General features: G+C 34.7%; 7 protein-coding genes across 17 annotated transcripts; 3 read left to right on the forward strand and 4 right to left on the reverse strand.

The window, feature by feature from the left end:
* Positions 1–3044: 3044 nt before the first annotated feature.
* On the forward strand, positions 3045–5312 carry LOC125186557 (polygalacturonase-like). The gene is made up of 4 exons (XM_048082940.1): positions 3045–3491; positions 4132–4421; positions 4503–4731; positions 5085–5312. The coding sequence occupies exons 1-4, from the start codon at positions 3045–3047 to the stop codon at positions 5310–5312; spliced, it is 1194 nt and encodes a 397-aa protein (XP_047938897.1).
* A 2788-nt stretch (positions 5313–8100) lies between these two features.
* On the forward strand, positions 8101–11330 carry LOC125191276 (putative TrmH family tRNA/rRNA methyltransferase). Of its 8 annotated transcripts, none has more exons than XR_007171189.1 (6): positions 8101–8455; positions 8811–8912; positions 9142–9268; positions 9728–9966; positions 10047–10154; positions 10833–11330. XR_007171189.1 is itself a non-coding variant. In XM_048089071.1 (5 exons), exons 1-4 carry the CDS (start codon positions 8222–8224, stop codon positions 9940–9942), a joined length of 678 nt encoding a protein of 225 aa, XP_047945028.1. In that variant the 5' UTR covers positions 8101–8221; the 3' UTR covers positions 9943–9966; positions 10833–11330. The 8 variants fall into 8 exon arrangements, 4 of the variants coding, with proteins under 4 accessions (XP_047945028.1, XP_047944959.1, XP_047944930.1 ...); XR_007171187.1 differs by having other exon boundaries at positions 10836–11330; XM_048089071.1 differs by lacking the exon at positions 10047–10154.
* Positions 11331–13529: 2199 nt separating this feature from the next.
* On the forward strand, positions 13530–17589 carry LOC125202589 (U1 small nuclear ribonucleoprotein C-like). 2 transcript variants are annotated; one of them, XR_007173127.1, is made up of 7 exons: positions 13530–13685; positions 13776–13818; positions 14454–14495; positions 15384–15639; positions 15931–16200; positions 16382–16452; positions 16551–17589. XR_007173127.1 is itself a non-coding variant. In XM_048101022.1 (6 exons), exons 1-5 carry the CDS (start codon positions 13678–13680, stop codon positions 16182–16184), a joined length of 603 nt encoding a protein of 200 aa, XP_047956979.1. In that variant the 5' UTR covers positions 13531–13677; the 3' UTR covers positions 16185–16200; positions 16551–17589. The 2 variants fall into 2 exon arrangements, 1 of the variants encoding a protein (XP_047956979.1); XM_048101022.1 differs by lacking the exon at positions 16382–16452 and having other exon boundaries at positions 13531–13685.
* Positions 17590–20909: 3320 nt separating this feature from the next.
* LOC125201757 (sodium/hydrogen exchanger 2-like) lies at positions 20910–25801 on the reverse strand. Of its 3 annotated transcripts, none has more exons than XM_048099995.1 (15): positions 25677–25801; positions 25022–25226; positions 24834–24952; positions 24191–24288; positions 23480–23536; positions 23321–23367; positions 23037–23231; positions 22881–22927; positions 22664–22730; positions 22466–22566; positions 22244–22345; positions 22031–22166; positions 21885–21947; positions 21653–21736; positions 20910–21497 (listed from the first exon to the last, which is right to left on the reverse strand). In XM_048099995.1, exons 2-15 carry the CDS (start codon positions 25193–25195, stop codon positions 21132–21134), a joined length of 1656 nt encoding a protein of 551 aa, XP_047955952.1. In that variant the 5' UTR covers positions 25196–25226; positions 25677–25801; the 3' UTR covers positions 20910–21131. The 3 variants fall into 3 exon arrangements, with proteins under 3 accessions (XP_047955952.1, XP_047955953.1, XP_047955954.1); XM_048099996.1 differs by having other exon boundaries at positions 25022–25213; positions 25677–25715; XM_048099997.1 differs by lacking the exons at positions 25022–25226; positions 25677–25801 and having other exon boundaries at positions 24191–24281; positions 24834–24945.
* Positions 25802–35436: 9635 nt separating this feature from the next.
* Positions 35437–37476, reverse strand: LOC125219158 (CASP-like protein 1). Its single transcript, XM_048121051.1, has 3 exons — positions 37161–37476; positions 36150–36276; positions 35437–35880 (listed from the first exon to the last, which is right to left on the reverse strand). The coding sequence occupies exons 1-3, from the start codon at positions 37415–37417 to the stop codon at positions 35656–35658; spliced, it is 609 nt and encodes a 202-aa protein (XP_047977008.1). The 5' UTR covers positions 37418–37476; the 3' UTR covers positions 35437–35655.
* Positions 37477–45669: 8193 nt separating this feature from the next.
* On the reverse strand, positions 45670–49887 carry LOC125202641 (putative disease resistance protein RGA4). Its single transcript, XM_048101091.1, has 2 exons — positions 49462–49887; positions 45670–48713 (listed from the first exon to the last, which is right to left on the reverse strand). The coding sequence occupies exon 2, from the start codon at positions 48691–48693 to the stop codon at positions 45973–45975; it is 2721 nt and encodes a 906-aa protein (XP_047957048.1). The 5' UTR covers positions 48694–48713; positions 49462–49887; the 3' UTR covers positions 45670–45972.
* A 3019-nt stretch (positions 49888–52906) lies between these two features.
* Positions 52907–54223, reverse strand: LOC125186575 (beta-D-glucosyl crocetin beta-1,6-glucosyltransferase-like). Its single transcript, XM_048082961.1, has one exon. The coding sequence runs from the start codon at positions 54221–54223 to the stop codon at positions 52907–52909; it is 1317 nt and encodes a 438-aa protein (XP_047938918.1).
* Positions 54224–67403: the final 13180 nt, after the last annotated feature.

Raw genomic sequence — 67403 nt, forward strand, 5'->3', positions numbered from 1 at the left:
CAAATAATAGATTCAAATATCCTAACTTGTTTCAAGTTAAAAATATAATTAAAAAAGAAGAGTGCAAAGCAAGTGTCAAACAGTACAAATTCTAATCGTTATGCAAATAGTACAGAGAACTAAGTTAGTTTGATTTCATATTAATTTCTTGCCTTGTGCATTAGATAAGCACAAGATGAGAAGAAAAATCTTTAAAAAGGATGAAAATTGTATGTAAAAAAGGGGGAAATGGAAGTTCAGTCTTCAAGAAGAAACTGAGAAAAGGAAGATATCTCATATGTGCCATTAGTATCTCTACTATGTGAGATTAATGAGTTGTTGATTTGTTGGGATATTACTACAAGATTACAAATTTATTTGAGTTTTTGGACTTTGCAACTTCAGTTCCATAGCTAGTTGCAGTTGTCTTCCCGGTAGACGAACGGAGTTGGAATCGTGCAGGGGTGCAGGGCGACACTACGCGTGGGGTCGACGACAGCTCGGAACTCTGAATACAGTAGAATATTTCAGTATTCGTGGACCGACGGTGGGGTCGGCCGACCCCGCGCGACCCCACCTCGGTCCGTCATTGTTATCATATAATGTAGTAGTATTTGTCAAAACCTTGTAGCAAAAAAGGTGATGCGGTCACCCCAGCCGCCCCCACACCCCGGCCCGACAGTTTGTGAGGGGGTTCAATCAGGGTACACAGCGGTCCGTTAGAGAGGAGGCCTTCAACCACTGTCCTGACAGGAGCCCATCTCTCAAGGCCTCACACTTGTGCCTGAGAGATAGAGTAGTGGGATTCGAACCCAGCTCCTTAAAGCAATATCTGCTCCCCCGAAACTAACTGCGCCAAGCCCCTGCAGGCAGTATTTGTCAAAACCTGCCACAAGGGAAAGAAGAAAATAACAAATGAGATTAGGACAATAGCAACAGAAATAATTCAACAAGCAATACTTTAAAGAAAAAAAAAATGAGTGATATGTTTTAACAGACAATGTCCTATTTAATCATAAGTTACAGAAATCTAGGCACAATCTAAATTCTCACATCAAGTTCTAAAAATGCATCAATATATGACTCATTTACACAATTTTAATATAAAAATTCTTATCAATTTATCGCAAGATTAATATTACAGGTAATCCATCCATGTCATGGTGACTTCAATTTTACATAGATTCTCGGAGATGTCTTCATCAACCTTCCCCTCCTCACCGTCGATCTTTCTGCCAACGCCAGTGAGAATTACTAAAACAATAACCTATTAATACTGGAGACACAATTGATTCTTCAAGATATTACTATTCTTTGTAAATATTTTGACATTTTTTAAAGAGAATGTAAATTTATGTATCAGTGGTAAACAATCTTTGATTGTTTGACATCTATGTGTTATATTAATGTAAAAAAGCAAATCCCGTGTGAATTTTAGTAAAGATTTTTTAAATTAGTTTTAAAAAAATCTGGTATAATTCATCCACATCAATAATTTGAAACATCGTGTGTGTCAAATCAACCATATATTACAAATAAGAAAATAAAAAATAGCTCTTCATGACAAAATTGAGAATGATGTTAAAATCCATAGTTTTTAATGCTGATTTTTATAATTGTAGGACGGACCAGATTTGACCACAATTCATGATTTTCACAATAATTTTCCATATGAATAATTATTGTAATGGGCCCTTTTGGGGACTTGTACACCTGGGCCACACATAATTTCAGTTACTGATATTAATGCCCTAAATATCGTATTATATACTCCCTTGTCCTACAAAAGATGTCACACTTTCCTTTTTAGTTTGTCCCACAAAAGATGTCACATTTTCCTTTTTGGAAAGAGTTCTCTCTCACATGAATATAAAAATTATATTTTCTCTCTCCATTTAACACACAAAACAAAACCTCCTAAAATCTCGTGTCATCCCACAAGTGTGACATCTTTTGCGGAACGGAGGGAGTACTATATAGGGAATGGTTCCAATGTAAACTTTTAAAGTAAAAATTTTAAAACTGAAAATTATATCAGTTATTTGATGCATTAATTAATATTAGTTTTTTTATAATACCAAATGAATATTAATGTATTTGCAAAAAGTTTCTATCAAGCACATAAATAATTATCACTACTTTATGTATATTAAATACGTAGCACATTATTAACACGCAGGTGAGAGACTATGCAATCGAACTTAGGAATTTAGGATTATAAATCTCGAACTATCACCTATTATCAGGCTTAAATTTATAAAATCGTATATATTTGATTTTTTGGTAAGGTATATATTAACTCCATTGAAATAAGAATCTGGCTTGAATTTGGATTTAGTATTTTAAATTTACTCCAAGACTCTCCATCCGTCGTAAATTTGAAGTATCATTCCCCATTTTACACCGACCTTGAAAATAGTAATTAACCAAGTACATTTAAAAAGGAAATGTCAAACTTTTTTTGACATATATATTCCCTTACTTATTCTTTAGGAATGAAATGTATGATTTTCCACTTTAAATATACTCCAAGACTCTCCATCCGTCGTAAATTTGTAGATATCATTTCCCATTTTACACCGACCTTGAAAATAGTAATTAATCGAGTACATTTAAAAAGGAAATGTCAAACTTTTTTGACGTATGTATTCTCTATTCTTTAGGAATGAAATATATAATTTTCTTAACTAACAATATCCTAGTAAACTTGATAACTAAACGAAAATTAAAGTGTTTGTTAGTAATTAATTTCGGACGCAATATTTTGGCAAATATAGTCTTTGCTGTATAACATCGAAAGTTGACTCTTTCATGAAATGGAGTAATTACGATATAATATCATTGCACTATTAGAATTGATTTGGTTTCCCTTACTTCTAAAGTTATCACTATATACTTCGTTTATATGGTGTAGAATCAAGGTACAATTTTAACTTATTTATAACTTTTTAAAACTATAATGAAATGAATTTATAACATTTTCTTAGAACTCCAAATCCTATAAATAGCAGCTACTGAATCAATTCAAATCACAAACGAAAAACACAATACACCAAAATAAAAAAATGGCCATTTCAAGAATGTTCCTAATTCTCATTCTCACATTGTTACACTACTTTTCAACATCAATTCTAGCAGCAAACCCTACCTACAATGTGCTTTCCTACGGTGCAAAAGCCGACGGAAAATCTGATTGCGCCAAGGCCTTTGAAGCAGCCTGGGGCGCTGCCTGTGACATTTCGTCTCCGGCCACCATATCTGTGCCGCGGGGAAGGTACATTTTGGGAAATGCGTATTTCAAAGGCAATGAGTGCAAAAATAATGCCATAACCATACAGATTGATGGGACTCTTTCTGCCCCATTCGATTACAATGTCATTGCTAATAGTAACCACTGGTTGACCTTCAAAAAGGTCACCGGAGTTTCTATCCGCGGTGGAACCCTAGATGGTCTTGGCGCCAATTTGTGGGCCTGCAAGGATTCCGGCAAGAAGTGTCCAGAAGGAGCAACGGTAACACTGATTTATCATTTTCTTACTAGTCTTCTTTTATTATGCGTTCTCATTGTTGTGTTGGCGAACACATATGGAAATTCTCAAGAAGCTTAAACCTTACCAAGCATATTTTTTTTCAAAAAACTTTATTCAGTTTTTCATATTTTATGTAAATTATTTTGCAAAAACCATATTTTCCAATCATAGCCCTACCAATCTTTTTAACATATTTCTGAATAAATTTTGGACGCTACTAAAAATAAATTTTCGAACAAAATCTAAAATTTTTAAATATAATTTTGAATTTAACTTCAAAAACAGAGTTTATCCTAATCTTCTTTCTTGTGTCTTCCCATGTCTATTTGGCCTTCATGTACTTTACTACATGAAGTGCTTGAGAGGCTTGAAACCCTACCAAGTTACTCTTATATTAAAAAAGAGTTATATAGTTTTCAAATTTATGCTAATTTTATATAGATTATTGTAAAAGTATCTATTAACTATATAAATATTTAAAACGATATTTTGCTGAAAAATATAGACCTACCATATTATTTTTTGGAATAAAATTTAGAAAACATAGGCCATACCCGTTCGTCACTATTATGTGTTCTTTCGACTTATATATACCTTCTATATGATTTTCTTTCATGACTAGTCGATGGCGTTTCTCAATTCGAACAAAATAAGCATCAACGGATTAACCTCCATTAACAGCCAAAAGTTCCACATCATTTTCGATGGATGCAACGACGCAAAACTCCAAAACATCAAAATCTCTGCGCTTGATGAAAGCCCCAACACCGACGGAATTCACATTGCACGGTCGTCGTTGGTTAGCGTCACCAACTCACGCATTGCCACCGGCGACGACTGCATCTCTATGAGTCCCGGAACCTCCAACGTGTTTGTCCAAAATGTTGTCTGTGGCCCGGGCCACGGCATAAGGTACTACCATTGCTATAATTCATTTTTCAAGTTGTTAATATTTTATGAAAATCGTGAAACATCAAATTTTGTTTTATGCAGCATTGGAAGTCTAGGTTGGGAATTGAATGAAGCAGGGGTGGAAAATGTGACGGTGAAATCATGTGTTTTTAGTGGAACACAAAATGGTGTGAGAATAAAGACGTGGGCAAGACCTAGCAATGGATTTGTCAAAAATATTTATTATGAAGATCTCACCATGGTTAATGCTAAAAACCCTATTGTCATTGACCAGAATTACTGCCCCAACGATCAAGATTGTCCCGATCAGGTATATATATTTTGTTGATTAGGGCTTTGTCAAGCCTATTTTCTTATACGTTGAATAATTATTTACATATTAAAAAAATTTCTTCCTTTCTGTACCTAATTTCTTGCAACCTATGACAATTAGTAAAGGCTAGATGATTTCGAACGATTTCAACTAGGTAAACAATAGATACAGTGGAAAAAAATTTGTGGTGTAGAAGCTTAATCGAATAGGAATGTACATATTAATTAATAATATTATATTTATTGTAGTATAAAAAGATCATATGTACCAATATCATACTTATTTGGTAGTTTTGTTTGTTTCCTTCTATAATTTCAGCATCTCCTAACCCTCATAACCTTTCACTGCAGTCGTCGGGTGTGAAGATTAGCGGCGTGACATATAAAAACATACATGGAACATCGGCGACAGAAGTTGGAGTAAACTTGGAGTGCAGTAAAACGGAGCCTTGCACTGAAATTACGTTAGATGACGTAGTGCTAAAACACAAGAAGGAAGCAGCTAATGTTGTCTGTGAAAACGCCGTTCAGAATATGGACGGAGCAGTCAATGTATTGAAATGCCTACCTAAGAAGTAGGTAGTGTCCTAGTAGTATTTTGAGAGATTAGCTTAGAACTATTACTTATCATATCAGTTCTTCTTCAAGCGTTTATGCATTTTTTTCAATACATTTTTGACAAGTTCCCACACCAATTTAATTTTCCCAAAAAAAGAAGCATTATAGCTAGAAACTATATCAAATATTTGGCAATCACGTATACACATAGAATATTATGCATATTTATATCGTGAATATTAACAATTAATCATTTGTGCTCCCCATTCAAAATATGATGGAATTGCTTTTCTTTTTTCTTAATATATATACTACTATAATATAGATAAATTTCTTAATATATAATCTACATAAACAAAAAAAATATAATCAGTGTAAAAATGCATGCAAGTATTAATTACTTGAATTATATACTCCATATTAAAATATAAGGCAATTCATTGTGAATAGTATTATTTATAGGACATTGGATCTTGGAAATTATTATATCTTACATAATTACATGAATTACATAATTACATAAATTAAGGCTCATAAATTTGATGGAACTGCTTTATATTTTAATATAACATATAGCAATTCATGTAATTAATGACGTGGAAGATAAAATAAAACAAGAACTAAACTATATAATTCACGTACAGTAAAAGATGAAAGCAACAAAGTTTAAATTATGATACTGAATACTTTTTATTTCTCATTTTTCACATATATGTGTACTAGAGTATATAATGAGAAAAAGAAAGCACTCTCACTGATCAAACTAATGGCACAATATATATGAATACTTTTTTAGGCGTCCAAAGGTTATTATATCAAATATGTTGTTATATTATAGGAATATATATGTGTGTGCATAGTTATATTATAGGAGGTCAAAAATTTAGGGTAGTTTCCATATTTCAGAAGATACCTTTTCCATAAAAAGTGAAAGCTTTTGTAAATAAGATACTTTGTAATTTCATATATATCAAATAATCATAAGCGAACACAGCATATCATCGTGCTAACATAGATTCCTAGACAAGTGAATTTTTGCTAAAAAATAAATGAATAAAAAGATTATACTCGGTGGATAATATATTTCAATGTTTTAATTAGTTGATTTGGTCATTTGGTGTGTCTTTTAACATTTTCTTCATTTTCAGTAATTCTTAAACACAAACGATGAAACGATTAGTTTGTTATTAAGTTGATGGAGTAGCCTAAAGAGTCTATGAATTCAAATAAATATTGATTGTAATATTTTATAGCATTAATTTTTTTTGTTGAAGTCTATAGAATCATGAGGTGATCAGGACGTTAGAGGTGTGAAGTGATGGAGCTGACATGGCAGGAGTGAGCTCGAGTTGTTAAGAGTTTAGTTGATCAGTTGGTTTTAGCCATGAGATGTATATATATTGTATCTCTCATTCATTCGAAGATTAATAAAAGTTGTATCTTCTTTTTTCTCCTTTTTCATCTTTGGATCATGATGATCCAATTTCTTTATCTTCTACAACCTTGGGTTGAACAAAAGTTATTTATGATTTCAATTATCATGTCTATCATTTTTTTTCTTATTTAACTAATTTCACTCACTTAATATTATTAGTTATACGTCACATATATTTATATTATCGATAATATAAATTCAATTATTTGTATATGTTTTCTATCAAAATTCAAGATTGTTATCGTCAATATATTATTATCAATTAGATATTATTAAATTATATTGAAAGACTTATATTTTTTATTTTTCATCTTTCATTTGTTTTTACTCATAAATGATAATTGTATAATATTATTATTTATTAAAATTATTATTTTTAATTGAACTAGTATATATTTAAATTATTTTTTGCTGTATATTTTTTTTAATTCATATTAAAATATAATTTTTTTTCTGTATATTATTTTAATTCATATTAAAATATAAATTATTTGTGAAGTATAACTAATGATTTTAAGAGAGATGAATAAGAAAGGAAATAGTGAAAAAATAAAGAAAAGAGAGAAATCATAACTAAATTGGATGAGTGTGAGAAATGAGAGATACTCCATAACTTATAAATTAATTAAAAAAGAGAGAAACAAAATTTTTCGATGGAGGGACACCTAAAGTGGGACACCCAAAAATAATAAACCGGGATAGAAGGGAGTAAAATTTTATTTAAGTACCTTGAATGTAATTTATTTTCACAAAATATTTAAGTACCTTGAATGTAATTTATTTTCACAAATACCTCGTATATGCATTCTATATTGTTTCAGATAACCTTTTTATAATTTATTCTATAATAAAATAGGAGTGACATTGAGTCAGTGGACTGAAATATCTATTATGAATTGAATACTTAAACAATGCGAATACTTGCACAATGCGAAAAAATCGTTAAATGAAAGGGATATTGACATTTAATATCATGGAACTTTCAAAAAGTTGAGTTTTTTATATAAACTTTGAAATTGACAAATAATATCACGAACTTTATCCTGGTATGTTATTTCACACCAGTGAAAAAAATTCCAGCTATATCAATAGATTGAAGAACAAATTCAGAGGATGTGCTTCAAGAAAAACTATTTTCAACAATTAAAAATCTTGAAATTCTCGAAGTTGTTGTCGAGAAATTATGAAAAAAATCCGTATCATGATATTATTTGCCAAAAATCAAACTCGGGATAAAATTTGTGGTATTATTTGCTAATTTTAAAATTCTTTAAAAAAAACACTCAACTTTTTAAAAGTTTCTTAATATTATATCAATATAGTATACTTGAATAAAAATAGACTGACGCAGTCACGCAATCTTTATTTTTGGGTCATTGGGCATTTATAATTGAAACTAGCAAACGACGTCGCATGTGGTGAGTCGAGTCACTCCCCTAAAACCCTTAACATCCACCGCGCCGCTGCCGCCAAATCGCCGGTGGTACGAATCCACATGGAGAAGGAGGGTGAGAAGAAGAGTGAGGTATACGAGAGCTACGTGGTTGTTCACAATATAGCGAAGCGGCACAACGTCGGGACGCTCGCCCGCAGCGCTACCGCTTTCGGGGTGGCGGAGATGATTTTGGTCGGCCGCCGCGACTTCAACGCCTTCGGCAGCCACGGCTCCACCTCGCACATGCGTTTCCGACATTTTCACACCCTCTCTCTTGCCCGTACCTATCTCAAGGTCGCATCTCTATATACTGTGTTCCAATCATTTTCACGTATTTGATTCAATTGTGGATGTAAATGAAGCTTAATTCGCTTCTCAATAGCTAAGATTTCACAAATTTGATTCGATTTGGATTCACATATTGAAACTGTCTGTGTCTTTGTGTGATGAAGATGTGCATTTGATATGATCTACACTTCATTGGGAGAAAACAAGTTGATTCCATTGATCTTTGTTGATATGATGCAATCTTCATATTTTCATCTTTGTTGATATGATGCAATCTTCATATTTTGATCTTTCTTTAGTGAATTGTGCAATGAGAAGTTCAATTACTGCTTCTGATATGGATTTGTTGTGATTTGATCAGGAGAGGGACTGTGACATATGTGGAGTGGAGATCACAGATAACGCCGTGCCAGTTAACGCCCATCCTTTCAGGAAGAGCACTGCTTTTCTCGTGGGCAACGAGGTTGGATGCTATTCCACTTCTTACAAGAAATCTCAATTCTTAACCCTAAAATCAGTGCCTAACTGCACGTAGAGCTTCGTTTAAACTGGTTGTAGTATGTTTAGTACACACAACATTATCATTTCAGATTTTGCTCATAAGAACTTGCCCTTGCTTTCATTCAGTTTTTTCTTTTTGTTGAGGTTGAATTATATTATATAACACGATGCCAAATGCGGGTATTCTGTAGGGAACAGGGCTTTCTCCAAAGGAGTGTGAGATGTGCGACTTCTTCGTTTACATTCCACAATATGGTGGTGGCACTGCTTCTCTAAATGTAACTGTAGCTGCTTCCATTGTCCTACAACATTTTGCAGGTATACTTATTAGTCCCGTCGATTATATCTCAGTCGATGTTTTATGCTTCCACATAGGACTTTTTATCAGCTCATACAATGGTAAACACTTGCAATTGAATGCATATCCATGGATCATTATATATGTGGGGTAAAAGTGTTTATCTCATTGGAAAATATATTACTCGATAATCCATATGTGTTGGCCTTCTCAAATTATAATAGGTTCAAGCTTACTTCCCTATAAAAGTTTATCTAGACGTTGTTTTTTGGTACTCCCTCTGTCCCAAGGAAGATGACCACCCCTTCCTTTGGCGGGGTGGGAAGTTATGTAACTTTATTTTGTGTGTGAATTGAAGAGAGTAAAGTAAGAGAAGGGGAATAAAGGAAAGTGGGTCATCTTCAATGGGACGGAGGGAGTACTATATCTTCAATGTCCTACACCATACATGTACTGACCTTCAAGAATTTTTTTTCCAGTTTGGGCAGGATTCTCTGAAAGAACTCGTGAAGGGAACAAGTTTATTGTTGCCGATAAACCTGCTTTGACAGGAAGGAAATTCTGTGCAGAAACAGCAGAATCCATAGCAGAGGAACGGAAACTGAAGAAGGAAAGCGCTGCAAATGGCTTCTTTTCTGAGAGTGGGAGCAATGAAAATCCTTCCAACCTTTTGGATTCGTTGTTTGACTCATAACGAAAGGGACTTCCCAGTTTTAAGGTCCTTTCGACATCTACCTGCTCTAGATTGCACTCTTTTTCATAAAAGAGGTTGAATCTGACTTGGTATGCAATTCACAGACACCAGAAGCCGTTGAAAGAATGAATACATTTATATGTATCTGATATTAGTAAAAGTTCAAGGTGTAAGAGGTGAAGATCAAGAAATTTGATCAGTTTTCCCTAACAGTAAGACTTGTGTAGCAAATTATTCATGTGTTTGTATTATGCTACTATACACAGGATTTATAGAAAATATCTGGAAATTTTCATTTCTGCAATCTGAACTGAAAATGGTTGATGCAGCAATTATTTGTTAAGTATGATTGATTTTTTATGCTTATTATTTGATATGTTACTATTAATTTTCTGATTTTTTTTTTTTTGCATTGATGTTTGTTTTATTGTTAGTTATTGACTTATTTATTTCCTGATGTCATCATTTTAATATTTGTCCTAAATTTAAAAAAAAATTAGTAAGCCACAAACCAAGTCAGATCATATGCTCATTGTGTTCAAAAAATAAATTCAATTGCAAGAATACAATATTTCTGTTCCACGAAATTAACATCAGAATTTGATGGTAAAAATATATTCTGAATTTGAAGGAAATTGTCACAACTCACAAGTGTTATCCAACTCCATTTTCTTCATCTGTTCCCGCTTTTCTGGACAAGAAATTCCTAATGCTTGAATGATATAATTTGTGACTAGTTAACAACACAGAAGTTTATTTCCACATTAATATTATCCTACTGTTTTTTAATGTTTCTAGTAGTAGTATCTTGATAGACCGATTCTATTGCTTCCGTTTTGGTTAGTTATTGCTCAATATTGCAAAGTAAAAGATGCATTTTTGTTGCTTAGCAGGGCGAACAGATTCAGAAAGGGCAAGAAAGAAGAACATAGGAATGAAGGATGAATTGGACGAAAAAGTTGGCAAAGTGTCTGCTGGCTACCCGAGTGCTGCAGTTGAGATAGACTCCTGCCCTTGGGATCCAAAGGAGGCAAATATGTCATGTTATATCTTGAAAAATTCCCCTAAGAAAGCCAAGCCGAAATTATAAAAGAAGCCGTATAGACAGTGAGGGGGTTGGCCATTCTCTTACCAGCACCATCGTTCCAGCGATTTCACCCGGAACTTGTTCCAGCTTTATTTCCCCAGCCCTACTAGGAGTAAAATAATCCATCAAGGTTTAACCATCGTTCCACCCATCACATTTTGTATCACACCGTGGTGTTCCTTAAACAATTTATATATATTAGCGTTTAGGATGCTATGTTTAAGTCCTAACTTTGTTAAGCAACTCTTGCTGCACTCTGTGCGTAGTTAATTTGTTGTGGTAATATCTTGTTTTGCTACTATACTTCGTATTTAGTGGATCTCGTGCTTTAACTTGCATGTCTAGTTAGCATGTTAGTTAGAAGATTAGATATTACTAACTTGTTATTCTCGCATCTCAAGTAGTTGAATCTTCATTCATAGTCACTAGCATAGTTGGAATAGTTCAGTAAGTAGGGTTGAGTTCATCCAGTAATATTAATTTCTCCATAAGCACATTGAATGTGTTGGTAGAGAAGAAGTTGATGCATGATTGTTACGATTAATCTAAATCGGCTCGAATGGAGCATGTAACATGTTAATTGGTAGAATAAGTTAGCCAATATCATTTATTTGCTTGAGTTTGTCAAGTTACCTTTCATCTTTCTTCCTTTTTTTTTTTTTTACCTTTTCTGAAATAAAACTCTGTTTGGCACGATGTGAATTTATTAAAGACAATTGATCATTTCAACATGAGAATGAAGAATGATAATAGGTGAAAACTTGTGTGTAGCCTCATTCGAGCCCCATTTTAACTCACAACTCAATTTTATTATCACCATTTAAAAACTACTCCCTCCGTCAAACAATAAGCGTCACACTTTGTCATTTTGGTCCGTCCAACAATAAGAGCCATACTTCATTTTTACCATAAATGGTAAATAAAACCCACATTCCACTAACTCACTTCACTCACATTTTATTTTAAAACTAATACTCCCTCCGTTCCATAATAGATGTCACACTTTTCTTTTTAGTTTGTTCCAAAAAAAATGTCACATTTCCTCTTTTGAAAAAAGTTCTCTCTCACATCAATTATAAAAATATATTTTCTCTCACTACTTAACACACAAAATAACATCTCTTAAAATCCCGTGTCATCTCTCAAGTGTGACATCTACTATGAGACAGAGGGAGTAAAAGAGAGTAAATGTGAAAATGAGTATATTCTGTTATAAGAGCATCCGCAATGGTACATAGGCCAGCAATAGGCCAGCAATAGGCTAGCCATTCTCTCCCCTGCCACGTCAGCAACACTAAAAAATCCACCGCCAAATCGATTTAGGCCAGCCGTAATAAAAATAATTCAAAATATACTACATTTACGGAATTAAAATCACGATTAAATTACCGAATTAAATTTACGAGACATATACGGGAAAATTCATTAATTTTATTTTTTTAAAAAAGTACATTAACTAAAAATAAAAAAAATTGCATAATAAAAAAAAATCCGGGCTTCCACACACGAGCCACCGCCCCACTCTACTCCTCACTAATTTATTAAAAAAATACATAAAAAAATGTTAGTATGCCTTGAATCCGTTATAGTTTGCCGCTAGCCGACGGTATGATATGTTTTTGTTTTAGGTCTTAATTTTGTATTGGGCTAGTTGTTGTTGTCCATAGCTAGATGTTGCTCTTGTACAGAAATTTAGAGATAGAGAAAATCGCGTTTATATAGTTTTTCAAAAATAAAAAAAAAGAATTAAAAAAAATTAAAAAAAAGAATTAAAAAAAGAATTTAAAAAAAAATTAAAAAATAGCGCTAGCCGATCGGGCCGCCACAATGGCGGCTAGCCGATCGGCCAGCGCTTCGGCCAACGACGAAGCGATCGGCGATCGGCCGCCCACGCCGATCCGCCGCCGATTTCGTCCTCGCCGATTGCAATGGTTCGGCTAGCCGATCGGCTAGCGCGACGAATCGGCTAGCCGGTCGCTAGCCGACCATTGCGGATGCTCTAAAGGGATATTGCCTCTAATATAATATAACTTTCAAAAAGTTGGATTTTTCCCACGAAATTTTAATATAGCAAATAATATCATAAACTGATCCGAGCTTGTTATTTTTCACAAAACGAAAAAATTTCGGCTATATTAATAGATTAAAGAACAATTTTGGATGGTATCTTCAATAGAAACTAACTTCAAAGATTGAAGAACTTAAGCTCTCAAAGTTTCGAGAAATTAGAAAAAAAAATCTGTATCATAATATTAATTGCCATAATTTTTTCACCAGTAAAAAATAACAAACTCGGATAAAATTCATCATATTATTATCAAGTTTAAAGTTCGTGATAAAAAACTTTTTAAATAAATTTCATGACACCAGAGACCAATATCTCTATTATAAAATACCGGTGGCAATAAAAAAGCTGATAAATTTCTGACGTTATTAAGACGAAGATTTTTAATGGGCCCAATAACGTTTCTCCATAAAATGGGTTTGATTATCCGAACCCGTGACGCGGGTTGAGCCCGACCCGTCAGTTTGTCAAAGCTTTACTATGAACCCTATAATTTCCCCCCAAATCCACTGGATTAACAATTGGATTTTATTTCGTTCACCGATTTTAATTTTTTTCAGATATATCAGAAATTCTCTCACTAATGCCGCGGTATTAGTCTTCTTCTACGTGATTCACTATGTAGATTATTCGGAGTATTGTTTATCGGGTGCTGAATAATCTTTCTTGTTTTTGTTGTAGGTACTACTGTGATTATTGTGACACTTACTTGACTCATGATTCTGTAAGTATATTCTGAAATCTTATGTTTTTCTGCGTGTTCTGCTTTGATGTTAGCTCAATTAATGATATATCAATTATAATTTGGCGATTGAAGAAAGGATTCGACAATATCAGTATCAGATTTTTAGCTCCGGAGTGCATTTTCTAAATCATCAATGTGTGGATCAACTGCATTGCAAAATCGATCATGATAGATATTCTAACTCGAATCTAAATGGTTATACATGTTTCTGGAATTGCAGATAATCTGATGATAGTTATGCAAGTTCTTCATTGGCTTGATGTTGAATTTCTTCTAATAATTTTTGAATGCTTGGACTAGCTGGTTCTGTGTGATGCTTTTTCTTTTATAATGACTAGGTTTCCTTTTCACGTCTGCTTTTCAGCCCGGTATGTGTTTTCTAAATAATCAATGTGTTGATCAACTGCATTGCAAAATCGATCTCTTCTTCGACTTGAATCTAATTAGTTATACATGTTTCTGGAATTGCAGACAATCTAATGATAGTTCTGCAAGTTCTTCATTGGCTTGATGTTGAATTTCTTCTAATAATTTTGAATGCTTGGTCTAGCTGGTTCTGTGTGGTGCTCTTTTTCTGATAATGACTAGGCTTCCTTTTTGTGTCTGTTTTATAGCCTTCTGTCAGAAAGCAGCATAATTCTGGCTACAAACATAAGGTACACCTCTTGATGATGTAGTAGAGTGTTGAATTATTTACTTTATCTTCAATTGTGCTGGCATTAGTGTTATTAAATATCTTCTGTGGCATCGTCATGACATTTATCTGTGGTGGTATTTTGTAAAAACGCCATCGCCAAGCCGATTTGTGGAAGATTTGGATGCTGGACACCATGGGCTGCCTGTGGCGCCATGGTGGTTATGGTGGTCGTTTTGTCATTTTCAGTCCATTAACCTGCAACCAACCCTGTTTACCCAAGTAACCAGACCCCTGGTACCAATTTGAATAGAGTGTTTAGTCTCCAAAACGATAAAACCTGAAACCTCATCCATGTCTCGCTCCCAAACCCTATCCCTACCGCTCAGTAACTCAGTAATTATGTATGCTATTCGCTATTCTGTTGTAAATTACATTTGTTAGTAAATAGTTTCTGCAACTTCAAAGTCGAACTCAGTATACAAAATTTCTGTAACAGTTATTTCAAACTAAAAAGAATATGATGTAGTAAAACAGTATGATGCAGATTGAAACAAAACAATACTATGATCCAGTAAAAGAATATAATGCAGTAAACCAAAATTTCTGTAACAGTATGACTTTAATGTGGACTTGTTGAGGATGACTATGTTGAGGTTGATGAGGATTGAGGATTTGAATTTAGACATAATATGTATCGATGTATGACTTCACACTTTAATTATTGTGCTAAGACTTCACTTATTAGACATATTATGCAATTGTTTATGACTATTTTAATTGTTGTTCTTGAATAATATATTTATTTATTTATCGACCGCCACAACCTTGTGGCGGGTTTTTGGTTGACCGCCATAAGCATATGCCATTAGTAACATTGGCTGGCAATTAACATTTGCGGGATGTCCAGGCAAACATAAGATCCTACTACCAAAAGTTTGAGGAACAACAAACTCAGATTTTGATTGATCAGAAGATCAAGGAGCATCTTGGGCAGACAGTAGTATATCAACAGATTGGCGCAGCTTATAACCAACATCTTGCTGCTTTTCCCGGAGCAAGGCCGCGCCTACCTGTCATGCCGCCTCCTATGTTTCCGGGACCTCCTCAGATGGTTCCTGGTATGAGGCCTCCAATGCTGCCTATACCAGTTCCTGGTGCTCCTGGTAAAGCAAATACTCACACTATTAATCTCATTGTTTCGTTGTCAATTATTATTATTTTTCCGTGCAAGATCATGATCTGGGGGAAATTCTGGTAGTATGTTTTTGGCAAGATTGTCAACAGAAGCATGGTGGCTATTCTAGATCATGAAATAATAATATCTCTCTGCCTTGCCTTGCCTTGCCTTGCAGTATCACGGGGGAATAAAAATGGGAATTTTGGATAATTTGATGAATAGGACGTGTAATAAACAAATCTGGATGCATTCAATTTAATGCAGTGATTTTTATTAGGTTATGGAAATTCTCCAATGGTCCCAATGCAGCCTCAGCCTGCTCCTTCGTTGCCTCCACAATCTAGTGGGCTTCCACCTCCACCAAGTACGAGTGCCCCATCACCAGTTCCTGGAGGAGGCCAACCCCCGAGCTCTAGTGGTGCGCCACCACCTAATGCTACTCAAATGTACAATGTGAATCCACCTGGAACTTCTGCTGCTTCTGCACCCGCTGGTGGCTATTCTTATCCACAGTACTCTCAAACCGGTTAATAGTTTACTAGCCATGGTAATGTCTTGCATGCAACTACCAGTTTCTTTTTCTCAATGTTATTAGCTTAAAGAAAGGTCTTCTGAGAAGAAAAACTCATACTAGTCAATAGATACTGGTGTTTCTTCCTGGTTTCGGAAAAAATAGGTACCTAATGTATTTTTAGGAAAACCCCTTTTACCCTACATATTTCATGCAGAGCCCCAGCCTCATGTCACAGCTTACTGGCTAGTGTTATCAACTGAATTCTATGAGTTTGTGCAGATAGTGGTAAACATTAAATTGGAGAAGATCAATTTTTATGAAATTCTATCTGTATGCTCATTTGTGTGCTCTGACAAAATCGGACATTGTTGATTTTCATGCAGGCTCTAGCGTACAGAGAATGTGCTGAGCGTAGAGGGCTGTATTTCGATTTCGAATACATATTGCATTGTTAACTGTCATTGCACACGCTTGAGCTTGACTATGAAAAGCTGCTTGTAGAAGTATGAGAGATGTGAATTGGTGAGATGGGACTTTTTGTAATTCTGTGGAGATTTTCTTTTCTTTTAGGAGAATTTTCATGGTGAAAATCCACATGCTAGTGCTGAAGTTCTAACAATTTGATTTAACGTCTCATTTGACTCAAAGTCTCTCATATGTATGAGAGAGAAAGAAAGCAAGACACTAATTTTGGGAAAATATAATTCAATTTTCTACACTTTCTCTAAAGCTTAAAGTATTCAAAAATAAAGATTAATTCAGAAACTGAATCATCTCCTACTCCTATTTATTGCCAGCAACAAGCCTACCCTACACCTTAATAAAAGCAAAATTATTTCTTAACGTGAAGAAACTTGTCTGTCTTCAGCCACATTGTTGATCTAGTCCTCTTGACATGATCAGCAAAGAGGTCATGCCTGCCAATGAAGAACAAAAACGTATAACGTGGAGAAACTATACGGGCTATCAATCTTGACTGAAATGAATTGGGACACACGTTTCATATTCTAGTCATTCAACAGCAGCTCCGAGCTGTAGACAGTGCCACCTGCAATGATCATCTCATAAGAAACTTGCTTGTTTGGTTCTAAGGTTGCAGTTATGGAGCATGGGAGGAATTACCAACCTTTCTCAAGAAAAGGAACGCATCTTCTTCACAAGCTAGAATCAACAGATCGTCTGGCAGTTGCTCGTCCTTAAATACAGATCTGCCAAGTCTCTCAACGGCTGATGAGCAATGCAACAAGAATTAGTAAGGAAAATGCGACAAATTGGAGTGCAGCTCATCTGGGATGCGGGTGGATCCCCTACTGTGATTTAAATCACAGCACAGAATGCTGTGCTTAATACGCAAGAGTTAACGAACAAAACGCAGCCTCCTTTCTCATTCCCTTATTTTAATATTTTTCATCCTTTTCTTTCTCTCTTTTCACAATATATCAATTCTTGTTTTTACACTTTAATTTACTGAAAAACATTCTAAATCGAGTCCTATAGTATCATTCATGAAATAAAATATTTATCTCAAAAGTATGTTGATAACTACATTTAACAGTTTCAGATTTTGCATAAAAAACCAGTAATTGACCGAGAGAAAAAAAAAATTAAGAATAACATATTTTTGAGCTAAATATTCATTATTTAAAATACAATAAGAATTAAAATATTAAAAAAGTGAATGTTGAGAAAGCTATTAAATCTGAAATATTAATTGTAATTCCATGCTCTTTCGCAAGGACATGCTCAAGGGTCTCACCATTCCATTATTTAATTTAAATACTTCAATTACAAACTTAAAATCCTAAAAAATAAAAATTACATAATTAAATCCTAATAAATAAAAATTACATAATTAAAATCCTAAAAAATAAAAAACACATAATTAAAATCCTACAAATTAAAAATTACATAATTGAAGGCTAAAAAATACCCCCGTGGAAGACTAGTTCTCCAACCCTATCCACAATGTTTGTTGGAGACCTCGTATCATTGCCCGATGCGCTTCAAGTTGCTCGGGAGACATGTGAGACGTTTCGGCCATATTGAGTTGAGCCAAGAGGGTCCACAATGAGTTGGTGGGGGGGTTGAGGTGGCACAAAGGGAGCGGGAGCGGCGCGACGACAGTTGGCCGTCGCCTGTTTCTTTCCTCGCGGCTGGCGTTGGGAACTGCTCGGGCCGGCGTCGGGGCTACCCAAGTTAGCTCCGGCAAGCTGGCTAGCCACCTCATCCTCGTCGGCTTCGGATAAGGATACTAACCTCAACCGTTTGCTGGAGGAGGATGATATGTCTCCATACTTTGGATGCACATGCACCTCCTGCCAAGCGTTGAGGCACTTGAATGGTTTGTAATATAGGGATTGGTAGGCCGCCAAGACGGCACCAATGATGTTGAGCTCGCTCATGCCGCTCCCCGTCGACCGCTCTTCTTGAAGGTAATACCCCTGAAACTTTTGGATTTCTTTGTTGGCTCTGAAGATGGCATTGCGCACCATACTCTCATTGCGCTCGATGGTTCCATCCGGTCGGTTTTCATTGTACCGGTGAGAGACGCGCCACCTAAACCTATCCCCCTTTGGTTCGTGCCAACCTCTGGATCTTCGGAGATTGCCAAATAGGCTTTGAATAGCTGATTCATCTCCCCCGGAGTGTACGGGGTGCGGACGTGAGTGTCACCGCCATGACTCTGAACACGAACACCACGAGGAGTAGGAGTAGGAGTATGAGGAGTTTGAGAGCCGCTGCTGCCTCGCGATCCGGGTTCGGGTGCCCACCCGTACCGCCCATCGGGGGCATCTTGGTCGTCCACCGGGTAAGGCCGGTAGCCACCCGGAATTTGAGAACATTGGGTTTGAGGAGGGGCCGAGAATTGCGTTTCCGGACTAGAGAATGGTTGTGAGCCGAACCATTCGTGGTTCCAATCGCGGGAGTCGGAGGGGTGATCGCCAGAGCCGGATATTTTTTTTTTGTAAGAATGAAAGATTGAGAATTGATGAGAGAATTTAGATGAAAATTGTGTAATGTGGTGTGAAATTTTTTGTGCGGAAATGAGGGTATTTATTGATGAAAATGTGAATTTTGGGGAAAAAATTGAAAAATAAATTAAAAGTGGTGAGAAAAACGGATATAATTTATTGGGAAGTGGAAAATATTTTTTTTTATTTAAAAATGATATTTTAAATTAAATTCAAAATTTTTAAAAAAAAATTGAAAATGCCAACGACTATGCCGTTGGCCAATCCCGTCGCACCACGACAAGAGCACACAGAGGACAGCACAAAGCCGCGCCAGCGGCACGAATGACGTCCTTCAAGGAAAGTACCGATACAGATGCTCTAACATAAAAAAGGTTGTAGCAAAAAGCAATGTGTATACACGTAAAACAAAATGCATATTATTGGGGATAGTTTCCATAATAAACGAGAATACATTTTTCTTTCCAAATTTTTTATGCTTCCAGCTGGAAATAGAGGCGTTGTATTTTTCATTTGCAAAATAATATTGGTGGGGGCGTACCACAACCTGGACTAGGGAATTTTTCTCAAAACATGCAAACCCCGCCCCCCCACCCCCCCCACCCACCAAATAATAATACTGATTAGGGGTGGAAATACGGATATCGGGTATTGGATTTACCCGTACCCGACCCGATATCCGCCGGATTTGGATACCCAATATCCAATTTTATGGGATTGAGTGTGGGATTGGGTATTGAAATATAAGATAAATCGGAGATTGGATAACCCGAATGGGTATCGGGTATTACCCGAATATCCAATTTATTATTTAAAGCATATTTTAAATTAGGTTTAGCCATTTTGTATTAAATATAATCTTATACTTTAAAATAAAAGTGATCCATTTTTTTTTTAGTTTTATACTACAAAATAAATGAAACATTAAAGATATTAGTCAATTTAGATATTTCTATATTTCTATTAATATATAAAATTTATTTATTTTTATTAATTATTAACACATGTAAAGAGTCGGGTATTTGGATACCCGATACGTCGAATATGGATACCCGGGGCAGGTATTGGAGTACCCGAAAATATATCGGGGCGGGTTTTGGATAGATATTTTGATGATTTTCGGGTTTGGATACCCGATTTTTTTGAGTTGGGTATCCACGGATACCCGTATTCCCACCCCTAATACTGATTTGTGGATATTTTGAATACCACTTCCGCACATTATATAATTAATACAAATCTTAATTACAAGATTTAATTTTAATATATCCTATATTAAGTAATAAATTAATTTTAATATATCCTATAAAGTAATAAATTAAATATTATTGACATTTTAATACATAAGAATGAATATTTTTTGATTTTATAATAAGTAGTGTAAAATTGAAGAAGTTTCTATGTTTTTCTTAAAGCTTATAAACATATAAACAATAAATTCAGAACGCCAATTAAACTAAACTCTAAATTATTTCCTTATTTCTTTTGGTTTCATGATGAATTTGAAAAATACTTACAACTAAAACTGATTTTTGGCTTATGGCCTTGTGGGAGGTCTTGAGTAAGAATCAAATTTACCTAAAACTGAATAGTAATACTACTTATTTGTTAATTATGGCAACTAGATTGCTTTTGAATATCGAATGTATTATTACGGGCCCGTGCATGTTAGATCTTTTGGTTTGTTTGAATAATTGTACAAAGATCCCATTTAATGCTTAGTAATCCATCCAGTAATTGCTTGCATAATTTTCTATCACAAACTCATGAAGGAGTAATTGAGATGATTCAAACTAACATAGTAGAATAATAAATAATAAGTACAACATTACTACATAGCTAATTAATTGCAAGACCACATCCACAGAACCTTGCTAACAAAAAAGAAACACAGAAAACGAGACACTTGAGAACACCTCTCCCTCGGTATCATGGCAATGGGTTGATAAAACATAAGTTTCGTATGTGCAAAACCTAAAAAATGAAGCATGATTAGTCCTTGGCTTCTTCTGCAGGCCATTCATGCACGCTTGGTTCGGTCGGGGAGCCCGGCACATAGGGGACAAAGCCGCGGCCACCAAAGGCGGGCCGCATGTAGGCATCGTCGAATTTCCTCCAGTAGTAGTGAATGGTGCGGCTGGGGTTCGTGAGAAGCATCCGCAAGCTGCTCGGGTGGACTACAGGCTGCTGGTCCCCATGAGCGCCCGACGCCTGCCCGTTGAAAAGTTCACAATGACTGTCAAGAAGTGGCACAGCAAAGGACTTGGGAGTGCCTGGCTCTGAAGACATTGATCTGCTGAGCTCTTTAGATGAGGGCATCAAGAATCTCACCAATGGTTTTGTGATTAAGCCACACACCTGCATCAATGTAGGGTATTATCGATATGTTTTTCTCCTTTAGGCTCATCAATTTATTGAGCCGAATTACATGAAAATGAGAGATGGCGAGGACTCATTGCAGTGCTAGCGAAAGCAGTCACCCTATACTAGGAGTAGTTTTGAAGATGTCTTACCACGGTGCTGAAGAGCACGACCGTTATGGTGCTGGTGATCATGATGGCATTGCCACGTACCTGGGTGTGGCCTGCCTTGGTAAACTGTGCACGAAGAAGAAGAAAGTCAGGTTAATAAGACATGTAATTGCAGGGGGAATCTTATGTAAGACGGCCATAGGGCTGATGACTCAGATCCATACACTATACAACACTAGCAAAGTTACAAACTGGATGGAGCAGAGGATTTTACCTGGTTGTAGGCAAGAGCCATGGATACGGCACCTCGCATAAGTCCAGACCACCATATGGTAATCTGCAAATCAAGCTAGGTGTAACCATGCGGATGAAGTTAATATAGGGCTTGCATAGTTTGAATGACTATTCTAGAGTCTGTACTTGCTGCTTAAAGCCGATTTTCTCATGTGGAGACTTGTTGAAGTTGGATAAAATTGACAAGGGAAAAACAAAAGCTGCTCTTCCAACCAAGACCAGTCCAAGTAGAATTGCACTGACTTTGATCGAGGTTTTCGGGCTGAAAAATGGATGCGGTGAAGTAATAATATAGAAAACTCATGTTTCCAGGAAAATGGCACCATGTGTAAAACTTGCCTGTCACTTACAACCCTCCACTTCTCAATGTCCAGAGCATCCATGCCAACATACAGGAATATGAATGTCTCAGCAACAAATGACATTGTTGCAAAGGTGTGTCTGCATTATGGTTGAAGATGTACTTTGATGACAAGTAAACATGAAGCGAAGAGAAGAAATGGAAACAACAACAGAAAGAAAATGATCGAATGATCTCAAAAGTTTAAGGTTATGTCGTACTTAGTTGTAACTCTCGAGTTCTGAGTCACATTATGCCAGGTGTAATGTGACATTACAATCCCACAAAAGAAGACTGTGAGGATCCCACTTAAATAGAATAACTGCAACATGACTCTCAAGTTACAGAAAGGTTTAATCCCATAATGCTAGAATTTTGGACTCAATAAGCTGAACCCTATAAGTAGCTAAAGAACTTACTTCTGCAGACATGTATGATAGGTAAGCCATGAGCATCATAATTGCAACCTCGCGATCAGTTGAGTGCCTGCAGTTGATCAAAGTAACATCATCAAAGCAAAAAGTTTAGGTTAGTGAAAGGCTCCACAATTTTGGATCAGCTGTGCAAATTCAATTTCATAGATGTCTTTGTAAATTATGTACGTGACAAAGGAACACTATTACTAAAGTCACCGACCTTCCAAAATAAAGCTTCTTTATGACATATGCGCTGAGCAGTCCCAGCTGCAGTACAAACAAAATGTTGAGTAGCATGTAGTAAATGGTAGTGTTTCGGAAGATAAAATGTATTCACACCCCTCTCCTGGAAAAAGAAGAGGGAAAAATAACTCACAAAAACTCCTAGCGCAGTGCTTGAGATAAATAAATAAATGAAATCCCCAATCAGCTGCAAAGCTATAGCTGAATTTATACGAGAAAGATCAAAATCCTGGATTGCGTTGAAAAGCACCACTGCTGTTGCATCATTTACAACGCCTTCTCCAAACACTAGACTATATAGTAGTGGAGTCTCATCCTGACTTAGCACCTGTGACAGTACAAATATGTTGCTTCAGCCCATAAAGAACTTTTTCAATTAGGATTTCAACAGCAAACAAACAAAGCCACATACTGAACCTGCAATGTACAGACAGAATCTGTTGCAGCAAAAATAGCTCCGATTGCTGGATATACAAAAGGTTGTAAAAAGCAGAGATGAATATAGATATTTAAGTGTGTGTGTGTGTGTGTACACTATACAGGCAAAAGAGAGAAAAGGAAAGGGAGAGGTTTTACCGAGATAATCCCCAACTACAAGACCAAGATCCATTTTCCCAAAAATGGCTATAGCACCTGTCGTAACATATAAGATTAGAGTAACACCACGGTCAATTTAAATATACCCTGATAAAAAAATAACGAATAAGTTATTTAGAACATAATAGTTCCATTCCCAGCACAAACTGGCACTATTTTCCTCCTCTTTTTGATATCTCTCTCCATTCACACAAACAGAAGTACAGAACCGTCCCTCAAGATGTATAAAAAATACGAAACAAGTATGCGAACTGATTTCAATTAGTTGTAATTACTATGATTTTTATCTAAAATAGCATTGATAGAATGTAACATGGTTATACGAAGTTACAAATATTTTTTAACAGTTCACTAAATCTCTTGAGCTTTTCCACTCCCAGTTAGCGAGGAAAGATGAGAACAAGGTCAGTCAAATAATGTAGAAACTTCAATGAAACAACTGGTGCAGATTTTTCTTCACAAGGAAGTTCACTGCATCAAACAGCACTCACACAGGGTCTTACATTTTCACATTAAAGAAATTCAGTTCAAACCATATGAAGACAAGTACGTAAATGGTACACGACAATGTGCAACTTGAGTAATAGAGGATAGCAAAGAGTTATATGTCAATAGGCAAGCATTACCTTGCTTGTGGCAATAGTTAACCAGAAGTGAGATATATTAAGGGTAGGTTTCCTTAGTCCTTACCTAGTGATATGATTGTGAAAGATACCAATGTACCAATTGCTCCAAACATCATTATAGTCGCAAAATTTCGGAAGAAGTGTTTCTTCTTAACCTGGAACCTGATTTTTAAACTGATCTATGAAGCACACTCAAATATAATAAATACTAGAAAAGGCCACAACAAGTTATAGCATAATAGATATGCAACATAGACATGCTAAGGACACATCTCATCGAAGGAAGATGTGCCCTTAAATTAGGAAATCACACATGCGCGATTTTCATGATTTAAAAAAAAAAAAACAGTGTGATGTTTATAACTAAGGAGGACCTATAGAATTCAGCATTGGTGTAAATGATTCATGAGAACACGACATCTATTTTTATGTCTCAAATCAAAATAACTTCTCCATCCTCGCTCCATTTTCTCAATCAAATCCTAGTTCAGAGTAAATTGTATCCAAGTGCCTCCATTGTGTTGTCTTGATATAGTTGTTTCACAGGATAATAATGAAAAACACACAACACGATAAAGAAAAAAGGGAATAACTCTTAGACTGCAAAGTAACCATTAGTCTTAGAAAACAGATGAAGTTAAACTAAATTGTAAAACAATGGGACTAAAAAAACACTCTAATAAGCACATATAGTCGAAAAATCATACCCAGCATTGAAGATGATTGGAGGAAGGAGATAAATGAAGAAAAGATCTTCGCTGAACATAAAGAGGTGTGAGCTTTTCCCTCCACTTAGAAGTAAAATCATAACTCCGGTTCCCACACCCTGTCAATTCGAGTTGGTGGTAATCGTTTAAAGGATCAAATCACAAATGCATAGAAGATAAGTACTCACAATTAAAAGGGCAGTGATCGATTCATTTATCCATGGACTTTCCTCCAATAGATGACCGATCACAATACTCGCGCAGAGGAGCGTGACACACAAGGTAATCGATACCACTGAAGCATGGTCTGAGGTTGTTAAATTTCTCACCGCCTCCACCACAGATCTCAAATCAATCCCCATTGCCTCCTATATTCAAATCTTCCACACAATGCTGGCAAGATTAGCAGATTTCTTAGACAACTGAAGACGGATGATGATATGACAATAACTTTACATCAAATAAATTGCTGACAATTTTGTTACAATGTTCGATTGCAAAACATCAGAAACTGAATCCAATTATTAAAATGAATCACATGTTTCCTAGGCAAAATTCGTACTAATTTGATCGCATCATATAAATATAAACATATAAAAACAATGCATCGATTATTTTGTAAATTGTTCGATTCTAAATGATATTAATGGCTACATGATTGCGCAAACGAACACAAAACCACCAACTTTTCCGCGCAATTACATACCTGCGGAGTTGGAGAAACAAAACAATATCAATATTGAACTCAAACAGCCGGACACCGGAAATGCAGCAGCACAAAAAAGTTTCCGAGATGAAAAAACATAAACGAAAAGGAATTGAGATGTTTGTAGCTTCGAATACCAGCTTTGTTCTCCTTAAGATACACCGAGGAAATTGAAGACGCTCCCATATAATATCACGATTTTGACGCAGCTTTGAAAAACTTCTTTCGATGATCGATTACACGCTTAAATTGGAAAGGAAAAGGAAAACGAAAATCGAGACTCCATTTTCGGAATATATATGTGAGAGTGACAACGATTACCTCTTCTTCTTTTTATAGTCTACGAAAAATATACGCCGTTGCTATGCGAAAAAAAAGATAAACAAACCAAGTAAATGAACGTGGAACCCATTTCTACCATTAATTATGAGTTTTACAAGTTAGAAGATTGTAAAATACGAATATTAAAAATGTAAAAAAACATAGATGAATTTTTAAATAGTGAACAAACTAACATAATAAATCCCGCGATAGAAGTCATATTTGGTTATGCCACGAGTTTAAAAAAAAAGATAAGGAAAAAATAAGTTAGTGGAATATAAGTATATTAATTTTATAATAAAATGTGAGTGACATCAGTTGATGGAATGAGTGGTGTTAGTATGCCTTAAAATAATAATTCTATTTGGTTACGCAATGTTGGTGAACCACGTAAATCTGTGTCTTACGTTTCTGTTTATCTCGATTACACAATAGCTCTATTCTGTCAAAACAAGCGGTCTACTTGCAATGTTAAAATTCAAATAGGACTCATATTATGGGATGAATCGAAATTGCAAAACAAGACTTATTTTGGGATGGAGGGAGTAACTCTTTAAAATGTTGAATGGAGGGAGTAACTAAAATGATAAGTGAAGCCACAGATGCTCATACGTAGAACCCCAACATTTAGTCCATGTCGTCTGATTTTCCTAGAGTTGACGAAGCCTTTTTTGGCCCCTTCACTAACATGTTACATGTCCAAGTGGAGTTTCACACGGTTCGTCAATCACCAGTTCCGGTTTCAGAGAATCGTGAACCGGGACTGCCCCTGTGAGCATATTTGGCGGTTTTGGATCCGGTTTGGAATTGTCGGTTTTACGGTGGTTTTAAATGTCCTAGTGCCGATTTTGGCATTCTCTCTCTCTCTCTCTTTTTTTTTTTTTTTTGATATATACTTTATTTGTTTATCAAAACTTGACATGTTCTGCTATTTTGGATTATCTATTTTTTAAAGGCACGTATACCTTTTTCTATATTTAGTAAATGGACCTTATACTCTATTAACTCATTATACTCTTATTTTCTAATAAAATATAAAAATAAAATTCACATTCCACTAACTTTCTATCTATTTACATTTATAATTTATTGTTTTTTACTTCAAATTTTTTTATTTAAATTGTTATACAAGCTAACAAGCATTTATTATGTTATGTATGTAATATATTTACAAATTACATTCATCATTCATTAATTAATTATTATTGTTTAAGTCTTTTGACTCTTTTGTAATTTCAATTTTCAACATTTGTATTTGTAATATCGACATATCGTTCAAATTTGTATAATTGTATCAATAAAATTCCAATTGTCCAACTCCAATGTCGACTTCTACTCCATTTGTCAATTGTCATTCTCGTTTTATTTATTTATTCGATAGTACAAGACTACAACTACAAGGTGTAATTTGTAATTAGTACTATAAATGAATAAATTAAAAAAAAAAAAATCAAACTTGAACCGGCTGTCCAAACCGGAACCGGCCCAAAAACCGTCTGGAAACCGCCGGTCTTGAACCGGCGTTGAACCGTGGCTGAACCGGAACCGCCGGAACCTAGGCGGGCCGGTTCAGGTTCGGAATTTTTTCGAACCTGAACCGCCGGTTCCGAACCGAGAACCGGCGGTTCTTGAACCGTGGTGACCTCTAAGGCTAGCGTGACCCTCAAGTTGTGATGGCTTATATAGGTGTGCTTATCAACCCATTCCCTAGTTCAGTAATGTGTTGTGATTTTTCTTAGAGTGTTACCAGTGGCGAAGCCAGAAATTTAATCATGGGGGGTGCAAAATTAAACATCAAAACAAATTACATAAATTAAATTATAAGGTTCAAAATGTAAAAGTTAAATACAATCACATCATAACATTTGTCTTCTATTCTTCATCTTCTGAAATCGCTGCATAATAATATCATTGGTAACTTTAACAAACACGTCCTTTTCTATATATATAAGGAACTAAGCAGTCATTTAATAGTTGGTCTCCCATGCTATTATGTAGAGAAGTCTTGATGATTTTCATTGCTGAAAAGGTTCTTTCTACTGACGCAGTGGCAACTAGTAAGATCAATAACAACTTAACTAATAAATAAATCATTGGAAAAACTCCATGTTTCCTTGTAGAAACCATCTTTGAGCAAGATCACTGATTCCTGATATTTGTGAAAACTTTTAATTTATGCGCACATCGAAAATAAAGTTCTCAAGTTGACTTTCAAGTTCAAACAATATGCTCAACGGAAGTGGAGGTTCAACTGACGAAGATTAAGTTTGCAAAATATTTGATACTTTCTGTACTAAGATTAGCAAAATATAAATCATACACAAAAAAAGATAAAATTCATCTTATATACTTCACAACTAAAACAATAAAAGTAACCAAAATATACAATATGCTCAAATCTAAAAATTTGCCATTGCAAACAATAATTAATAACATTGGGACTCACACTCACAAATCAAATTGTATATATATAAAACTATTAACACATTCACATCAAATAAAGAATTTCAAATTACTTACCTACGGCGAAGAACTTAGAAGCATAAAGCTAAATTAAGAATAAACAGTTCATATAAATTTTGTTGAAAGCAATCTTTAATAATTACATATATTATAAATTATAATTAATGTGGAAATTACTAAAATACCCCTTATTTTTTGAAGAATTGATGGGGGGACCATGGGCCCCCTGGCCCCACCCTCCCTCCGCCCCTGTTACCCCTTGATCTCAAAGCAATTTGCTGTAAAAATAGAGTCCATAAAACAAAATGCGATTTCAGACGTTGTTTTTTTTTTTTTTTTTTTTTTGTCATTTGTAAAAAGTTTAATCTACATTTAAATGAATTACGGGTGCCCATATGTGCTATTTCTCTCTATCTTCTTGTTGTTGTTGTTAATGAAAAATTCTTTCTATCTCATTACATACAAATAAGAAGCTCGCATGCTTTTTATATCTACCCTAATATTATTAAGATGATAATTATTCACCGTGCATTTTAATGTATAATTGAAAAAGTAAGATACAGATAGAAAGAAAAAGTTTCTAAAGTTATTGTTAGTGAATAATGAATCTCACCTTATTAGAGATAAATGAATTTCTATAATTAGAAAGTCCATAATTTTTAGGAACAGACTAAAATTAGAAAGTTCTTATTTTTCGAGAACATAGGAAGTAATATTTTATGAAGCAATCACAATCTTGACTCTCACAAAGGAGGTTTTGAACAGAGAATTAAGGTTATGTTTATTTGATAGGGCATGTTTGTTTGAAGTTAAAAGTAATGTTGGAAAACAAACATGGCCCAAGGCACATATAAATAGGTTCGACAATTTTCAACCACACACGAACATGCACATAGTTAATGGGTTTGAGTAAAGTCCTATTGTTTTCGAGTCCTTATATGATCGGCCCAATAAAAATCTGAAGATTCTGGGTGGATTTGGATAACCCTTTAAAAATAATATTACTATCTCCGTCTTTAAAAAATAGTAACTTTTGAAACGACAAAAGTTTTAATGAACAACTGAAAAAGTAAGCGAGAAAAATTAGTAAAGTAAGATAGAGGAAAAGAAAAATTTGAAAAGCAAGAGAAAGGAAGTATAAAAAATAGTGAAAATAGTGTTAATGGATTTTGGGTTCACACCCTAAATAGAAAGTTTAGAAAGTTTCTATTTTTAAAGGACGACCCAAAATGAAAATAGTTTCTATTTTTTAAGGGACAAGGGTAGTATTATTTTAATTATTTTAAAAATATTACTCCATTTGTCCCATAGAAATAGGCCATTTGCTATTGACACATGTTTTAATGTATAAATGGTAAAGTAAGAGAAGGAGAAAAAGTAATTAAAATTGTGTATTGGATTGTGTAGTCTATTAATGTAGCTTGGCTAATAATGTAACGCACTTTAGTCGAATAATGTAGATTGTGTATTCTAATAATGTAACGTTTTTAATTTAATAATGTAGCTCGGATATTATTATCACAACCATCCAATCTAAGGATTCAAGGGCTGGGATTTGACAAAATAATACACACATTTAAAGCACCAATTAACTAAAAAACGTGAATAATGAACAGAAACCTAAAATAAATGAACAAGATGTTATGATTTATAAAGAGATCGACCAATTTTTTGACAAAATCGTGACTGTGTTTAGTTCTGAATCATCGACTTTGTGGTGTTTTCACGGCTAAAATTGACTTTGAGACTGGTCTCTTACCAAAAATCAAAACTTTGGAACCCTACCTTGTTGTCGATTGAAAATCTTCCACCGATTAAAATGGGTGCGTCGACCGAAGGGTGTTAAGCCGAGGGAAATCGACTCTTCCTGTGGAGTTTCTCCGATTTTGAAGCAGCTAGGGTTTAGAAATGGGATGGAAATGGGAGAGAAAGGGTTTTGATCGTGGGTTGAGGGATGAGAGAGGTATTGAATGAGAGAGAGAGTGATTAGATGGAAGGTCAATCGGTTTCAATGAATATCCCGCTAAATTATCGCGCCTTCCGTATCAAGCAAAGATACAAACAAGTCAAGTGTAACATCCCGAATTCACGAACCCTAATTTTAGAGCCCTAAAATTTATTATTGATGACGTGGGAGATGTGAATTATTTGATAAATGAATTTATTGCATGAGTTTCTTTGACCGAGAAGTTTGAAAAGTCAAAATTTGTTGACTATGTGATGTGGCATGTGATTTATTAAATTATGAGGTGAATTATTTGTTTAAGGGTGAGTGAGAATATTAGGGAAAATTTCCATAAATACTAGCCACCTAAATATTGAGATTTTCGAACCCTTGGACTTTTGGAGAAGAAATTCTATTTTTCCGGATTTAATTTAATTCTTGGGATATTTATCCAAATTAAATCCAAAACCCAATTTTTTCCTTATTTTTATTGAGAAAAATCGAGCCCCTTATTTTCCTAGGTGATTTTCGAAAATCACCCATGTAGGGAAGGAAATATTATTTTGCTTGTTTAATTGATTCCTTACTTGATTTCCTTCCATACCTAGAATTTAAATATTCTACCAAATCTTTCCATACCTCAAGAGATCTTGCCATATCTTATTTTAGTTAATATTAAAAATCCATGCCTTATTTAAAAGGCTACTACACGCCTATTTCCCTTCCTCCAATGGGAGAATTTTTATTTTATTTTGCTCCGTGATATTTTATTCTACTCCGTAAAATATACCAAAACGAAATCTTGGCTAATTAGAAGCCATAATTTTCGAAAATTTCATGCCTTGATACCCTAGTCTATTTTTGTTAATTCTTCTTCCCTACTTCACAATAATTATTTATTTAATTGTGGAGAATAAAATCTTACCAAATATTCTATTCTATTTACCTAAAGATCTTATTGAGCACTATAAATAAGAGGAACCCCTAACCCTAGCCCCCATAATTTTCGCCCCCCTCCCTTCTCCACTCTCTCCAATTTTTCTTCTTCTATTCTCCAATATTTTGTCATCTTTTGAAGAAGAATTGAAGTTTGATCCAAGAATTTTGAAGAACCAAGTCTAATACTTAATTTCTACCGTTCGTTTTTCTCATAAGGTATTTTTATATTCATCTTCTTCGTTTCTACTCGATTCCTCTTCTTTCTAACCGATTAATCGGTATTCTTGAACCCTCATGCATCTTGTTGAGTGAAAGTGGGGTAAAGGGGATATGGAAATATGTATACATGTGTGTGGCGTGTGTGTGTGCGTGTCGTGTGTGTGTGTGTTGTGTTTGTGTGGTGTGTGTTTGATGGCTAAATACTCTTGTGTGACATATGTTGATGTTAGATCTAGAATTGAGATGCGAATGGAACTTATGCGATGAACATGATCTTGATTGATTAATGATGCTAAAATAGATCGGTGGGAAAAGGGAAAAGCGTTGAGACATGCATGAGTTAGGAGTTTGTATTGAATCTGATTTGTGATATGTGCCTATGTGATTAAAAAGGTGAAACCTCAGTTGCGAAGCCGGATAACAAAGGAAAGAACATACTTGAAACCTAAGCAGTCGAGGTGGGCTTTACTCTTAAACTCTTTTATGTGCAAATTTATGAATGTGGAGAGATAAGGGTGGTTTAACTGTTATGCCATGCCTATGTCTGTTTTGTTGTGATATTGTGCGCCTGATGCCCAGTTTGAGAGTTCGCTCCATTGGGCTATAGGGCTATGGATATGATTAAACGAATTCGGGTCTGAGTACGGGCCGCAAACCCTACCAGGCTGTGTACACGAGGGGATCGGGAGCCGTCCTTGCTAGTCGGCCGGTCTCGTGGGCGAAAAGTGTGGCCACACTTTCGTCGCACCATGGAAAGATTGTGATTGTGATTGTGGAAATTGATGAGAAAAGTGGGGAGTTGTTTGACTGGCCAGTCTATGGAAAATATATTTTGTGATACTCGTGATATTCTCTTATAACTGCTTAAAACTCGAGTTCACTTGGTAAGGGTGGCATAACTTATAAAATGTTTTGGCAACGAGTTCACTGAGTATTTCAAAATACTCAGCCCTGCATGTGTTTTCCTTATGTGCAGGTTGAATGATGACGAGCGGTGGCGGGTGTTGAGCATGATAACTAATTAAGATGGATGTTTTGAACTTCAAGCGTAGTTGTGTCTTCATACATAGCTGCTCTTTCTCTTGGTCGTTTTCCGCTGAAATTACTTTGAAACACTTATGATTATTTTGGATATTTTGCACTCTCCTTTCGGTTTAGAGGCCTTAGACTATCTTGTGGTTTTTATCTTGGAAACTATGTCATACTCTTGAGATTTTTTATCGTAATTTATGATACCTTCCTTTTTCTTATTTAAGCTTCTAGGTTAAGTTGTTGTTTTAATGCTCTGATAGTTCCTTTAAATTTTTGGTCAAAACTCTTTAAATGAAAACCCTAGCCTATGTTGAATTCTTTAAGTCCGTTTTGGTAGCAGTCGCCGCATTTATTGTACCCTAGGAAGGAGGCGGAAAAGTTTTTTTGGCTGTGGCGTGGCTGTTTCGCCTTATTGTGGACACTTTAAGGGCCACTGTCAATGGAAAAGGATCCAAGTACTGGGAAACATATCAACAACTGAAGGATTTCTCCAAATTCAAAAACGGGTATGTTGGAGGTGTTGCAGACAAGATCGATGATGACGCGTCTGACGGTCCCTGGGAGCTACAACAGCGGCGGGCCAGACCAAACGCCCAGTGAGCCCCTAACGCCCAATCGGTGAAAAAGCAATGAATGCGAAAGCGGAGGCGGAGAAGGGAAAAGGGAAGGTAGAGTCCAGCGGGATGAATGCCCAATCCGCACTGGTCCAGGACAATTGTGCATGCAATGCCGCCTTCGCACAATTGATGGTAGGCCTCTACGGCGTGCACATGAAAGCCAAGCAATGATTTGTGAAGAATTCCATCTAGAACATCATCTAAGGGAAAAAGAGAAAGATGGGTCTTGTCGAGGAGGATGAGCTGGAATCCGAGTCTGATTGATGTGTGTTGCCGTTGTTGTCTATGTTTTTATCCATCTTTATCTTGTTTTTTTTTAATGTAGGATGTTTTATTTTTTTTAATGATTTTTTTTTATTACATTGTCTTTAATTTACACAAACAATTAATAGTGAAATATATAAAAATAGTGTTGAGGTGGAAATGTGATGAGCTCTAAGATAGGCTTTGACATGGGCTGCCATTGTAGGGAGATAGACTCTAAGATGGGCTGCTGACGTGACAGGAGGAAATGAAGATTGTCTCTTACATGGACTCCGGATTTAAGGCCCTTATTGTGAATGCTCTGATACACAATTATACACTACAATAAAAAAATCCGTTAAGAGCATTCACAATGGGAGCCTTAAATATGGAGTTAGAGCCCATTTCTCTACAATGGGAGCCCATCTCAAAGCCCATTTCTCTACAATGAGAGTCTATCACATAGTCTATCTCATTTCCACATCAAAACTATTTTCTTTTATTTTTAATATTAATATCTAAATAATTTAAATTAAATACGTAATAAAGTAATTCTCTATTCACATTTTTCTATTTCACATAATTAAGGATTAGGTATTTATAAGGGGAGAAATTTAATAATTTTTTTTTTTTAAATCGAAAATCAGCCTCTGTGCCCCCCTATGGGCCCTATCCGAGGCCCATGGGGAGCAGATGGTAGTGATAGACTGATAGGTACTTCCTCCGTCCATGAATAGGAGTCCTATTTTTCTATTTTGGTCTGTCCGCAAATAAGAGTCTCGGTTCATAATTACCATAAATGGTAAAATGACCTCACATTCCACCAACTCATTCCACTCACATATCATTTAAAACTAATATATATTCCATTCGTCCACGATTAAGAGTCTCATTTCTAAATGACGCGGGTTTTAAGAAATGTTAAGAAAAGTGGGTGGAAGAAAGTTAGTGGAATAGGGGTCCCACTTGTATATATTAGTTTTAAATGATATGTGAGTGGAATGAGTTAATGGAATGTGGGGTCTCTTTACCATTTGTAGTAATTATGAACCGTGACTCTTATTCGTGGACGGACCAAAATGGAAAAACATGACTCCTATTCGTGGACGGATGGAGTATATAAGTGGGACCTCTATTCCACTAACTTTCTTCCACTAACTTTTCTTAATATTTATTAAAATTTGTGCCGAAATAGAATGAGACTCCTATTCACGGACGGGAGGGAATAAATGTTATCAAGTATTTCAATAAAACTATTGAGACATTTTCAGGATATTCATAGAAATTAACTAAGTATCTCGTACAATATAAGATGGTGTTATTCAAATTTTATGTAAAATAATTAATTAAATATTATATTTATTATTTCGTCCGATCAAACCCCACGAATATAAATTTATGGATACACCAGTGCTCCACGACTCTCTCTCTATTGCCGTATGCTGCTTAGTTTATACTTCTTTGACATGATTTCGCTGAAAATATATTTCGATAGATGTTGTAATTTTATTTATTGCTTTCTTTGCACTTGGAAAGCACATATGCAACTATATTCTATTGAATTTGTATAGGAAAAAGTACTCCTTTCATCTACTCCCTCCGTTCAAAAAAAATAGATCAATTTTTCCATTTTGGGACGTCCACAAAAAACAAATCACTTTCTAAAAATGGAAAGTTTATCTCTCATACTTTTTCCACTTTTTCTTCCCTCTCTCATACTTTACTCACTTTTTCTCCCTATCTCTCTTACTTTACCTAGTTTTTCTCCTCATATCTCTCACTTTACCAATTCTACATTAAAACTCGTGCCGAACAACAATAGATCTATTGTCTGTGGACGGATGGAGTATAAAATATTGTCCAACTTTGACTCGGCACGGAGTTTAAGAAATAGGAAGAAAGGTGAGTTAAAAAAAGTTATTGGAATGAATGTCCCACATTTATAGTACTAGTTTTATAATAGAATGTGAATGGAAAAAATTAGTGAAAAGTGAGGTCCATTTAATAAAAATAGGAAAAAAGCAAAGTTGACAACTTTTTACGGATGGACCAAAATGACAAAACTGGACAACATTTCACAGATGGATGGAGTAATTACATACCCTTGATCATTGTGGATGTCATTCAAGGAATCATCTTGCTATAAATATTGTAGGAATCATTTTAGTATAGAGAATATCGACCAAGGAAATCTACTTTCTTACATATGCACATGCAAGATATAAATACATATTCACAAACGACATGCAATTCCACAAACTGATTTTATACACAAACTCATGATCATCAATTCACACACACACACATGCTAGGTCCTTTTTTTTTTTGTACATTGGACTATTTCGGGATCTTCTTGGAGATAGAGTAGAGAGAAAGGAGAACGAGGAGAGCAAGCACGACCGAGGCAAAGAGCGAGACAGCAACGGAAGCTCCGACATATGTACAAAACTTGTCATAAACATTGCAAACTTTACCCCATCTCAGATGAGAATTTCCCTTCAAACCGGTGTATGCAATCGCACCTGCCGATCCAGTTGCTGCGCTTACAATTCCTAGCAGCAGCTGGATTTACACAAAAACAAAATAAATGTATGTCTCATAGACCGACTTATGATTTTAAAATAAAATCTATTGTTGGTCCACAAACTTTGTCAAACTATCATTTTTGTCCATAATGTTTGAAAATATCTTTTGATGTCCGTCAACTTCGACTTAATATCATTTGAACTATTTTTTCATTTTTTTGAATAAAAATATCCTTAACGCCATGAAGGCCAATTTAGTCTATTTCGGAGGGAGAGAGGGTGAGTATTTAAAGTAGAAAAACTTACAACATCAACAATGAGGAAATGAGATAAGAGTTGTGGGCAGAAGCCAGGTTTGAGTAGAGTATAAAATGACGAGAGTGTGGTGATGATGCTGTACAACCCCGCAACTGAGAGTGCTGCTACAAAGTATCTGCATTTTTATAATTACAAAAAAAAATTTAATTTTATACTACAGTACTACTATTAGCCAAAGACAGTAATCTCGAATTAAAGTCAAATTAAGCATAATTTATTTACTGTAGCATTGCTTGTGATGGCACAGTAATGACCAACCACCAACAACATGGGATAGTCAAAGATCATATCATATGTACATCAAAATATTATACTACTCCTTCCATCCCACTTCCATCCCACTGAAAATGACTCACTTTCCTTTTTAGTTTATTCCAATCAGGTGGACTCCACTCTTATATATTATTTTATAATATAATATGAGTATAATGATTTATGTGAATGGTGGGGTCCACATCCTTACATAGAATAGAAAAATATAAATGTGACTTTAAATTGCGGACACCCCGAATGATAACATGGGGCCTTTTTTTACTGATAGAGTGAGAAATTTTTTTTTTCCTACTAATTTTATCAGTTAATATCTATAGTGTATACATATATACATATACATATAGAAATACTAAATCACACGAATCTCAAAATCAATCAAGAAATATTTTCCAAAACTTTCTAAGAATTCCAAACAAATATAACTAACAATCTCAGGTTTCCACCCAAGAGATCGCAATGGGATAAGATAGGCCTAATAGTAATAAATAAAATAATTCTATAAATAAATTTAACTATATTTTCGTTCAGAAGGTAATATATACGCAACTCTAAATATTTTTGGAAAATGAGAAAAGTTATTGCAATATGCAACACTAATTTTACTTAGTTTGTCTTGTATGTATAATCAACTCATGTCATGCTGTGCATAAACATAAAAATATATAGCACACAATCAGTGTATTTGTGTGTGCATATGATATGTATGTATAGATAAGTATAACTGACATGAGAGCTGGTGAGTAGTTGAATTTGGCATCCCTTGAATTCACTGTTTCCTTGCTGCTAACAATCACCACAACCGCCACCACGGCTGAAGCAAACAATAGAAATCGCAGCACCACCTCAGCTACGGAGAGATAATTCACCGGTGCTGCCGGTGCTTTCACCTCCGGTGGTGGCTCACTAGGCGGCACTTCCTCCACTGGAGCCTCAACGACTGGCTCCGGCTCTGGAACTGGTGGGGTTTCTGTGGAGGAGGCCATGCTATAGTTGGTGTATTGTTTTATTTTTGTACGTGTGATTTAGATATGCAAGATGATTTAAATGATGTATATATAGAAAGGTGTAGTTATTTTGGTTAGGAAATGGGAATTCTCTACATACACGCTAAGTGAATTTGTGCTATTGTTTATTTTTTCAGGTATACATATATCTAAAGGGTACTTTACATTTATATTTATTGGTGGAGGGTTTATCGATCCCTTAATTGAAACGTTGTAAAGTTCAAAATGAAAAATAGAGAGAGATCAACAACCTACTTAATTATATTCATTACATTTACTTATCTAAGTAACTACTACTCATTTTGTCCCTCATTAATTGACACTATTTGATTTGACACGAGTTTTAGGAAATATAATAGAAAGTGAGTGGATCATACTTTTACAGTAATTTTATAATAAAATGTGAGTGAAATGAGTTAATAAGATATAAAATTCATTACTAAAATAGTAAAATTGCCAATTATTGGAAATAGATAAAAAAAAAAGTGTTGAAGTTAATGTCAATTAATAAGAGACGGATAAAGTACATTACAACTATAGTAATTTAGTGCCAATCAATTACTCACAGAATGCATGGTATTTACGTTGACAAGGTGAAACAAAAATACACTGATCTTGTACTTATAGTTACTAGTTATAAATAAATAATCCATATATTTTACTAATTGTTAGTTCAATCCAACGCTGCTGCAAACAGATGATCTTCCAACAAATTTTTGCTTTACCAATTATCATTACTTCAAAAAAAAATTAGCCGGTCGATTAAATAAATCTGCATTTTACAAAAATAAGAAAAATGATAGTACTGTTATATAATCATTGTATAAATCAACTAGAAACTGTTAGAAATGGAATACTGGTGAGAATTATCAACTCATTAATAGAGTAGTCAAGATTACCATTTTGTCGATGTGAGACTATAAGGAGTTTTATTATGCCCTCGCAATGCGTTGATCAAAATGATCATTGAAATTCTACACTTGCGACAAAGAAACATATGACAAATTTGAGCCCGCTCTAATACTATATTATAAATGATTCCTTAAAAGATTTTGTAAGAAGGATGAGGATGATTATCTTCTCATTTATAAACGAGTTAAAATCATTTATTAGACAAGAATAAGTTTCAATAAGAACAAATATAGTATTAATTACCATTCATAATACGATAATGGACTATATATTAATTACCATTCTCGTCTTTCTTGAATTGTGCTTCGATACTATTTTTATTTTATTAATATACGACATAATTATTGGCCCCGTATCATTTTCTCTTGTAATTACTAGTAATAATTGAAGTCCAAATTATAAAATCCCTTTCTACTCTATTTGTTTGATTATCACTTTTTTAATTTCCTAATATGATACTATGTGTTAGTTGTATGTGGGCCTCTCAACCAACAATATTGCTGATTTCTTCAAATACCTATATATTTTCAATGATTGGTGTTATAATTTCTTCTCCCGTGATAAATGACAATTGCGATATATTCTGCAAATGATTCATTTGGCCGCTTGAAGTTAAGGATGCTTTGCTTATTGTAGAAAGTGGAAATTTGATTGCCAACACCGTCAGATAATTTGTCCTAATTACATTTGGATTAATTAATTCAAAATGTGAAATATCAAATTTTAGTTATGAATCAATAAATTCTACTATGAAATATCAAACTGTAACTAGTATTTAATAACATAAATAATTTCTTTATTTTGAGGTAAAACATAAATAATTTCTAATTAGTATTAATTAATAACCAATGCATAAAAAAAGAAAAAAAAACAATGCATATTTGCAGGAGTCCGTACGTATACATGTTTTCGTGTTTTATACTTACAGAAATATGTTAAGATTATCTATGATTTGTTACCCACAACATGAGAAATAATTAAAAACATAAATCAATAAATATTTAATTCTACTCTATAGTACTCCAAATAGTTTTATTAATAGGTGAAATCGATATTCATGATCTTGTTTAAGCATAATTCTGCTACTAGTTTTCAAGATGAAATTATCCTAAAGTTGAATTATCCACCCTGCCTTCTAGATTGCATTTATTCCGTTTTTATATAATAATGTTCTTTCCACCTTTAGAAGGAAAAAATAGATGCTAGTTTTAGTTGGGATCAGATCCTCTATTAATTTCAAAAAAAAATATACAGCATCAACAACATATTTTTATGAAATTTAAGAGCCTTTTTCAAGAAATCAAACCAAGCATACGTAAACGCCAATCGAAATTCTCATCTATCATTATAAAGAGATTAATTTTATCTTTGTTTAAATCGGTAGTTCAAGACTCTCAGTTTTCCCAACTACAAAACAAATAGAAATAATTGTACATCTTTATACGGAAAGTAAAGATCAAATGAAACCCCCTCAACTATTAAACACGTCACAACAAAATTAAATACCCCATTAATTTCTAGTTGGTAGCTGAAAAGTCCCCATTAGTTCATCTTAAATCAACCACCCTTAAGGGCCTGTTATGTTTTATTCATATGGAATGCTTATAAATAAAACTTCACATGTTTTGCTATTGTAGGGCCCACAAAATTGCATCCAAACTGCTTTGTGTAGATTTCAATATATGATACTAAATCCGTACGCCACTAGAAGTCCCATTTGTGATTGACACGAATTTTAAGAATTAAAAAGAACAGTGGGTAAGATAGATAGTGAATAAACTGTTTTGTTCAGATTTTAATATATGATACTAAATCCGTACGCTACTAGAAGTCCCATTTGTGATTGATACGAATTTAAAGAATTAAAAAGAACAGTGGGTAAGATAGATAGTGAATGTGAGACTCATTTTTATATATTAGTCTTAAAATAGAATGTTAGTGGAATGAGTTAGTGGAAAGTAAGGTGTACTCCTACTTAACATTTTATAGTAAAAGTGTATCAGGACTCCTAGTAGAAAATAGACTAAAATGGTAAACCGAGACTCCCAATACCAGACGGAGGGAGTACTTGGTTGTATAGGCTCGCCGATTTTTTTTTATATAATAGTAAAATACAATTCGCAACAAGTGGACGAAAAAGCCTACAACAAATCTCCAAAATTCCACAAAGTCACGTCGACTTAAAATATGCGGCAAATTTGAGTGCACGAATTGTGCCACCACTTCTTGAGATCTCACCTCTGACGACAGCTTAGAGTGTCCACAGTAGAGCCGCGGCGGCGGCGGCAGCCGTGTGGTGCGGCGGTGCATTTCCGGTGGTTTTTTTATTCTTTAATTTATATCTATAAAATACCTATTACCAATTTATTTTTTCATTCCGATCCAATCTTAAATCTCAAAGTTTTCTCAAATCCATTCTCCAAAAATGAATTCCGACGATAAGTATCAACATGCATAGGATGAGGCCTATGACGTGTTGGTTGAAGAGGTTGCGCACGAAGTACAGGAGGAGGAGGAGCGCTCCGCGTCGGCGGCGGTCCCTCGTCCGATCCAGCATCGGCGGACAATCCCCCGCAAGCATATCGAGGTTAACCAACGCCTGATGGATGACTACTTTGACAAAAACTCGCGTTTTCCGCCATACCTTTTCCGTCGGCATTCCAAAATGTCTCGACGACTCTTCCTACATATTAAGTTTCGTGCATATTTTTGTCATGTCAAAAATTCTTACATTTAACGTTAATACATTACGAAACAGTCTAAATAATAAATTGAAAAATAGTTAATATAATACTCTCTCTGTCCCACCGAAGCAAATTATATAGTATCTACTTTGTTTACTTTCTAAAAGTAATTATAAAAAGTTCAATCTAGATTTTATATTTTAATTAGACTAACTATGTTTGAAGTCATTTGAAAAAGTCAAGCAACCTCCTTAATTATATCAATCAAGCCCATTATTCAATAAGGCCCCAACAACAACATTTTCCATATAACCTACCGCCTACCGGATATCTCCTGTGTCATCTCTCTTCTCATCTTTGTGCGGTTATGCCTACAAAATTTCACACTATTCTCCGGACCATCGGCCTTCTCATTGTTGCTCTTCGTCACACTTTTCTTGCTCAATAACTAAGCTGCTGGCGCGATAGCACCTCACCCCCGTCAGTGGTCACAATGGCCTTCACAAACCGCTCTCTATTGACTCCACTTCTCTTAGCCCCTGCGCCGCCGTTGCTGCACCAACGCCATTCGCCAATCGATGAAGAAGCGGTCCTTGGCGAGGTTTCCGGCTCCGAGTTGAAAGGAGATGATGTCTCCAACGTCGAGCTACTTCTCCTTGACGAAGCGGGACCAGCCTTTCCTCATGATGTAGCTCTGGCTGCTGTTCAACAGCTTCATTCTCACTTAAATTGCCATTAATCTTTTTCTTTATCTACTTGCTCTTCCTTATTGGAAATGAAGTATTCATCTGTTTATATGAAGCCAAAGCATAAGGCTTTCCATTTCTTTTATAACATCATTAGCTTAATGAATATAATAATGTATGGAAACCTCTTCTTGTCCCACATCGACAAATTAGTGATCCTAACTCTTCTATAAATGAGTGGATAACCTTCACCTCTTAAAAGGCCTTTTAAGGGGGTGACTGGCTCATTTCTAAAATGATATTAGAGCAGGATCCTTACGATCCTGTCTCTCCTACTTCATTTTCACTTGTTTTTATTTTAGTTTGATTCTTAATCCTGTTCCATTTGGTGATGCTTCTCCTTTCTCACAACTGTCACTCGTAGTAAAACTAACTACTGGGAATTTCCTCATGTGGCAACAACAAGTAGATGTTGTTGTATATGGCTACGGCCTTGAAGGTTTTCTCACCGACTGATCCACCTCAGATGATTGCAGATCCAGAAGAAGGATCATTGGTGATGAATCCAGCATATATGGCATGGCAAACACAAGATAGAAGAGTTGCAGGATGGGTGCTCTCATCTATGTCTGAAGGAACCCTCACTCTTGTGGTGGGACTTAGATCTGCAAGGGACATATGGTGTGCTCTTGAAACAAATTTTGCCAGCCGCTTAACTGCTAAAGTGATGCAGTACATACAACAATTGCACAGATTGAAGAAGGATTCACTCAAAATGAGTGAGTATCTCATCAAGATGAGAACTTATTTTGATCTTCTTGCTTCAGTTGGGATATCAGATGGAGAACAAGTTTTGCATGTTTTAGGAGGTCTGAGTCAAGCATATGACCCAACTGTCTCTGCTATCACATCAAGGTCAGATCCATGGAGCTTAGGTGATGTGAGATCTTTCCTCATGAGCTTTGAAGCAAGGATGGAAACAACTAGAGGAAATGCTACAAATATTGAAGGGTCACAACCTACACTCAATCTGGTATAATAAGCTGGACAGAAAAGAAAAGAAATATTCCACCTCCTTACTATAACAAATTTGATAATGGAGGAGGTAGAGGTGGATCAAGGAACCAGAGGAGAGGTCGAGGTGGCAGAGGTTTTGGAAAAGGAGGAAACAAAGGTGTCTACTAGCTCTGTGAGAAACCTGGCCATTCTGCAGCAAAGTGTTGGCATAGGTTTGAGCAAAACTTCACTCCTCCTCTGGTTCAATTCAGAGGAAATGCACCTCAACCACAACAAGGCTACTTCAATCCCTCGGCCCACATGGTGCAATATGTTCCAAGGTCACCTTCTGCCTCATTTGTTGTTGGAAACCGGTCGGAGTTCAATTATGATGTTGCATCCTCTACAAGCTGGTACCCGGATTCATGAGCAACTCATCACAAAATAGGTGATTGTGCCTTTAGTCCCCATTCAGCTACATTTTCTAGAAAATTTCATCTAAAAAGTCTTTTGCGTGTCCCTAGCATTAGAAAAAATCTTCTTAGTGTGTCTAAATTTGTTAGGGACAACTCAGTATTCTTTGAATTTCACCCTGACTTTTGTTTGTCAAGGATTTGTTCACCAAGCAAGTCGTGCTCAAGGGAATCCATGAGAAAGGGTTATATCACGTTGACCATTCCCCAATCAAGAGAAGCTGTAGCTCCAATCTCCCTTCCAATCAAGATATTCCAACTGTTCTGTCAGCTTGGACTCTTCCAACTCTAGTAGTAGTTCAAGTTGCTCTTCTAGCCTAGATATTGCCTTGTGGTACAATAGACTAGGTCATCCTACTCTAGATGTTGTTAAAGTTGCTTTGAATGATTGTAAAATTCCATTTGTGTCAATGAAAACATCTTCACTCTGAAAACATTTAGAGTGAATTAAGCAAATGGTCCCTGAACTATGTGTTTCGCACGCAAATAATCCCTAAACTTTAAAAATATCATAGATAGTCCCTGAACTAAGGTATAATTACATTTATAGTACTTTTTCACTATTCATCACAATTTTGCACCAAAAATGCCCCTAAGGCATAGAGGGCATTTTTGGACATTCATATCTAGATACTGAATATGCTATTTTTCTCTATATGTCTCTAGTATTAGATATGATATTCTCTTATAGTTTGCACACCTAAAATGTTATTTTTCACTTCAATTTTTTTCAATCACTTTATGTCAAATCATTTTTCTCTCTCTTTCTCTTAAACTATTATTAAGTAAACAAATTAAAAAATTATGAAATTCTTAAATATATTATTTATAAAAATTAAAATTATAAATTTAATTGTTAAAATAATTTATAAGTAAATATAATTTTGGTTGGGATTTTATTATCTTTTTAATATTAACAATTTAAATTTTTAACTAGCCCTAAATTTTTAATTAATCCAAAATTTTTAATTTTTAATATTAAAAATAATTGATTCACAATCAAAATTAAATTTAGATACAAGTTATTTTAAAATTATATTTTTAATTTTAACATTTTTAATTAATATATTTAAGAATTTCCTAATTTTTTATTTAATTTTTTAACTTTCATTTTTTTCTTTCTAAAAGTTTTAGAGAAAGAGGATCTGACGTAAAGTTATTGAAAAGTGAAATGAAAAATATCTTTTCAGGTACTCAAACTATAAGAACATATCGTATTCAATACTTGAGAGAGAGAAATTATCATATCTAGGTACCTAGATATGAAAGTTCAAAAATGTCCTCCATGCCTTGGGGGCATTTTTGGTGCAAAATTGTGATGAATAGTAAAATTGTACCATAAAAGTGATTGCAGCGTTTGCGTACGAAACGCATAGTTCAAACCCTTTGTGTAAGTTCACTCTTTTATTTATCCTCAACCTAGTAAAACTGAATATAAATAAAAACATAACAAAAAAAGTGCAAACACACATAGATAACCCTAATCCTTATTCTAATGATAAAGCCTAATACTCTACTATACGATGAAATAAATCACAATCAAAATAAATCAAGCATTGGGATTTCCTCACACTCTTAGCAATTCGTAAGTATTATCCGAATCAAGTTATCAAGTGGTACCCAAGAGCCTTAAGAGAACCATCTGGCCACACTGCCATCTCCTTACACCATGTTGGAAATGTTTTGTCTTTAAATCCTGAAATATTCAGCACCTTCAGATTTGCATGAGGTTGGAGGCCTTTCAACTCACTCTTATCATTTCTTTCATCGACACTATCCTTGTCCCATGTAAACATCAATTCCGACATGTTTGACTTCTGCAACACATTTGCTTTCATTGTCTCTTCCTAGTCATGCACCATATCTGTAGTGATCCTTTGAGATTCTTAAAATTTCCAAGCTCTTCAATTTTGTGGCCCATTCTAGGCCCACTTGTTGAAAATGGCAATAGCCTAAAAGACACAATTGGACAGTAACAAGAATGCAAACGACACAGGATCTTTACATGGTCCGGCAATATGCCTACGTCCACAGAAAACAAGATGAACTCTTCTATTATCTTACCAAGATTCAACAAAAAAGTAAAATAAGAATGAAGAACACTATTTGAACTCTCACAATCAAATCACAAGATCGATACATGAATTCTCTTACTAACTCTTCCTTTCTTTCTCAATCTTTGCTGTGTTGTACGTTTAGTTAGGATTGATCCTTCACTTTATACCCAAGCTGTTGGTCAAGCTAAATCAGGTAGGTATAAATGACATGCGGCTGGTCCCTCTGCACCTAAGACCGAGCCAACCACACTTCATGGCCACACAACCAACAATATATGTTGTGGTTCACTAATTTTTCAAAATCTTGTTGTTTGGGAATTAAGCGCAGGAATTTTTTTGATCTTGTTCTGTGTCATGTGTGTATTATATCCCCTTGAAAATGCATAGAAAAGAAAAGGACAAGTTCATTGAAATTGAGTACAATCAAAGAATCTGTATGAATAAAGTGTTTTAATGTATGAAGGAAAAGAAAGAACATGGAAATGACAGATGAAGAGAAGAGTGGCAACTTTGCTAAGAGAGAGAGAACCACCCCATTGCTTCAATAAATTTTTTCCTCAGCACAATATCAAAAATGATACTTACTTGCTACAACATTCAAATGGAGACACCATCAACCATGATAATGGGGTGTCAATTCTTCAAGACGAGAAGATGATTTAGGGAGGCAGTCAATTACTAGCACAGGTAGATTCTTTAGGCTCCATATTCTACCAATCCGAGTGTCTAGATTGCGGGGGTGGATGACTCTAGCATTTGACATGGCAATTCCATCAGCTTTTCACACCCTTTAATTGCCTGCTCATGAAGGATTCCTTGATATATTTTTGCTCCGCAACTTAGACTCTTCATCGACTTCAAATTTGGACAATCACTGATAATCAACTTTTCTAGTGAATTCAAGGTATCCAGCCCATCTGGTAATTCACTCAACAATGGGCATTGTATAATCTCTAAATTTGTGAGACTGTTATTGTTATAGAATAACAATTTTGGCAGACATTGTAATCCCTCTAATTTGATAAGTGTGAGAGATTCCAAATTTTTGAATGAGGAATTTATGAACCTAACCTTCTTCAAGTCAAACAAATATAGAGATCTAAGATTAGGTAAGTGCTCCAGCATTGGGATTTCCTCACACTCTGAGCACTTCATAAGTGCTATCTCAATCAAGTTATCAAGTGGTACCCAGGAGCCTTGAGAACCATCCCGTATTGCCATCTTCATACACCATGTTGGAAATATTTTGCCTTTGAATCCTTTAATCTTCAACACCTTCAGATTTGCATGCGGTTGGAGGCCTTCCAATACACTCTCATCATTTCTTTCATCTTCTCTACCATCGAACCACGCAAACACCAATTCCCACAAGTTTGACTTCTGCAACAGATTTGCTTTCATAGCCTCTTCCTTATCACGCACCCTTTCAAGATTCCAAATCTGTAGTGATTCTTTGAGATTCTTCAAACATCCAAGCTCTTCAATTTTGTATCCCTTTTGTATGCCCACTTCAAATAGCCACAGAGTTTGAAGACTAGTTAATTTACCAATCTCTGGAGGTAACTTTGTAAACGGCGATATACAAAGATGTCTTAATTTAATCAAGTACTTCAATGTACTTGGAAGTTTCTCTAACATTGTTGCTCTTAATGTTTGCAAGTGATATAGTTCACCAATCCACTCTGGCAAGTTTTTAATTTTGGTACTTGATATATTAAGATTTCTCAAATGTATCAAGTCCCTAACCGAATCAGGCAACTTTGTATAACTTAAGCCAGCGAGAGTTAAATTGTGTAGATATTTGAAGTTTGAGAACATGGTACCAAAATTTTCACCTTCCAAGAGTAATGTTCGCAAATGCTTGGCCACCTCTTCCGGAATATGACTTGATTCTTCTTTGAGAAACATGTATCGAACTAGGGTGTTGTCATTTGCACATAAAACCGAAGATGCAAGATCATGCACAAGATCGTGCATCACACAATATTCCCTTCCAAGATAATATCTATTTGCAACTTGCAACAAAGAGTTCTGTAGAAGCACATTATAAAACATGTCGCCCATGAACTCCATATCATGTCTTTGGCTTGGTTGAAGAAACCCTTCTGCCATCCACAGTTCAATCAGCTCCTCTTTCACGATTTCTTGACCTTTGGGGAAGATCGAACAATACGCAAAGCACTTCTTGAGTAATGGTGAAGGCAAATAATCAAAACTCAATTTTAATATTTTTGAGATATTTTCACCTCCTTCATCGTCTGAGAGCCAGTTTTCTTTGATGGAACGCCACTCTTGTTCGGACTTGCATCGGCGAAGCACACCCCCTACTACATTGGCAGCTAAAGGCAAACCCTTACATCTTGTTGCAATCTGTCTCCCAATATTCTCAAATCTTGATGAAACTTCTCCATTTCTATCACAACCATTTGCTTTGATTATGGACCAACAATCATGATCAGATAAGCCTTTTAAAGGATGAACATGAAATGGATTAGCAATTGAAGCAACATTTTCCTTCCTGGCAGTGATGATAATGCAATTTCCCTTGGTAGACGTAACTCCCTCCATGGAATTCATAAAGTCTTTCCATTTCAACACATCTTCATTCCAGACATCATCAAGAACAAGAAGATAAGTTTTTTCCTTGAGAGCTTCTTGAAGATTTTTCAGGATAACTTCCTTGATCTCAACTCTATCCCCCGTATTTGAAGTCAACGTTGAAAAGATTTTGTTGAAAAGACTGATAGGATCAAAAGTTTGAGAAACATAAACCCAAATAAGTGATTTGAATCGATCCTTTATGCTTTCGTGACTGAAGACTTTCTTGGTCAGTGTAGTCTTCCCCATACCCCCCATTCCGACAAGAGCAGTGATGGTAAAGGTCTGATCTTGGGGGATATGGGTGAGCATGTCAACTAGTTTAGGCACATCATCATCTCTTCCAACAAAGATTGGATCACAACTGAACGAATTAGTCTCGATGGAAGTATGAGTAGTAACAGCAGCAGGTGCATTTAAAATTATCCTTTGAAGGCCAAGATCTATTCCCCTTTTGTTCATAGACTCAAAATCTGCATTGATTTTTTTTATTGTATGGGCCATATTACGCCAACCTGAACTGCGACTAAGGGAAGAGAAGTATGATGCTACCCTATCCTTGCGTTTCATCATTTTCTTCACCTTTTTGTAGAGAAGATGATAGCTGAGTTCGTCTAAGACATTATCAGCATCGAAAGCCACAAGTTCAAGCTCTCTCAACCAGAATTTGACGGCATCTTGGGTGATGGATTTCTCCTCAGCGTCAATCAAGAAGGCTTGGATCATGCCCAAAGTCCTTTGCAGCTGTTGGGAATCTCCATTGAGACCTCGACGTAGAGAGTACTCTTCCTTCAAAACGTTGATCAGGTTTTGGACAAGAACTTGGATTGCAGCAGCACCTCCATCCATGGTTTCACAGAGACACAGATCTAAAGTATAAGAGAAAATGCTTTTTATTTATTTGTTTTGTTTCTTCGTAGATGATTATTCAAATACTCTCTCAAAATATATTAGACTCACCCATCATATTATTGCTTATAACTTGAAGCACTAAAAATAAAACAAAATAAGGTTCTTTGAATCAGATCATGACAACAAGCATCTGACAAATGAATCTAAGCTGCCATTGCCAAACATAACAATATAATAAGTGGCTTAATTGTCAATTATGTAGGCAGTTTTAAATTACAACTATTGCTACCTAACATGATGATATATATAATCCACACACGCGATTCTAGTTGGGTACACACATGAAAGGTTAGTTGAAAGTACTGAATTAATCAAACATAACAGAATTAATTAGTAGGTCGATAGTAGTTGGCAGTTTTTATTTTTATGTATTAGTATGCTCAAATCAAAGACGGTCAGTATATTCTGCATTGCATAGCAAATGCATCTAGCAAAAGCAAACATACAACAACAAAACGACAGTAACACTGTTCAACTTCAACAAGTAGACATGTTCTTCTTTTTCAATCTTTTTTACAATTAGAATCAATCGGATGTATAGATTTCTTCTCAAAATTCTTGAAACATATAGAAGAAAGCCCATATATTGTTAGGAATTTCATGTCACCATCTAATCTAATGATATGCAGCTAAAATAAAATACAGATCTAGACTCTTAACAATAATGTATGTTGACCAGTTAAACCTAACAGTTAGAGAACTTACTTTTTGTTGTGTTGTGTGTTTCCACGATTTGATCCTGAAGTTAAATTCACCACGATATCCACACGTATTATGATCCGATGCAGGAAATATTCCTGGTATAATTTCGATAAGAGAATGCTAAGAAATGGTGATGGAACAATTCACGATTTGGGTATGTTTTCTACAAAGTTATTTTCAGTGATTTAAACCAACTCCAAAATATGTACAATAAATAGGAAAAGGGGATGGAACTGTTCTTTAAACCTTGAAGCTCTACTTCTCTACCGTAACTGACAAATAAAACGTTGAATCAGAGTTGATAAGAAAGAGTTTTATGAAAATTTGCAGAATCCACAACACATAAGATGAGAAAATCCATATGTTACAACACTAGGGTACGAAGGTGATTAATTACTAACTTGTTTTATTGATAAAAAATGAATTCCCTCAACAGAATATAAAAAAACTAGATTCAATCAAAGATGGTGTGAAGGGAATGGTTGCGCCTCTCAAAATCGATACGTAGATATAACTCCGGTAGGATGTAGGCATGTAGCTCTGTCTCTCTCTCTATCCCTCGCCCTCTTCAAATAAAAATATTCCGAATTTAAATTTGAGGCATATAGCTATGAAAATAATAGAACAAGAATACACAGGCACTTCAAGTATTGAAAATCCAAAGCTAGTGGATATTTAAAACTATGTATTGACCATAAATTAGTCATTATATAGTTCATTAGGTTGATGACATAATATGCACATTCACTAAACTACTCTACAAGATGCCTTAAGCATATCAAATGTACAATCAAATATTGGCTCAACAGTGTCAGTACATATGGTCTTTAATATTGGCTCAAATAGTTTATTTCACATGTACAATCAAATATTGGCCCAACAGTGACATATATGGTTATAATCAATTGCTAAGAGATCTAATGGTTAGTATAAAGTGAATTACATTTTAAATTTAAAAAATTATTAATTAAACTTAAAGAGTACTCTTCGTCCCATTAAATATGCAATATATGGGAATCGGCACGGGTTTTTATGTAGTGTTGTTTTGTGAGTTAATGAAGAGAGAGTAAAGTATGGGAGATGAAAAAGTAGAGATAGAGATGTTTTCATTTTAGGAAACGTTTCATTTTTAATGGGACAGACTAAACAGGAAAACGTTTCATTTCTAATGGGACAGAGGGAGTATATATTATTGTCAATTCTTTTACTCCCTCCGTTCCATAGAAATAGGCCTTTTAGGGTTGGCACAGGTTTTAATGTTTAATTGGTAAAGTTAGGGATGTCAATGTAGCCCGCAACCCGTGGGCCGACCCGAATAGCCCGCCAAATTTACAGGGTTAGGGCTGAAAATTTCTAGCCCGATAAAATTACAGCCCGATTAGCCCGCACCCGATTAACCCGCAACCCGTTAGGGCCAGACCCGAAAACCCGATGGGCTGGCCCGAAAACCCGATAAAATTTCTATCATGCTATTTGTTTGACTCTAATTCGACACTTCATTGATTATTTTATAATATAGATTACTAAAAAAATAACTTTCAATTTTATATATTAAATATATAAATTATATATTAACATAATAATGGATATACAAATTAGAAACTTCAAAAATTCACTGAAAAATATATTTAAATTTCTAAAACATGCTTTAAAATTTCTTTGATGTTTATGTTTTATTTTGCATAAATATAAAATATTAGTATTTGATCATGTTTATATTTGAGTTTAAGCATATATCTCAAATTTATCATAATTAAATATTTTACATTTTATAAATGTAACTAATTTTCACCATTATTTATTGGATTGAACGCGCGCTAATTTTATCGGTAGCAACCCGATTAGCCCGCTGGGCTAGCCCGAAACCCGAGCTTTTAGGGTTAGGGTTGAACTTTTATAACCCGAAAAAATCACAGACCGATTAACCCGCACCCGATTAACCCGCAACCCGAATAGGGTTGGCCCGAAACCCGGTGGGCTGGCCCGATTGACATCCCTAGGTAAAGTAAGAAAGAAGGAGAACAAGTAGTTGAAATTGTGAATTGTGTGGTGGTGGGACCATAAATGATAAAGTAAAAGAGAAGAACAAATTTTTTTACCATAAATGGATATGGACTATTTGTATGAGAGAAAAGGAAATATTACATATTTCTATGGGACAGGGGGAGTATATGGAAGTCAAAACTATCCACTTTCTTTCTCTTTAAAATCATCTTAAAACTTAAAATTTACGTAATTATTTTGATTTAAACTATTTTTTCATAAAAATTATATCAAGGTAACTTTGTAAGGATTCTAACGAGATCTCAATTGCATGTTTTCCGACGATGATCGGATGATAAAATTTTATTAAATTTTTTTAATTTTTGTATATATTTGATAAGCATGTTTTATATCAACAAATGCATCAACATTTATCAATATAATGCATGTACAATATCAATAAAATTGTGTTGATATTTGTAATACACAATGTTGATATAAAAAGAATCGTGAAAATTATTATGTTATAACAGATTGACTATTTTGCCCTTTTTGTTGATATTTATCTACTATTTATTGAAATCTATGAGCTTTAATCACATAATCACATCCACTCACCTTAAGATATAATAGTGTAAAATTGCTTTTAGTTATGGATTAGATGCTATGTGAATTTTAACATGACCCTATCTAGTGTTTCTTAATCATATACATGATGAGTGCCGGAGCCAATATGGTGCTTGACTTAGTGAATAATCCCTAATCACTACATTAACATCCCTATGAAGCACAATAAAAGCTTGATTAATCTCTCAATATTTGACAACTGCTTCGTCTGCGAATAGAAGTCTCGTTTTCTTATTTTGGTCTGTCCGCAAATAAGAGTCCCGATTCATAATTAAAATAAATAGTTAAAAGGTTTCACATTCCACTAACTCATTTCGCTCACATATTATTTGAAACTAATATATACAAGTAGGTCTCATATTCCACTAGCTTTCTTCTATCCACTTTTCTTAATACTCCTCCTGTCTAATTGAAAATGAAACTTTTTCCTTTTTGAATTGAATTGTCCCACTAAAAATGGAACGGTTCCTAAAATGGAAACATCTCTATCTCTACTTTTATACCTATCTTATTTAACCCTCTCTTCATTAACTAACAAAACAACACTACATAAGATCTCGCGTTGATTCCCAAATATTTCATGTTTAATGGAACGGATGGAGTACTTCTTTAACATTAATTTCTTACAACTCTGCCTTTATATTAGTGTAAATAGATTCATTATAACTAAATCATCCGACATATACTTGGAAAAAAAAATCAGCCCCAACATAGTAAAACTGAATATAAATAAAAACATAACAAAAAAGTGCAAATACATAGATAACCCTAGTCCTTATTCTAATACCAAAGCCTATTGCTTAATTATACGATGAAATAAAACTAACCAAAACAACAATCATTTATTGGCACATAACCTTGACAGCTCCTTAACAACTTGATCAATGGCACCAACTTCCTCTATTTCCATCTTCTTCCTCCACTCCCCAACCCTCCTCCTAATCACCTCCCCTCCCTTCCCCATCACTTTCTCCACTGCCTCCGCCACCGCCCCACCGTCAATCTCCCCGTTCCCTCCCCTGGCCACCTCCACCCCAATCCCGGCCTCCACCACCATCCTGGCATTCACCGTCTGATCATACTTCAACGGCATTCCCACCACTGGAACCCCAAACCACACACTCTCGGATACCGAGCTCCACCCACAATGCGTCATGAACCCTCCCACGCCCTCGTCCGCCAAGATGGCTGCCTGCACCGCCCACTCCCTCACCACCACCCCTCTTTTCTTCGTCCTCTCCTCAAACCCCTCCGGCAGCTCCCTGGCAGCTTCCCCTGCAGGTGGCCGCGCCACCCATATAAAGCCAACATCACTCTTCTCCAACCCTTTTGCTATCTCCACCATTTGCTCCTTAGATAAATAATTCTCACTCCCAAAAGAAATGTAGAGAACCGACCGTGGCTTCCTCTCTCTCAGCCATTTCATGATCTCCAAACCCTCACCCTCCGGTTTCGGAACCAAGACCCCGGTAAACAAAACCCTCCTCTCACTCAATTTCGAGAGGTAATCCGTGTACTTATCCTCAATCCCACCACAGCTCTTCACCAAAACAATCTCACTCGATAATCTCAAAACCCCAAAAGCAAACCCTTCATCCTTGTCTTGAACCTCCTCCATATAAGCGCTCTGCGCAATCAAATCCCTCAACTCGTATTCCCTTAACCTAATCTCGCTATGAGGGAAAGACTCACAATTCTTGTGCGTGTGCATGTGGTGGAAGAAGGCCAGCGAGGTCGAATTCGTGGTGGAGAAGAACACGGCCGGGATGTTGTACGTGGCGGCAGCCTTGGCCGCCCACGGCTGGAATGCGTCATAGATAAGCAAGTCGGGTTCGAGGCTGGCAACGATGCCAGTGAACACGGGCGCTGACATCTGGAATGCCTGAAGAAGGAGGGGCATGAGGTGGGGAGGGACATTCTTGTTTGTGTGATAGTGCGGTGGGAGATCGGGAAGTGATGGGAGATTCAATTCGACTAGCTCGATCGAGTTTGGCAAATTGTTTTTGATGCAGGCGAGGTTGATTGGTGTGGAGCAAAAGTGGATGTGGAAGTTTCTAGAAGAGAGCTTCTTGGCTAGTTCGAGGAAGGGGAAGAGGTGGCTGTGGGCTATCCATGGGAACATTAGGATTCTTAAACTAGGTGTGTTTGAGGCCATCTCTCTCTCTCTCAATCCAGATTCAATGTGTTCTTTAATGTATGTATTAATATATGGTGGTTTAGTGTTCTAGCTTGTTCAATGGGTTATCTTGCTAATTGCTGTGATTTCGAATCGCTATATTTTCTCGCACTTTGTTATCATTTCGACATGTGGAAATTTTCTAACCTTATTTAATGTTCAAAAACTTGCCAGAGAATTAAGTGGAAATCGTTGAAATTATCCTCTTCGTAGTTAGCTTTTGTTTTGCTCATCTTTGGGACACTGTTTGTAGTTTTCTGTTATTGAAAAGAAAGATTTAAGTATGGTGTACTCCCCCCATTCCCCATTATGTGTCCTACTTTAATCCCACGGTATTTTTCTTGTATAACTCTTTAGTGGTGGTAGCTGATTTTCCATGAACCATTCGATTTTAGAATTATGTACTTTATCTCTTAAAATAAATTGTAATTTTAAGATTTATATTTAGATAATTTAAACATTATAGGATTTGAATTATGTAATTTTATGATTTGCATTACGTCATTTTTTTAAATAAGAATGTCAACTTTTATAGTATTAAAATAATTTTAAAGTAAACCTGTTGGACAAAATTAAAATGTTGGAAAAAATTAAAATGAAATAAAATGTACCCTTGCAATTTCTCTTTCTCTTGAATGATATAAGCCTCATTCTCAATTAACAATTAGGGGTGCATCCACGGGTATCCGAACCCGCTTTTGCAAGTACCCGAATCCGAAAGTTCAATACTATTATACTACCCAATCTCGACCTGTATAGTTATATGGGTATTCCGATATCCGCATCGGTTATCCCGTACCCGCAGTTACGGGTACCTAAACCCGTTCGCTGTAATTTTACATGTTTGTAATTCAAAAATGAATTTTGGGATTGTTGCTACACTATGATTTCATAATTGTGTGTTTTACAATTTGCTATGTTTGCACAATTTCCAACTATTAACTATGCACAAATATGATGATGTCTAATCTCCTACTTACGGATAATATGATTAGAATGTGAAAAACAAAAGAAATACTCACCTTAATTAAAAGACAAGTCAGCGAGAAGATACAATAAGGATTAATGTTTATCGACACTATATATTTAAAACTAAATAACTAATTTTTTTTTTTTGAAAACCTTAACCATAAAAATACCGGGGTATTAACGGGATGATTGGGTATACCCGTGCGGGTATCGGGTATACCCATACCCGCAAAACTTTAAAATACAATACCTGATCCCGTCCTGTTTCCTGCTGTCACCAAGTAGCAGGTACTTGATACCAGCCGGGTATCGGGTCGGGATGAGAATTACCCGTTACCCGCTACCCATTTCGACACTCTAATAATATAACTTTTTCTTCCTATCTCTATTATTTTATTTATCAATCATGCATTAAAATTCATGTCATCCCAAAAGTATCTATTTTTATGGGACGGGAGGAGTAATAAAGAGCATCAACAAATGCTAAACAACTAAGACCATATCGAAGCTGCTATAATTTTTTGTGCTACATTAGAAACCTAATCATTTCTCCACGACTCTAGCTAGATAAATTTTTCTTAGCTCATATTGTTGAATATTTGTGGACCATTGAGAGTTGGACTTATATATTAATTATTTGGGCCGGCCCCAATCAAATTAATATTTGAGCCCAAGACTCTGGTGCAGGCCCAATGTGATATTTGGCCCGCAACTTACCTGCTTGCTTGGATGGCCGCCACGTAGGCAGCTCCACGTGGATCCTGGAGGACGGCCGTTGGATGACTTCTCTCTCTCTCTCTTCGAATCTGCTCTTCCTTCTCTCTATCTTTCCGGCGACTCTAGTCGGAGTTTTCCTTCAAGCTTGTGTTTCCACCAATGATTCTCAGTTTCTTAGAGATCTAGTGGTTAGTTTGAGTGTTAGGCAACTTCTTCGGTTTCCTTTTCAAACCCTAGGGTCGGTCTTCTTTCTGTGACCGATCTCCTTAGCTTGGAGGTGGTGTTGTGAGAGATATTGGTGTGTGACGGTGTTTGGAGAGTCTTGTGGTGGTCCGCGTGTTGAGGAGGCCTACTGTGGTGGTAACCGGTGAAACTTAGGGTTTCTGGGGTCCTTGTTCAGTAATACTCCCTTGTGACGGTTGGTTGAAGCTTTGGGGAGGTTCTTGGCCCGGTGTAGTCGCCTGTTGCGACCTTAGCCATATTCCAGTGCTTATAACTTTGTCTTACTTGTTTTCTTTGTGTTTAGATCCTGCGGGATCATTCTTTGTGTTACTAACATCTCTACTTAAGTGTGCAGGATTATTGAAGAAGATGAAGACTCAAAGTTCTGTGTGATACTTGAACTTAGTCTAGGGTTCTTCAATTGTAACTCCTTGTACTAGTGTAGAGTGTAATCTTAGTATCACTCTTGTATTGGCTTGTATCTCTGAGATTAGCCATCTCGGACCCAATCAATAAAAGAGGTCCCGGTAATTAGCGAATCCCGAGTGATCTGATCCCTACACATATCAAGCACGATAAAGATGGCATTTATACAAAGCGCAGATAAGTCCATATAGAGCATATATCTGGTGAGTGAATGAAGAAAGAAAATCCATAAAAAGAGGAAAAACACCATGTTCTAATAAGAAAACATCTCTCTAGTCTTACCAAATCAATAGCTCCTGCACGAACACAAGCCTTCGTAACAGTAGTACAAAGTGTACTGTTAAAGTCACTAGTTTTCCTCCCGCGCTATGCGCGGTTCCATATATATAAGATTCCATATAAATATAAGTATTTTTTATTGAAAAATTGTTCTTTAATTCCATATAAAATAAGTGGATAATAAAGTAAGAGAGATGATTTTTTGCTAAAAAGAGAAATGACTCATTTCTAGTGGGACATCCCAAAAAAGAATATGACTCACTTATCCTAAGACGGAGTGAGTATATTACTTAGAAACACATTAATTATAAGGGCCCCATAGTAGGAATACGTCGTTGAGATTAAGACAATTTAATGGCCTCTTTCACCAAGGTATTGCATCTTGTATTCAATTTATATCATGAGAATTTAAATTCCGATACACAATTTTATGCTTAAATCACCCATCTTTTAGTTTAAGATGCATCCAAACATCGTTTTGCACCAATTTATAAGCCTCAATTTTATAGAGTTAAATATATAAAAACAGATTTACAACTATTAATGATTATCGGACAACTATTTTCGCAACAAATACATATTAAGCGCAGAGCATTATAAATACTTAGCATATACACCAAAATCTAAATGGTAAAAGTGGTGCCGTTGAGCAAGCGGTTGTCGCTTCCACCTTACACAGCAAGAGCTTCGCCTCTTTCGGTCGACCCCATTAATTCTCTGCCTCACGCTCGATCTCGCTGCGACATACTTCTCTGGATGCTGTCTCTAGCTCCACCTCGCCCTCGACTGCTGCATGGCCTTGCTAATACAGCTGATCAATTACTATGTGGCCTCTTAATTCTTAAGAGCCTTTGAAATTAAGTTTTTGTTCAAATTTGTTGTGTGGAAGAATGCTTAAAGATTATAGCTTTTTTTATAAAGGCTGAAGCTTGGAGGATAAGCTAATACACATTAGATACAACCTTCTCTTTTCACCCCCACTTATAGTATGTGAGAAAAGAAAATATGGCTTTATGGATCCGCACACTATATCTCTGTTTTTTTTTAGAGCACATGGCTCAAGAATGGGGTGATATTAAATTTTGGTGGAAAATCTTTTGGAGTAAGGAGGATATAAAATAAAATTTGCCAAAAATAGATTAAATAGGAAGATAAAATAATATATGAAAAAATAGTTAAATTGTGGAGTAATAGAAAATAGTAATTCCACATTTCCAATAGCTTTGCAATGTCGTATATTACGTGTAATTCGATGTTTCATCATTTGCTTTCTATTTTATTTTTATTATATAAATTTGATAATTTGGCATTCTACTCAGCGTGGAAGAGCAGAAGGCTTGAGATGTCGTGCTTAAATTTTGACTAAATCATTTATCTTTTCACAATTTTAATAAATCACATCATTTTGGTGTCAACTAAAATTTCATCCAATTTTATCGTTTTACATGGTTAATGATTTTGCTGTATAAATTATGATCGTTGGATTTTTAAGGCTTAAAAAAATTATATTATATAATACTCTCTCCGTCCGCGAATAAGAGTCTCGATTCACTTTTACCATAAATGATAATAGGGTCCCACCTTCCACTAACTCATTCCACTCACATTTCATTTAAAATTAATATATACAAGTGGGACCCCTATTCCATTAACTTTTTTCCACCCACTTTTCTTAACATTTCTTAAAACTCGTGTCGCCCATAAATAGGACTCCTAATAATGGACGGAGGGAGTAAAATAAAAGAAAGAAATGACATTAAGCGTAAAATATGAAAGGTGCTTTAGCATTGAGAGGGTGCTATAATGGAACAACCCTTAAGTTGCACTAATAATATTTTGAACAATCTATGTAAACTTTTGCAGCCCAATCTCCACTAAAGGCTCAATATCTACTCATTATCGTCCTATGAAAATACACATGATATATGGATTATATAGCTAAAATTAATCCTAACTTAATCCCAACTCTATGTGCCGCCTATATCTCATTGTATCTCTCATTCTCTCTCTTCCTTGCAATATACTTGTACTAAAGCAATGGTGAAGAAATGGAGGTTACGCTGATACAGTCATACTGTGACAGTCCGCCCTCCTAGGGTACAATAAATGCGGCGGCTGTTACCCAAAACCGACTCCAAAGAAGTAAACATAGGCTAGGGTTTCATTTAAGTAGTATTGACCAAAAGAGTTGAAAGAATTATCAGAGTATGCAAAATAATAACTTGACCTAGAAGTTTAAAAGAACAAGGTAGGTATCATAAATAACGGTCAAAACATCTGAAGAGTACGACGAAATATCCAAGACGAAAACACAAGAAAAAGGCTAAGGTCTCAACCGAATGCAAGGTGCCAATATTCCAAAAGAAATTCTAAAGTGTATCAAAAATTTCAGCGGAAAACGACCAAGAGAAAAGATAGCTATGTATGGAGACACAACTACACTTGGAGTTCAACATATCCATATTAATTAATTAAGCTGCTCAACACCCACCACCGCTCGTCATCATTCAACCTGCACATAAGGAAAAACACATGCAAGGCTGAGTATTTTGAAATACTCAGTGAGCTCGTTGCCAAAACATTTTATAAGTTATGCTACCCTTACCAAGTGAACTCGAGTTTTAAGCAGTTATAAAAGAATATCACGAGTATCACAAAATATATTTTCATAGACTGGCCAGTCAAAATAATCTCCCATTTTCTCATCAAAACAACAATCATTCCATGGTGCGACGAAAGTGTGGCCACACTTTTCGCCCACGAGACCGGCCGACTAGCAAGGAGGGCTCTCGATCCCATCGTGTACACAGCTTGGTAGAGCTTGCGGCCCATACTCAGACCCGAATTCGTATAAGCATATCAAGTATCACATTAAAAACAAACATAGGCATGGCATAACAGTTAAACCACTCTTATAACACCAAACAACAATTTGATAAAATAAAAGAGAGTTTTTAGAGTAAAGCCCACCTCGACTGCTTAGTTTTCAAGTAGTTTCGCTTTTCCGTTATCCGGCTTCGCAACCAAAGTTTCACCTTTTAATCACATAGGCACATATCACAAATTAGGTTCAATACTACTCTTACTCATGCATGTCTCATTACTTTTCCATCTTCCCAACGATTCATCTTATCATTACTAATTAATCAAGATCATGTTTATCACACAAGATTATTTAGCTATCAAACACACACTATACAACACAACAACACACACACACGACACACACATACACACGCCACACACACACACACATACATGTTCCCACATCCCTTTTTATCCCTCTTTCACTCAACCAAGATGCATGAGGGTTCAAGAAGACCGATTAATCGGTTAGAAGAAGAAAAAGAAGAAGTAGAAGAAGATCAAGCATAACTCTTAAACAAAAATACCTTTTTGAGAAAAACGATCGGTAGAAAACAAGTATTAGCCTTGATTCTTCAAAGTTCTTGGATTAAACTTCAATTCTTCTCCAAAAGATAGCAAAATATTGGAGAGTAGAAGAAGAAAATTTGAGAGAGTGTATGTGAGGGAGGGGCCGAAAATATGGGGGCTAGGGTTGGGGTTTTGGTTCTTATTTATAGAGTCCAAATAAAATCTTTGGCAAATAAATAGAATATTTGGTAAGATCTCATTCTCCACAATTAATAAAATAAATATTGTGAAGTAGGGAAGAAGTATTAACAAAAATAGATTAGGGTACTAGGCAAGAGATTTTCGAAAATATGGCCTTCCAAAAAGCCAAGATTTTGTTTTGGTATTTTTTCATATAGAATAAAATATCATGGAGCAAAATAAAAATAAGAAAAATCCTCCATGAAGCAAGGTAAGGGGCGATTTCTAGCCCTTTTATATAAGGCATGAATTTTTTGGAATATTAACTAAAATAGGGTATGGCAAGATCTCTTGAAGTATGGAAAGATTTGGTAGAATAATTAAATTTTAGGTATGGAAGGAAATCAAGTAAGGAATCAAATAAAATTAAAATAATTCTTTCCTTCCCAAGTAGAGTGATTTTCGAAAATCACAAATAAATTAAAGGGGCTCGATTTTCCTCTTTTAGAATGAGGAAATAATTGGGTCTTGGATTTAATTTGGATAAATATCCCAAGAATTAAATTAAATCCGGAAAAATAAGAATTCCCTCTCCAAGGAGTCTAGGGTTCGAAAATTTCAAGAATTGGGTGACAAGTATTTATAAAAAAAATTTCTAATATTCTCACTCACCCTTAGATAATTAATTTAACACATTATCTCACAAATAAGTAAATCACATGCCACATCATTACATCAATAAGTTTGACTTTTCAAACTTTCAACACAACCCTAGATTCAATTTTGACCATATCATCTTATGAAATAAATGCATTCTCGACTCCACGTCATCAACAATTAATTCTAGGGCTCTAAAATTAGGGTTCTAAAATCCGGGATGTTACACATTAAGAACTTCTATTTGTCTCACTTCTCCAAATCACACTGCATCAACCAAAAAATTATATTGTAGATTTAGTTCATTCGTTAAAATATCACTACCGCAATAAAAAATAACACTACTATTTAATTAATAAGAATGAGGCAAACTCACCATGCTCGGCCTGGCGAAGGAGGCCAGCAGAGGCTCAAAGCAAGCTTTCCTCCAAGCTTCCATCAACCCACTGTTAGCCACCATAAAGTAGAGTCGTAGAGAGAGAGAAAAAAATGTAAGATGGTGAAGAGAGAATCATTGGAACTGAAATTTATAGATTATTTGTATGTACGTTGTCTATTTATTTTCTCTCGTTTTCTATGCACAAATTAAAAATATAAAAAAAAATCAGAATTTGCAAACTGATTTGATTTCTTCGAATGATGGGATATTGCCATCTAATATCATGAAACTTTCAAAAAGTTAGATTTTTCCCACGAATTTTAAAATAGGGCAAAAAATATCACGAATTTTACCCCGAGTTTATTTTTCCCACAAATGAAAATTCATGTTATTTTAATAGATTGAAAACAATTTTGAAGGGTGTGCTTCAAGAAAAACTATCTACAAATATTGAAAAACTTGAAGCTTTCAAAATTGTTGTCGAGAAATTAAGAAAAAAATTTCGTATCATAATATTATTTGGGAAATTTTTTCATTCGTGGGAAAAAACAAACCCGGGGTAAAGTTCGTGATATTATTTGCTAATTTTAAAGTTCGTGGAAAAAACCCAACTTCTTAAAAGTTTCATGATATTAGATGTCAATATTCCTTGAATGATTGATAACCTGTGTCAATACTATTAACAACCGGTCAAAAGATGTAGAATCAGTCTTTTTGGAAGTAATACTTCTAACCATTGGTTAACAGATTGGTTGGATGTGGAGTATTATAAATGAGCGAAATTCCATCTAATTTTCTCCAAAAATTTCCCCCAAAAAAACACTGTGGCTTAATATACTTGAGTGAACTACAAAAATGGTCCATGGATTATGAGTTTATCTTGTCCATAATCCTTGGATTTTAAAAATATTATCAGTAGGCCCTGGATTAAGGTTTTATTTCGAAATTGGTCCTTTTGGCTATTTTTTTGATCCGAAAATGCCCTTTTGAGCAATTGGGCAATTTCGTCTTTTCACATTTTAACTATTTCAATATGATATTATGTCAATGATCTACTAAATCTGATATTATTTCAAAATTATCTTCTTATTCCCTTTACCATCACTCAATTTTTTTCAATATTAGATTTAATTTTATAAAATTTTATATTTTAAAATTTAGATTTTTAAATACCAATGAAGTATTTTTAATTAAAATTATTAATTTATGTATTTATTATAAAAGAGTTTTGTGTGAGTTGGCTGCATAGTTTTATTTATATATATATATATATATATATATATAGCTATGAGACGAGAAAGAATATATAAATTAATAACTTTAATTAAAATAATTTATTGATATTTAAAAATCTAAATTTTAAATTTAATTTTATAGTAAATCTTATATTGAAATAAAAAAAATAAAGTGAAGGATGACAAAGGGAAGAAGAAGATAATTTTGAAATAATATCAGATTTAGTACATCATTGAAATAATATCATATTAAAACAGTTAAAATGTGAAAGACGAAATTGCCCAAATGCTCATAGGGGCATTTTAAAAAAATGAGTGAACTACATAAATGGTACCTAATCTTTCACTTTCGCACGTAAATGGTACCTGATTTTTATTTTATATCGTTTTTGGTACATATTAATCACATTTTTGGTACCTGATACAATTTTCACCCCAAAATGCCCTCAAAATAAATACATTTTTCATTTGTGTCATAAAGAATATTTTGGGCCTAAACAAAACTAGTACCAAAAATGATATTATAATATTTCTCTCATTTTCCTCACTCTTTATACTATTATTATTAATCAATATTAATATAATTATTTTAATAATATAAATTTTTAATTAATTTATTCTTTAATATCATTCAATATACTTAAATATAATTATAGTTATAATTATATTTAATTATTATAATAATAGTATTGTTATAATACTAAAAACTAGTAGTAATTCATAAATAATTATAGTATAATTGTTTAATTTATGAATCGTATAATATAATAATAACTATTATTATTATTATTTATTTTATATTAAATTAACAACTAATCAATATAGTCTTAATAAAAATTTAAAATTGTGAATTGTATTCATAATGATATAAAGAGTTGAATATTTTTAGTTAGGTGTTTCAACCCTAAAATGAATATAAAATAATTTAATAAAAAATATTCAATTGATTTAATTACTTTAAATAATTAATTTAATTAGATGTTTTATTCTTGATTTATATTATGAATGTAATTAGATGTATGTATAAAATACTAAAAATAAAGAAGAGAAAAGAAAAAAGATGAAACATAAACTAAGGAGAAAAAAGAAAGAAGAATGAAGATAAAATACTAAAAAGAAAGAAGAAAATGAAGAAAAAAGAAAGAAGAAGAGAAGAAAAAAAAATCACATCTTTGATACTTTTAATTGAAATTTCCAAAAATATCTTTCGTAACAAAAAAATCACATATTTGGTACCTAGGGTTATTTTTGTCACAGGGTACCTAAAACGATATAAAATAAAGATCAGGTACCATTTATGTGCGAAAGTGAAAGATCCGGTACTATTTAAAACAACTAATTTCGAAATAAATTCTTAGTCCAGGGATTACTAACGGTATTTTTAAAGTCCAGAGGCTATGAGCAAGATATGCCCATAGTCCAAGGACCATTTTTGTAGTTCACTCTATATATTTATATCGATTATATAGATGTTTGAGGTTTCAAACAAGAAATAATATCATATTGAAACAGTTAAAATGTGAAAGACGAAATTGCCCAAATGCTCAAAAGGGCATTTTTTAAAAAAATAGTCAAAATAACTAATTTCGAAATAAATTCTTAGTCCAGGAATTACTAACGATATTTTTAAAGTCCATGGACTATGAGCCATAGTCCAAGACCATTTTTTTAGTTCATTCTATATATTTATATCGATTATACAGATGTCTGAGGTTTCATATGTAACTATTAACTTTAGCCTCTTTGATGATATAAAATTTATATAGGTACCAATAATTCGGCGAAACATTTTACATCCAAACAAGAAATTAGACTAATGAAACATTTTAAGAAAACATTTTAATAAACGAGATGCTGGAATTTGGTTGAACAATTACTTATAAGGTTATGGTAATAACTAATATCAATTTTGTATGTTAAAAACAATACAAAAATATAAATTTATCAATCTTCTTGAGTTGATAAACGTATATCTTTGTCTTGACATTTTAAATTTACATGTGTATTGATATAATTATGTCTTTGTGTTGATAATTTTAATACACAATATTGAAAGTTATTAGTTATTAATGTAAATTAGTTAGCACACTAACGCAACCCTATATTACTATAGTGTATTTTGTGAGTGGAATGAAGAGAGTAAAGTAAAAGATGGGGAATAAAATAGACAGAAAGATATTTCTATTTTTAGAAATATGTCATCATAATTGAAACAAACTAAAAATAAAAGTGGGTTATCTTCAATAGGACGGGGGGAATACATTCATATCAATGTACGGTTAAATTCTATTGTTACTCCATTATTTAAGAAAATATTTTAATAAACGAGATGTTGGAATTTGGTTGAACAATTACTTTTATACTACTCCCTCCGTCCCAAGATTCTTCCGTCCCAAGATAAGTGACGCATATTCTTTTCTGAGACGTCCCAAGATAAGTGAGTCATTTCCTTTTTTGGCAATCTCTCTCTTATTTTTTTCTCTCTACTTTATTCACTTTTCATTTTACTAACAAAATTCAAATTTCTTAAATCCCGTGCTGAAAAGTTTTGGCTCAATTATCTTGAGACGGAGGGAGTACTATATTGACATAAAAATAATAATCATATTTTACTCAATTATACTTCCCCCGTCCCATAATAATTGTCACTCTTATTGTGGGCACGGATTTTAAGAAATGTAAAGAAAAGTTGGTTGGAAAAGTTAGTGGAATGTAGGGCTGGCAATTTTTGACACGACACGATAACACGACACGAACCGGCACGAAATTAATGGGTTTGGGTCAGAGCTTATCGTGTTCGTGTCCTTATCGGGTCGACCCATTAAGGACACGAAAATTTCGTGTCGTGTTCGTGTCGTGTTCGTGTCGGGTTCGTGTTATCCGCTAACAATGCGTGTTCGTGTCGTGTTCGTGTTATCCGTTAACACATAATATTTTAATATTATTATTCTTATTAACACATAATATTTTAATATTATTATTCTTATTATTTCATTTTTCAATACTTATTTTCGTGTCATTAATGGGTTCGTGTCGTGTTCGTGTCGTGTTGACCCGAAACGGTTCGTGTCATTAATGGGTCCGTGTCGTGTCCGTGTCGTGTTCGTGTCTGAGGGTAGTGGGTCGTGTTCGTGTTCGTGTTTGAGGTTTTATTAACGGGTCGTGTTCATGTTTGTTGTTATCGTGTTCGTGTCGTTATCGTGTCGACACGATAACGACCCGACACGCACGATTTGCCACCCCTAGTGGAATGTGAGACACACTTTTTTATATTGCTTTTATAATAAAATGTGAGTGAAGTGAGTTAGTGGAATGTGGAATCTACTTACTATTTATAGTAAAAATAAAATGTGTCAATTATTATGGGATGGACCGAAATAGAAAATAATGACAATTATTGTGTGATGGGAGTACTATATATTTTTAATTATAATTAGCCAAGTGACAAAAGTGATACTGCATCCGCATAGCGTTGGCGGAAACCCATTAAAATCCATTAATGATGGCCCAATCTTATTGTATATTTTGAATTCAGGCCCAATTTCAGCTACATTAATGGGCTACATCACTGATGATCCAGTATTGAATAGTACTTGTATCCGACATGTCAATAATAATGAGATTTTTTTTTTCCAAAAAGTACTACTCCTCTATCTGGAACGTTGAACACAAGATATGAATGTTATATCTGTGGGCCCTACACGCCCAAACCCGGCATAATTACATGTTTCATGCAAGGGGAGTGTTATATTACTAACTCATAATTTAATTGCTAGCTACAACTAAATAATAGCCATTAGATATTTAAATTAAGGGTTTATATCATTAATTTCTAAATATCAATACGATCAACGAAAAACGTCAGTAAGACTATAGGATTAATTCCAAAAAATATCAATAGGGGTATTAATGTCAATTAACTACATGTTTAGTTATAACTAACTTTTAAAAGAAATCTCAAAACTTTAAATTCATATAACATATATCAAATTAAAGATAATTTCATAAGGATTCCAACGATATCCTACATGCATATGTTCCGACGTCAAAATTTGAAAAAAAAATGAAAAATTTTAATTTTTTCATACAAGCAGAAATGTCAACATACTATATAAAATATGTCAATATAATACATGTAGAATGTCAATATAAGTAATGGGTTAACATTCTTAAAACATTGTGTTGACATTCTCAAAGCATTGTGTTGATATTTTCGAAACACTATATTGACATTTTCATCCAAAACCTAATTTGGAGTTTTTATTTTATCTTTTTTTATTTTATTAATAAAAACGAAAATTACACGTGGCAAATTATAGACCACACGTTTTCTAAAATCCTATGGCCTTAAATTAGTTGTAGTTAGCAATTAAATGATGAGTTAGCAATTGATCACTCCCCTTTCATACTAAATGTTTTACTTTTGTTTCAATTTAGTATAAAAAGTATTAAGTTTATATATTAGTGTTTTAAATTAATACATTTCTTTAAATATTTTAAATACCGTTAGTTACTTTATAATTTGTCGAACTTATCATCATAATAAAAGAATAATTAGAGATTTAATACAATTAATCATTCTAAAAATATAGCAGTCAATATCAACACTTCCAGCAATTGATTGTGGTTAAAAAAAATTATGTCTCTTAATATACTCTATTTTTTATTGTATTCTTTATAGAACACGGTATAAAATAAGTGCATATTTCATCTTTACAAG

Source organism: Salvia hispanica, chromosome 1 (assembly GCF_023119035.1).
Source record: "Salvia hispanica cultivar TCC Black 2014 chromosome 1, UniMelb_Shisp_WGS_1.0, whole genome shotgun sequence".
Classification (NCBI taxonomy): domain Eukaryota; kingdom Viridiplantae; phylum Streptophyta; class Magnoliopsida; order Lamiales; family Lamiaceae; genus Salvia; species Salvia hispanica.

Coding starts and splice junctions, on each gene's coding strand:
- LOC125186557 (XM_048082940.1), top strand. CDS start 3,045: ATGGCCATTTCAAGAATGTTCCTAATTCTCATTCTCACATTGTTACAC. Junction 3,492..4,131: donor AGTGTCCAGAAGGAGCAACG/GTAACACTGATT, acceptor TTTCATGACTAG/TCGATGGCGTTTCTCAATTC. Junction 4,732..5,084: donor ATCAAGATTGTCCCGATCAG/GTATATATATTT, acceptor CTTTCACTGCAG/TCGTCGGGTGTGAAGATTAG.
- LOC125191276 (XM_048089071.1), top strand. CDS start 8,222: ATGGAGAAGGAGGGTGAGAAGAAGAGTGAGGTATACGAGAGCTACGTG. Junction 8,913..9,141: donor CTTTTCTCGTGGGCAACGAG/GTTGGATGCTAT, acceptor GGTATTCTGTAG/GGAACAGGGCTTTCTCCAAA. Junction 9,269..9,727: donor TGTCCTACAACATTTTGCAG/GTATACTTATTA, acceptor TTTTTTTTCCAG/TTTGGGCAGGATTCTCTGAA.
- LOC125202589 (XM_048101022.1), top strand. Junction 13,819..14,453: donor CTTACTTGACTCATGATTCT/GTAAGTATATTC, acceptor TCTGTTTTATAG/CCTTCTGTCAGAAAGCAGCA. Junction 14,496..15,383: donor ATTCTGGCTACAAACATAAG/GTACACCTCTTG, acceptor CGGGATGTCCAG/GCAAACATAAGATCCTACTA.
- LOC125201757 (XM_048099995.1), bottom strand. CDS start 25,195: ATGGGGATTGATTTGAGATCTGTGGTGGAGGCGGTGAGAAATTTAACA. Junction 23,368..23,479: donor TGTAGTTGGGGATTATCTCG/GTAAAACCTCTC, acceptor TTGTATATCCAG/CAATCGGAGCTATTTTTGCT. Junction 22,731..22,880: donor AAGAAGCTTTATTTTGGAAG/GTCGGTGACTTT, acceptor GATCAACTGCAG/GCACTCAACTGATCGCGAGG.
- LOC125219158 (XM_048121051.1), bottom strand. CDS start 37,417: ATGGCCTCCTCCACAGAAACCCCACCAGTTCCAGAGCCGGAGCCAGTC. Junction 36,277..37,160: donor AACTACTCACCAGCTCTCAT/GTCAGTTATACT, acceptor ATAAAAATGCAG/ATACTTTGTAGCAGCACTCT. Junction 35,881..36,149: donor ATTTCCTCATTGTTGATGTT/GTAAGTTTTTCT, acceptor GTGTAAATCCAG/CTGCTGCTAGGAATTGTAAG.
- LOC125202641 (XM_048101091.1), bottom strand. CDS start 48,693: ATGGATGGAGGTGCTGCTGCAATCCAAGTTCTTGTCCAAAACCTGATC.
- LOC125186575 (XM_048082961.1), bottom strand. CDS start 54,223: ATGGCCTCAAACACACCTAGTTTAAGAATCCTAATGTTCCCATGGATA.